We start from the raw sequence: 72,089 nt of genomic DNA, 5'->3' as shown, positions 1-72,089 counted from the left end.
ACTTTTGGAAATGTCTAAAAAATATGGATTTTGTTTATGCATACATGTACCAAATAATATACTTATTCCTTTTGAGATGAAAATAAATTGTTTGTCAGATTTCCCCCCCTCCCCAATATAAAATAGTCTGTCCCTTGCCATAACCTCTCAAGCTTTGTACAAACCTTTGTCTGTAATGATCACTGAATACTGTGGACTGGAGTCACAGGTGGCAGTGGTGGAGACACATTACACTCTTATCTCCAATCTGAAACACACACTTGGTTCATGAGCTGGTGAGTCGGAGGATGACGATGAATAGCGACTAACTGTATAAGACAACAAATGCCTAATGGGCTGGTAAACCTGGCTTACTGGATTACCTGATTACTTTGTGTTTATTTAAGTAATTTTGATGATTTCCTGGGTGCCTTAAACCTCGGTATACACACTGAAAAAATCTCTCTAGGTTGACTACTATTCGACAGAGCCATTTTAGTGGATCAGGATGTCACCTTGGGATGCCATCTTGGACTTGTCAATAAATAATTAACTGATGGTAATTTTATTGATTCAATTGGATTCCTTGGGCCCTAAAACCTAGGGTTAGACACCAAAACCACCTTTCTAGGTTGAATAATAATTGAGATATGGCCATTTTAAGCTCCCGGTGGCCATCTTTGACGCCATCTTGAAAATGACCCCTTTTCGGAAATCAGATGTTACTAGATTTTTAGTATGTTATTTAGCATGCCCAATGGTACCAGAATCCATTGATAAACCTTTTGTATCAATTTTTTGGGGGTTCAACCATATATTGACCCCTCCACTCCATTTGAAACTGTTTGCTTGATATCTATTTTTTTATGCCGAGGGTCCGTAATAAAAAATTGTACTGGTGTCAAAGCAAGGGACCAATTGCAAATTAATAGTAGGATTACGGTTGAGAGACGTGATTGTTTTTTGTTTATATGTATATATATGAATGAATGAATGATCGTTTTAAAGCCATTTTCCCGCTTGAGCAGGGGTTAGCCTTGCGGGCCCCATGACAATCATGGTTCCCTGGTTGAGGCAATGTTTTTATGGCCGGATGCCCTTCCTGGCGCCAACCCTTAGTCGCCTCTTATAATGCACAGGGATACGGTTTACCTATTCTAAACCGGGGTAAACACCGGGATGATGTTTTTATTTATATATATATATTAAAGCGCGATGCTGCGCGCGCTAATGCTTACGCAAGGAGCAAGCGGACAACGCGGTTCATAAAAGAGTCTTTATTCAAAGCACTCAAACTGCAGCACTGAGCTGCTCAGGGCTGCGCGCCCCGTGTATATCGTGAGGCCACGCCTCTCTCCCTGGCGTGGCCCATCCCCACTTGGTGTGCGGGGTGATAATAATAATAATAATAATTCATTTATTTTGTATAGCGCTTTTCCAGAAGCCCAAAGGCGCTTTGACAGAGTGGCAAACATAATGCATAACAATACATGAAAACAACAATTGCAAAAAGACAAGAATCAATAGGGAAATATTTAAAGCAAAAGGAGGGAGAAGGAGAAGAGATAGTCAGGGGTTAAATGCTGTGGGTTGAATGTTGAATGCAGTGTTGAACAGGTGGGTCTTTAGTGATGTTTTGAATGTGGTGAGTGAGGAGGAGTCTCTGATGGTGTGAGGTAGTGAGTTCCAGAGGGTGGGAGCAGCGATGGAGAAGGCCCTGTCCCCCCAGGATCTGAATTTGGTCCGGATGGAGGGGGTCAGGAGGTTGGTACCAGCAGAGCGGAGGTTGCGGGTGGCAGTGTGTCTGGAGAGGAGGTCAGCCAGGTAGGATGGGGCCAGGTTATGGAGGGCTTTGTATGTCAAGAGGAGGATTTGGTACTGGATTCTCTGGGGGATGGGGAGCCAGTGAAGCTTGTAAAGGACGGGGGTGATGTGGTCACGGGTCCGGGAATGGGTGAGTAGACGGGCAGCGGAGTTCTGAATGTATTGGAGTTTATTGGTGATTTTTGAGGGTGAACCATAGAGGAGGCTATTGCAGTAGTCCAGACGGGAGGTGATGAAGGCGTGGATGAGGGTTTCTGCAGCCGTGGAGGAGAGGGATGAGCGGAGACGGGCAATGTTTTTCAGGTGAAAGAAGGCTGACTTTGTGATCTGTTTAGTGTATTTGTCGAAGGAAAGGGTTTGGTCAAAGATGACGCCAAGATTCCGGATGTGAGGGGAGGTGGATACTGGGATACCGTCGATGTTGAGGGCAAAGTTATGGGTGGATTTTGTGAGCATTTTTGGGCCAATGATGATTATTTCAGATTTATCACAGTTAAGCTTGAGGAAGTTGATTTGAAGCCAGGATTTTATTTCAGTGATGCAGTTTGTCAGGATAGAGTGGGTGTCGGTGGAGACGGACTTGGTGGAGATGAAAAGCTGGATGTCATCGGCGAAGCAGTGGAATTGGAGACCATGACGGCGGATTAAGTGACCGAGCGGGGACAGGTAAAGGATGAAGAGGAGGGGGCCAAGAACTGAACCTTGGGGGACACCTTGGGGGAGGGGAGCAGTGGGGGATTTGCAGTTATTGATGGAGATGAACTGGCATCTGTCAGAGAGGTATGATTTAATCCAAGAGAGGGCAGTGCCGGTAACGTTAAAGGTGGATTCAAGTCGGGTGAGGAGGATAGTGTGATCGATGGTGTCAAAGGCAGCGCTGAGGTCGAGGAGGACGAGAATGTTGAGGTTGCCAGCGTCAGAGGAGAGGAGAAGGTCGTTGGTGATTTTGAGGAGAGCAGTTTCAGTACTGTGGTTGGACCGGAATCCGGATTGGAATGTTTCATACAGGTTATTGGCAGAGAGATGATGTTTGAGTTGAGTGGCTACAGCGCGTTCCAAAACTTTTGACAGAAAGGGTAGGTTGGAGATGGGTCTGAAGTTGTTTAGGGTGTCAGGGTTTAGACCAGGTTTTTTTAGAATGGGGGGTAACAGCAGCAATTTTGAGGGAAGGTGGGACGATGCCTGTAGACAGGGAGGAGTTTATTGTTGCAATGATAAGTGGAGAGAGAGCAGGGAGGGAGGCTTTGACAAAGCTGGAGGGGATGGGGTCAAGAGTGCAGGTGGCAGTTTTCATTCCTATGAGGAGTTCAGAGAGGTCAGTAGGGGAGATTGGGGAGAACCGAGACAGGGGATGGCAGGACAAGGGGGGGCAGGTGGTTGGAGGGGGAGCGGGTGCTGCGGTGGTCAAGCTGTTGTAGATGTTGTCAATTTTGCGTTGGAAGAAAGAGAGGAAGGAGATGCAGTTGTCTACTGTGAATGACTGGGTGGTGGTGTTCAGGGGGCGGAGGAGTTTGTTTATTGTCGAGAAGAGTGCTTTTGGGTTTCCGGAGCCAGAGTGGATAATTTGAGAGTAGTAGGCAGAGCGGGCACGGGAGAGGGCATCTTTGTAGTGTTGTAGGTGGTCCTTGTAGGCTTGGGAGTGAACTGTGAGACCCGTTTTATTGCGGAGTCTTTCAAGTTGGCGAGCACGAGTTTTCATCAGGTGGAGTTCAGGGGTAAACCAGGGAGCAGAATGGGTGAAAGAAACTGTTTTGGTTTTTACAGGCGCAAGCTGGTCAAGGCAGGAGGAGAGAGTGTGGTTGTAGTAGTCAGTGAGGTCGGAAGGGGTGTGGAGGTCAATGAAGGGAGAAGTGGACATTTTTTCAGAGAGGGTGGATGAGAATGAGGTAGGTGAAAGAGCGTTTAGCTTACGGAAGTTGATTGTGCGATAATGCCTTGGTGTTGGGGCGGGGATGTTGATGGTCATAGTGATGGCTAAGTGGTCAGAGAGGGTGAGGTCGGAGCCATAGAGATGGTGCAAATTTAATCCAGTGGAGCAGACAAGGTCCAAAATGTGACCACGGATATGGGTAGGAAAGTCGACATGTTGAGTGAGGTTAAAGCAGGTGAGTAAATCTGTTGAGTCAGTGGAGTCCATGTGGATATTGAAATCACCAAGGAGGAGGATTGAGGGGGAGAGGGAACATAGCTGGGTCAGAAAGTAGGAGAAGTCAGACAGGAATGATGGGTGTGGATTGGGAGGGCGGTAGACGACAGCCATGACTGACTGCGTGCGACCAGAGAGTTTTAAAGCCAGGTGTTCAAATGATGGAGCAGATGAGATGGAGATGAGGTTGGTCGTGATGTCTTGACGGTGGATAACGGCAATTCCACCACCTCGGCCCTCCGAGCGTGGTTTATTGATGTAGGAATATCCATTGGGTGTGGTGAGGTTAAGTGTGTAGTAGTCCAGAGGTTGTTGCCAGGTTTCGGTGAGACAGAGAAAGTCCAGTTTGTTATCCAGGATGTATTCGTTCAGGATGAGGCGTTTGTTGTTGAGGGACCGGGTGTTGAACAGGGTGAGCTTGATGTTGTTTTGAACAGCAGGGATGAATTCAGGTGATTTAGCCAGGGTTCGTAGGCAGGAGGTGCGATCGTGTGCGTTGCTGTGACCAGGTGCGCTGGGACGAAGAGTGAGAGTGCGCTGAGCCGACCAGAGGACGGGGATGGAGTGACCTGATTGCAAATAAACAAACTTACGACCGGAGCCACGGTGAATGTACCTGGGTCGTCGGAGGAGTCCATTTGATTTGATGGCAGAGATGCATGATGGGGTGGAGCGGGTATTGAGCAGAAGAAGCCTTGCGGCGGAGTACCTCAGAGCCATGCCAGGCAGGAGCGAAGGGACGAGTACGAGGCCAAGGTCGAGGAGGCAAAGCGGCAAACACAGCGGCAAACGACTGTAGCCGCTAATCAAGACCACAGCGGCAAACAGCCACCGCCGCAAACAACGGGAGCGGGCCTGAGGAAACAGTGGAGGAGCCGGGCAGGCGAAGCCAGGAGCAGAGCCGGGACCGAGCAGAGGGCAGACCCAACGGTCAAAAATCCGCCACGACCACCAGAAAAGCAAACTATGTACAATGGCCCAGCCCACCAGAAGGAGAGGAGCAGGTGTGCCCGAGCCAGCGCGGGACGTCTAAAGCATCGGCAGCGGATACGCGACGAAGGGTTTTCCCGCCAAAAACCGCGAGGAATTGAGAGCTGCTGCCTCCGACCCTCCTCCCTCTCCAGCAATCCACCTCAAGCCCTACCTTCCTGCAATATCCCCCGAGTAAGTGTGAACGTCGTCTGTCCTACTCGTTGTCTTGGGATTAAGTAAAATGAATAGTGTAAGTTAACGATTCGCTGTGTGACTGCTTCTTCCATCCATTGCTTGTGTGTGTATAATAAATCTGTACTTCCTCCGTACTCTGTCTTCTTCTCTTTTCATTCTCTTTCGGTCGCTTTAGAGGTTTCCCGATTGAATATCTGCGGTGCGATCTGGTCAACGTCGGGTGGAATCGGGTTCTAATCGGGGAGTAACTGTTCGGACGCGGTAATACCAACCGCTCGGTAAAATAACATCTAAAACCGCGTCTGCAACAATGATGTTGTTGGTGATGTGATGTCACCACGTCAGTGCTTTCGTGTCCGCCACACGCGCCCCCCCAGAATCCCCGCGCACCTGAAGGGTCAGTTTGCGGGGCAAACGGATGACCCAGCCGAAGCGCCCCCTGGCGACTGGTGGCGTCTGGGATGCAGGGATGCCATCTGGGATGCCTCCGGCTGCAGGACCGGGGGGCGGCGTGGCGGCGGGGCTGGGCGGTGCCGGGGGTCCGCCCGCAGGGGGGCGGCCCTGACGCGGGGGTCGGGCCACTGGCGGTGGATGGCCCACGTTGAGGTGGGCCGGCTTGAGGCGGTCTACAGAAACGCGGTCAGGAGTACCGCCGATGTCCAGGGTGAAGTGCTTCGCCCCGGTCTCCAGCACGCGGAAAGGCCCATCGTACAGGGGCCGCAGTGGTGTCCGGTGGGAATCGTGGCGGACGAAGACGTACTCTGCCGTGCGAAGCTCTGGGGCGACGTGCGTCGGTGGGTGCCCGTGGCATGCCGTTGGCACCGGGGCGAACCTCTGGGCGGTCTCTTGCAGAGCGGAGCACTGCTGTGCCATGGACCATGGTGCCGTGGAGTCGGGGAGGAACTCGCCCGGCACCCGCAGCGGTTGCCCGAAGACCAACTCCGCCGCGGATGCGCGCAGGTCCTCCTTGGGCGCCGTCCGGAGGCCCAGCAGGACCCAGGGGAGCCTGTCGACCCAGCCGCCGTTGCGGAGGGTGGCCCGGAGCGCGGCCTTCAATGAGCGGTGAAATCGCTCACACAGGCCGTTAGCCTGGGGGTGGTAGGCCGTGGTTCGGTGCAGCCGGACACCGAGCCCCTGCGTGACCGCCCCCCAGAGCTCCGAGGTGAACTGGGGGCCGCGGTCGGACGAGATGTCTGAGGGGGCGCCGAACCGGGCGACCCAGGTGGCGATGAAAGCCTGCACGACATCCGCCGCCGTCGTCGACGCCAAGCGCACGGCCTCCGGCCACCGGGTGGTGCGGTCCACCATGGTGAGGACGTGGGTGAAACCCCGCGAGGGGGGCAGAGGTCCCACCAGGTCCACGTGGACGTGGTCAAACCGGCGTTCCGGCACCGTGAACGTGGCCAACGGGGCCTGGGTGTGCCTGTGCACCTTGGCGCGCTGGCACGCGAGGCACGTCCTGGCCCAGCCGCGGACGGCCTTCCGGAGGCCATGCCAGACGAACCTGTCGGCGATCAACCTTTGGGAGGCCCTCGCGCCCGGGTGGGACAGGCCGTGGATGGCGTCAAACACCTGGCGCTGCCAGCCCGCGGGCACGATGGGGCGAAGACGCCTGAGGGAGACGTCGCACAAGAGGGCCGCGCCCGCGCCGTCGAACGGCACCTCAGTGACGCGGAGGCCCGTGACGGCGGTCTGCAAGGCCTGGACGTCGGGGTCAGCGGCCTGGTCCGCTGCCATCCGGGCATAGTCGATGCCGAGGTGGACTGCGTGGGCGACGGCCCGGGAAAGGCAATCCGCCGCCGGGTTGTCCTTCCCTGCGACTTGCCGGATGTCCGTCGTGTACTCGGACACGGCCGAGAGGTGACGCTGCTGCCGGGCCGACCACGGCTCGGTGACCTTGCCCATTGCGAAGATCAGCGGCTTGTCGTCGACGAAGGCCGTGAACGCACGGCCCTCGAGCAGATGGCGGAAGTGCCTGACCGCCAAGTGAAGCCCGAGCAACTCGCAGTTGAAGGTACTGTAACGGCGTTCGGGCGGGCGAAGCTGCCGGCTAAAGAACGCCAGCGGTTGCCAAGCTCCACGCACCCATTGCTCGTGCACCACGCCCACCGCGTAGTCCGAGGCGTCGGTGGTGAGGGCGATCGGTGCATCGGGCGCCGGGTGCGCGAGCATGGTGGCGTTAGCCGTTAGCCAAGGCGAGCTTCGTGCCCGTGAACGCCGTGTCCATCTGCTCGGTCCAGGTAACGTCGCCTTTGCCCGGCTTACCTCGGAGAGCTTCGTGCAGGGGGCGCAGGAGCTGGGCGATACGGGGCAGGAACCGATGGTAAAAGTTCACCATGCCCAGGAACTCCTGCAGCCCTCTGATCGTGCGGGGGCGCGGAAACCCCTTCACCGCCTCCACCTTGGCCGGCAGGGGGACGGCTCCGTGCCTGGTGACACGGTGCCCCAGAAAATCGATTACGGCGGCGCCGAACCGGCACTTTGCGGGGTTCACAATCAGGCCATGCTGGCCCAGGCGTTCGAAGAGCGTGCGGAGGTGGCGTAGGTGCTCTTCGCGGGACGCGCTGGCGACGAGGATATCGTCCAGGTAGACGTAGACAAAATCCAAGTCACGCAGGACGCTGTCCATCAGTCGCTGGAACGCCTGAGCCGCATTCTTCAGACCGAAGGGCATCCGCAGGAACGGCAAGCAGCGCGGGGCCCCCGCCCGCGGCGTGCTTGTCTGACGTACCGGCGGGAACGACACTCACCTGCGCTCCCGTGTCGCACAGATAACGGCGCCCGGATAAGGTGTCCGTTATGAACAGCAGGCTGCTCGAATGGCCGGCGCTCATCGCCACTATTGAGCGCCGCCCCGGGCGTTTCCCGACCTGTTGAAGGAGCATGGCGGATGACATTGCCGAGCCTCGTGGCCAAACTTGGCGTGGAACCAGCACCAGGTGGTAGAGCTGGAGGAGTGTGGCTGGCTCCGCCAGGCCGGTGGAGTTGGCGGTTTTCCCCGCGGTGGCGGTTTTCGCCGCGGCGGTGGGCGGGGCGTGGCGGCGGTCATGAGGGGCGTATCAGCATGCTGCGTATGCTGTGTAAGCTGATGCTGTGGATCAGCAGCATCAGCAGCATCAGCAGCATCAGCCTCGAGGTCCGTGACGGCCGCACCGACTCTCGCCCACGTATCCGAAGCCGCGAAGTACCTGTCCACCTCGGCTGCCAATGCTCGGGGTTCCGTTAGCCCGGTCCCGGCCAACGCGAGGCGAACCTGCGCTGGAAGCTGGCGACGGAAAAGCGCCCGGAATAGAGAACCGGGGGCTTCGTCGCCCAACAGTGACAGCATATGGTCCATTCGGACCGACGGGCGCGTGTCGCCGAGCTCGGGGAGATCCAGGAGGCGGTCGGCCCGTGCGTCGTCCGTGAGGCCGAACGTGGCTAGGAGTAGCCGCTTGAGTGCCTCGTACTTGTGGCCGTCCGGTGGGTGGCGAAGGACGGACACAACTCGAGCGGCCGTGCCGGGCCCCAGGGAGGCGACGACGTGGCAGTAGCGCGTGTCGTCGCCGGTGAGGCGCCGAAGCTGAAATTGGGCTTCGGCTTGAACGAACCAGACTTCGGCCTGGGCCTCCCAAATTTCGGGAAGTTTAATCGCCATTGCCTTGTCGTTTGCCATTGCAATGGCGTCGTGTTCGGAAGGATCGCTACGGCAGATCCAACGTCGAGGTCACCATATAAGGCGCGATGCTGCGCGCTAATGCTTACGCAAGGAGCAAGCGGACAACGCGGTTCATAAAAGAGTCTTTATTCAAAGCACTCAAACTGCAGCACTGAGCTGCTCAGGGCTGCGCGCCCCTTGTATATCGTGAGGCCACGCCTCTCTCCCTGGCGTGGCCCATCCCCACTTGGTGTGCGGGGTGATGTCACCACGTCAGTGCTTTCGTGTCCGCCACAATATATATATATATATATATATATTTATTTATATATATATATACATTGTGTATATACTGTCGTGGCCAAAAATATTGGCACCATTGCAAGATTGCACTTCCACAGAATTGTTGTAATTATGAAATCTTTTAATAAACCACATTAGGATTTCTTTGGTTTGCAATGGAACAAAACAAAAAAAGCTGAAAAAAATCACTAAATCTTAGCTTATTCCAAACACAGAAATCCTCAAATGGCCCGGACAATATTATTGGCACCTTTTAGAAGTTGTTAAAATAATTATATTTCAAGCAGGTGATTCTCCTTTACTTTAGAATTTAACTCACCTATGGTGAGTTGCTGGTGCCTGAAATATAAAAATCACTCATTCAACCAGTTTGAATCGAGAAAAGGAATCATTCTGCTGTTTTGTGTCACTGTGTGCACCGCATTGAGCATGGAGAAAAGAAATAAAACCAGAGAATTGTCTGAGGAGTTCAGACACAAGATTGCAGCTAAGCATGGACAATCTCAAGGCTACAAGCCCATCTCCAGAAACCTTGATGTTCCTGTGTCCACCGCACGCAATGTTATCATTAAGTTCAAGGCCCATGCCACTGCAGCCAACCTCCCTGGACGTGGCCGCAAGAGAAAACTTGTTCGAAGATTGCAGCGAAGCATTGTTTGAATGGTGGAGAAAGCACCTCGATCAACTGCCAAACAGATTCAAGCTGACCTTCAGACACAAGGTACGACAGTTTCAACTCGCACCATCTGTCACCAACTCCATGAAAGGGGGTTCTATGGTAGGAGACCCTGGAGGACCCCACTGCTGAGAGAGAGACGATTTGGGTTTTGCCAAAACACACCTGAACAAGCCAAAATAATTCTGGGAGAATGTCCTGTGGACAGATGAGACCAAATTAGAGCTTTTTGGCAAAGCACATCATTTATATGTTTACAGAAAACAAAATGAAGCCTTCAAAGAAAAGAACACCTTCCCTACAGTCAAACATGGAGGAGGTTCAGTGATGCTTGTGGTTGTTGTGCTGCCTATGGCACTGGGTGCCTTGAATGTGTGCATGGCATCATGAAATCAGGAGATTATCGAGGCATTTTGGAGCGCAATGTTCAACCCAGTGTCAGAAAGCTGAGTCTCCATCGAAGGTCATGGGTCCTGCAGCAGCACAATGACCCCCAACACACTTCAAAAAGCACCCAGGAATGGTTCAAGACAAAACGCTGGACTGTTCTGAAGTGGCCATCAATGAGTCCAGATCTAAATCCCATTGAACATATGTTGGGAGATCCGAAAACAGCAGTTGGGAGAAGGCACCTTTCCAATCTGGGAGAACTGGAGCTGTTTGCACAAGAAGAGTGGGCCAAACTGCCAGGAGAGAAGTGGAGGAAGCCCATTTGTGGCTGTAGGATGTGCTTGACTGCAGTAACCTTGTCCAATGGCTGTGCTACCAAATATTAAGTCTATGGTTTCAATAATTTTGTCAATGCCATTTCTTTTTATTTTCTGATTTAAAAGGATATATCGAGTTCTGAATCAAAAACAAAGGTGCTGTAATATTAACAGTGTAATAAAGAATTGTGGGGATTGTTATGCTCCATTGGGGATTGTTCACGTCATGGATTGGTCCAAGTCCTTGCCAATCACAGGGCTTCCCTGCATTCAAATGACCCTCCCGTTTCTGTTGATATTGTAATTGATTGCGTAGTGCTTTGTATGTGGGATGCAAGATGCGTAACCGTCCTCAATGGAACTTAACGGTGTCACCACCATCATAATTGGATGCACTGAATGCTTTATCCGATCAATACAAAACTTTCTGAGGGTAATCTACTAGTATATGTGACAAGTGAATTAACATATGACACCATCGCCGACATGGTTTGGCAGCCATGTGTTTTTGAAAAAAAATCCTTTGAAAAAAATCTCCGAAATAGCTGAACAGATCAACGTGAAACTTTACAGGTATGATCGACTACCCATGTGGAACAAATCTTTATAATGACCATGTCATCGATGACGTGTTTTGGCAGCCATATTGGATTTTAGTGAAAACCGTTAAAACATATTCTCTGAAACCACTGAACGAATGACGCGAAACTTTAACTGTCATCGACTACCTTTGGGGATATACAAGTGATTGCCAAAATGTCATTGGTCAAATGGTCTGGCAGCCATATTGGAATGAAGGAAAATATTTTAAAATTATTTCTCTGAAACTGCTTAACCTAACGATGCAAAACTTTACAAACACGATCCGAAACCATTGCCGCACATAGTGTGAAAACGTTGATGTCATCGGTTACGTGGTCTGACAGCCATATTGGATGGAAAAACGAACCTTATCCGATCAATGTGAAAGTTTATATGTGTGATTGACTACCAGTGTGCATCTGTTTTAAGTTGATGACATCATAGGTCATGTGGTCAGGCAGTCATATTATATTAAAAACACAGATACTGTAAAAATCCACTTCTCTAAAACCGCTTTACAGATCGACAGGAAACTTCAAATATGTGCTCGACTAACCATGACAAATAAATTTTGATAAGTAAAACATCATATGTCATGTAGTTGCGCAGCTATATTGAATTGAAGCCAAAAGCTTTTAAAACCTCCTTTTGTCAACCCACTGGACGAATCGATGCAAAACTTTAGGTATCTCATTGAGTACCAATGGTGATAAATGTTTGATAACGAAAACATCATCGGTTAAGTGGTTTCAGATACAATTATTTTGCAGGTTTTCCTTAAATCCAGTATGGCTGCCATACCGTGTGAACTATGACGTCAAACTCGTCAAATTTTACTCCTCATGGCTTGCAGATTTGTAAGCGCCCACACAGAAATCACTGCTAGCACTTATAATTGGCAGTTCTTGGGATGGACTAGCCATGAGAAATATAGTTTGATAAAAATGACAAAATAGGACGGCATCTTCATCACAACGGGCCGTGGGATGGCAACGTCATCGGAACAGGTGGCATGGGATGGCATAGCTGTGGGTATGGGCATCGCTCGGTACCCAGCATAACTGCTCACAGTCATAAGCAGATACTCTGCAGGAGACGGGGTTTTGTAAGCACTTCTGTGTGTCTGTCTGTCTTCTGTGTGTCTGTGGTGTTTGTGTCTGTCTGGGTCATAACTCTTTACCATTTGAACTATTATCATCAAATTTTCAACAAAGCTTTATTGTGATAATATGGAGAAGGAAAATTAATAATTTTGTCAAAAGGTTAAAAGATCAAAGGTCGGCGTCACATAAAATCATCAATTTTCATCCAATTGACCTGAAATTTCAATTTAGCATTTAAGTTTTGTCATCAATTTTTTTCCACAAACTTTATTTTGATCATATGAGGAAGGCAAATAAATAATTTGGTACAAAGGTCAAAGGCCAGCATCACAAAATTGTCAATTTTCATCCGATTGACCTGAAATTTTAAGAATTTGCATATTGGGTCACAGAATTGGTTCACCAATCATAAGCTAGAAGCTGATTTTTTTTTAGATCTAAAGCTCAAAGGTCAAGGCTGCATAAAATCACCAATTTTAATTTTGTATTTAAAAAAAAACTGTTTTCATTCTTTTTAGCATACAAAATAATAAAAAGATGTCTGAATACTGTTACGGCCCGGGGTTCGGGTCTACTACGAGGGGGTTAGCCTCCATTCCCTCCCGAACTTACCGGACCTGAGGCTGCCATGCACGAATAACTTTGTACTTCAGCAGGTTGAGAACCAGCAACTACGGATGCCAATTGGTCTGTCGTGCGATAGCAGGGTCCAATCGTCTGACACTGCTTACTTGTACCTCGTGACGGTTCCAATCGGGGAACATACCCTCCGGCGGTGTACCACTTTCTTTTGTTCCTGGATGGAAATTTAGGCGGTATCTGCCGGGCAACCATTGGTACCTGCCGGGCTGATGCTAATTACCCCTGAACATCAAAATTGTTAAGGTCTTGGACAATGGCGGACCAATGGAAGAAAGGACATTCGCAGACAGTTGTAAAGGAAACGTTTAACGATTCGATTTATTTTCAAGTATTTACAGTGAAACTTATCAATAGGAAAGAAAAAAGGACAAGAGGCAGAAACTTAGCTTATTCTAGGGATCTTGGGATCCTGTTAGCAAAATGGTTACGATGTTACCAGAACCTTGTTGTGTCCACTGATACGACCTTGTCTTGTCGTCACCAACGAGTACCACGCCATGCCGGCAAGATGGCCACCCCCAGCACAAGCACAAAGAGGCAACGGCGATCCCCAGCACGAACACAAAGAAGCAAAGACTATCCCCAGCATGAACACAAAGAGGCAAAGATAATTGCCAGCACGAGCACAAAGAGGCAAAGGCAATCCCCAGCATGAACGTGAAGAGGAAAAGGCGATCCCCAGCATGAACACGAAGAGGCAAAGGCGATCCCCAGCACAAACACGAAGAAGCAAAGGCGATCCCCAGCATGAACACGAAGAGGCAAAGACTATCCCAGCATGAAGATAAAGAGGCGAAGACCATCCCCAGCATGAACAGAAAGAGGCAAAGACTATCCCCAGCATGAACACAAAGAGGCAAAGGTGATCCCCAGCATGAATACGAAGAGGCAAAGGCGATCCCCAGCATGAACACGAAGAGGCAAAGGCGATCCCCAGCACGAACGCGAGCAGGCAAAAAGCGTTGGGAACTCGGCAGAGTGAGTGCGTCGGGAACCATGCTTGGAAGAGTGCCAGGGACACATGGAGAGCAAGCACGTCGTGATCTCATGCAGGAAAAGGGTACGAATCATGCACACGTGCAGAGCGCAGAGAGTCCGACGAACACCCCACAGAGTGTCCGATAACCACGTGCAGAGTGCAACTGGCAGGCAGAGAGCAGGCACGTGCAGAGAGAACAATGTGCAAAGCAGCAGAGAGATAATCAAGTCATGGCTTCGTGCAGAAAGAGAGTCCGTCATGGCCTCTTCCAGCAAGAGAGAGCAGAGAGCGAGACCAGCTGGCAGGCCATGTGCACAGAGAGCGAAAAACACGTGCAGAGTGGAAAAAAAGTCCAAAGCCTTTCTGTCCAGCAGAGAGCATCATGCAGGCATATGCAGGGAGGACAAAGTCCAGGGCCTTTCTATCCAGCAGAGAGCGCCATGCATGCACGTGTCGAGAAGAGAGAGGGTCCAGCCAAGAGAGAGAGGCACGTGTGCAAGGCCTTTTTGACTCGCCCTGGTGAGGGTGGGGGGCTTTTGAGGGTGTTTTTCGGGCTCCCAATTTGTGGGGTTTGTCACCCTTCCCCCAACAAGCCCTCCCGAAGGGACTTTTACCATGGCACTCTTTGTCAAAGGGACTTTTATTGTAACGCTCTTTGGCCCCTATCTTTGGCCTCTTTGGCCCATAAGTCTGGCTCATCTCGTGGACTCCAGTGCGACAGGTAAATTTGAGCACACACTTGCCTGGTGTGCTTTTGAGCCTGCATGCACTGCCTGGCAAATGATCCCCTTATGAGTGGAGGGTCTTGCTTCCCATCTCCAATGCATCACAATCTAACCCATATAAGGGGAAGGGATTAAGATAATGCTCTGCAATGAAATAATTGGTGAGCATGAACGTGAAGTAAGCCCTGAAGATCACATGGTATGACAGCCGTGTTTTGAAATTTTAGCTCTTATTGAAATTTTGAAAATTGAATAATTTAAATTTCAGCTCTTACACAAGCCTCGATCTTGCATACAAAAAAAAATAAATTCCAAGGGACATGTATGGTGGTTGCCATGACTTTTTAGCGGTTTACCAAATCCGCAACAATACAAACAGACACAGACAGGCTTTGCATTTTCAGATGCTTTCTAGTTTGCTTTTAAGTTGATTTTCTCTGAAACCGCTTGTCCGATTAACCCAAAAATTTCAAAATATGAGCAACTACCCATGGAGATTTTTCAATGATAAATACAACTTCATAGATCACATGGTATGACAGCCGTGTTTAAAAAAAAAGGGAAAACTTTGGCATCTTCTCCAAAACCGCTCAATGAAAATAATTGAAACTTGGCACAGGTCCTCCCCAAGTGGAATAAATGTTGATAACGATGATGTCATCAGTTGAGTGTTGATGTCAATGTTGATAACGATGATGTCATCAGTTGAGTGGCATGCCGCCATAATTGGATGCGTTGAAATCCTTTCCGATCAATGTGAAAATGATTAAGGTGAACTACTGATAAATTGGTCCAGCAAATTAAATTGATGATGTCATTGGTCACATAGTTTGGCAGTCATATTGTATTTAAACTAAAGGCCTTAAAAAAACCTTTTTCACATAAAATCATCCATTTTCATCTAATTTATCTGACATTTTAATAATTTGCATATTGAGTCACTGAATTGGTTCACCAATTGAAAGCAAGAAGACACTTGTTTTTTATTTTTTAGATCAAGACGTGAAAGGTCAAAGTTGCATAAAATCATACATTTTCATCCGAGTGACCTATAATTTTCAGAATTTGCATATTGGGCCACTGAATTGGGTCACCAATCAAAAGCTAGAAGCCGATTGTTTTTTTTAGATCAAAAGGTCAAGATTGCATAAATCGTCAATTTTTATCTGACTGACTTGAAATTTGAGCAGGGCTTGCATATTTAATCAATGAGACCTATTGTTTTTGAGGTCAAGAGATCAAGGTCGTCTAAAAATGGCAATTTTTGTGTATTTGTTTTTAGCTGTTTATGTCATGTTTAACATACGGAAGAAGAAGAAGAAGTCTGGATACAAACTGGATGTGGGACGGGCTTTGCATTTTCAGATGCTTTCGAGTTGCTTTTGTTATTCGAATCGGCCTTAGAAAAACGCCATGATTACCTATCTCAACACAGATATACACCTTAACATGGATTTCGCCCAAGGTGGAAAACCCCCTTAATGAGGGGGGGGGGCAAATTAAGTCACTACAACCTCCATTGTGTGACCCTTAGTCCTCCTATCAAGTTTGATTGAGATTATATAAGTAATGACCAAATGTATCGTGTTCAAAAAGACAAACAGATACCAAATTGCCTATTTTAAAATATATACATGTATATTTAGATTTCCCTTCTCACGTTTAGAGGGATGAGGAACATGCATTGTGTGGGTTTATCTAGGACTCCCCATCTTCATCTATCCAGTATATATCCAATAATCTATCCAGTAGTCCATCCAGTATCCCGTACCCTGCCGTTCTTCATCTCCACATTCCATGCTTCCATTCATGGGTAATGCCTCACTCCTTCACTTCCTGTAATTTAACACCACCTGTTTGTACTTTCATCTCCTCCCCTTAGATACCCCAACCCTACATCATCAAGTCATCATTGTTAATAGTTCCCCACTAAAATCACCTGTAAAACATGCAAGGATAACGCTTGGAGTAAACATAATTAATGGACAGAAGGGGTTAGATTCTTTTTTTATTTCCACCACATAATGGCAGACAGAAAGATTTCAAGGAGATTGAAAGAAAAGGTTCTGATGTCTTGTGTAATGCCGGCCTGCCTTTACGGTCTGGAGATGGTGGCACTGACAGAGACAACAAAAGAGGCTGCAGGTTTGCAAGAATAACTATGTCAGGAGGATTGCCCGTGGTGAAGAGGGTGGATAGAAGGTGAATGGATGAACTAAGGGAGGAGGTTGGTGTGCAGATGAGCTTGACGGGGAGATTGGTGAAATGCCAGCTGTGATGAGCTGGACATTTGGTGCGTATGGAGGAAGAGAGAATGGCAAAGAGAGCAGATAGGTTGAGGAAACAAGGTAGGAGGAAAAGCAGTGGATCACTGTTGAGATGGGAGGATTGGGTGATGAGGGATACAAGAAAGGTGGGTGGTTGAAGGGTGTAGAGAGTTGGCTGAGGAAAGTGGAAAGTGGAGGAGTATCGTGGTCAAGGCAGGACAGAAGCTTGGTGCCATTGGACCTTACACATTATAAAGGGAAGTGTAGGAGGACACATACATAAAACCTTTCATTTCAAAGAACATGCATTACATGTTGCATTAACGGAGCTGCAACCGCAGCAATAAGCATCGATCCTTCTCGAAAAGGACAGTGGAAGGACAAACACCAGAAAAGAACCAAGACTGGCACGTCGCCTGTGGAACGTCTGGATGGTACTTCATCTTTTAACGCATCGTGACCAATGAGGAGATGCTGCAAGTGAACGGAAAGGACTCCAAGCCTGCGTTGAACCAGACTAAAGGCAAACATTTGCCAGCGAAAGATGAGAGCTGCCAGAGAGTGAGGGAGACACCACCGTGGGGAGCGGAACCACTGCCTCAAGAGCTGAGCTTTGCCTGAGTGCGCTATTGGCTGCCTTACAACCTTGCATAAGTGGGAGTTTACATGCCCACTCGACTCTGTCTAAAGCAGGAAGTGAATTTCCTTTATGCATCTCTGAATGGGGCGCTAATGGTTTTCACACAGCGCTAGTTACCAGCACATCTCCTCATCTGTACGAATCACTGAACCTGGTGGTTCCTAACCACCTGTGCACATAAAACAGACACACCCTTACCCTCAGTACCTCCTTCCCTTCCCCTCACCCCCACTCACATTGGGACCAATCCAGGCACGCATTGTCTGTATCTGGTGAGCCAGAGTTGTACCAAACTCCACTCTCCTCTCTATCTTTTCATACTCTCGCCTACTTTTCCCATTTGATTTATGATGCATTATGTCCTGTGTGTAGTTATAGATAAGATTGGGTAAGAGGGCTCCATAAATGTTAAGACAATTACTTTCCTCATGTATATTTTTAAGTTGCTTTCTTTACTTTGATTGTAAATAATTGTGTTATTTACTTGTGATTGTAAATACTCGTCGTTGTGCTTGATTTTGTAAATGAATGTGTTGATTTAAAAGATGTGCTTGTCAATGATTGAGGAGTTTCAGACCAATTCACTTCAGTCTTTTCCTCCAATGGACCGACAGTATATAAGCATAGTTTGATGGGAAGTTGTACCCCATTAATTGGCTCAGGGTTTAGCCAACAACCATCCATGGTTTTGCCCAGGCATATTTAGATTGATGGGTGGTTGTTGAGGGCATGGCCACTAGGAAGGTTGCTGTGCCAACGGAAATGAAGCAACCCTGTTAGGCCGGTAAATATAAGTCAAGCGGCTATGGTTGTGCTGTAACATTCGCAACCCAGCAAACCGCAAAGTTATTTGCGAGCTAGCAGCCTGCAGTTGTCGGAGGTTGGGATGAGCACGAGAGTGCCACTCGTGTTGAACCCCAAACCCCAGCGCCATAACAATATATATCAGATAAGGCGTGACTCCATACTGTGAGTGGTGAACATGCCGGTACCGAATGCCATACAGCTCATACTGCTCAGTACTGGGAGCAATAAGTGCCGCCTGCCACATGGAACATTATCTCCCACTTCACCAAACACAATACGGAGTCATTATTTGATGCGATAGAGCGCAATGCTGTAACTAATGTCGTTCTCCAACCTGAGACGAACGCTGTGACGTCACTGCCACGATGCATGTTCTGTCTGCTGCTCCCGGAAGAGCTATCCCACAGCACCATTTACAAAGATGTAATTTCACAAAAGATCACAAGGGCATGTAAATGCAGTTATCGACTGGTTTCACCCTTATTAGGGCATCATCAGGGCACCAAAGCATCTTCCATACACTTGTGACTCTGAAAACCTTTTGGTTATATATCAGATAATGTGCGACTCCAAACTGTGAGTGGTGACTACACCAGTAGTGAGTCCCATAAAGCCCTTGCTGTTCGATACCTGGAGCAATAAGCACCGCCTGTCACACAGGATATTATCTTCCGCTTCACCAAACACTGCTTCGTGACAGCATTTGACCTTGAGGTATTTTATATATATATATATATATATATATATATATATATATATATATATATATATATATATATATATATATATATATATAACCTACTTTTAGATGCCATTTTGCCCCGCAGAGCAGGGCTTGGCCTTTTTGGGGCATGGTGGTCCCCTTTTTGAAGCAATGTTTTATGGCTGGATGCCCTTCCTGCCGCCAACCTTGTTAGTCGCCTCTTGCCACACACAGGGAATTACCATTGAACTGGAACTCAATTTGCCGACCTCAGAAGGATGACAGGCTGAGACAACCGCCCTGGTGTTAATTCAGCGATCAACCGGGATTCAAACCCAGGATCCTAGGATCCCAAGCCAGCACCCCAACCGCTAAGCCAACTCCAGTCTCTCTCTCTCTGTCTCTCTCTGTCTCTCTCTGTCTCTCTCTGTATATATATATATATGTTGGAACCCATCTGTGGATCGGTCCCATCGGCCGATGGGTCTGACCCATCTGTGGATGCACGAGAAATGACAATGCAGACCCATCGGCCGATGGGTCTGCGCCATCTGCGGATGTGTTGTTCACCTTGAAGGAATGTGTTGACAGAATGGTGCTCTTCAATCAGGTACACAGTCATTGGAATTACATGTGGTAGGAACAAAAACAATATTCCACATTAAATGCCAAGTCTGTGTGTATGTATATATTTTGTATGAATTTTGTATGAATTTTGTATGAATGTTGAGTATGTTATGTAAAGCTTTACTAAAACTGCTATGTATCTGTTAATTACAAAATGTATTGACAAAATGTATAAATAGATGGGTAGAAATAGATAATAAAACATTTTAAAATCATCTCTGTTAAATTCCTACCACATGTAATTCCAATGACTGTGTACCTGATTGAAGAGCACCATTCTGTCAACACATTCCTTCAAGGTGAACAACACATCCGCAGATGGCGCAGACCCATCGGCCGATGGGACCGATCCACAGATGGGTTCCAACATATACACAACAACAACATGCATTTTAAAGGCCATTTTCCCTACTAGAGCGGGGGTTAGCCTATAACGATATATATACAGTGCTTACTTTTTCCACATGCGAAATTTGCATTTATGTTTATTTAAATTATACAATGGACTACAAAATGTAAATGTTTCATGATATTTGTTATATTATATCACCTTTATCTGTCAATATTTTTGAAATGAAGATCAAATAGCTGTATGTTGAAATATGTTGAAAAAGTCAAAACTTTACATGGGGTGTACTTACTTTTTCACGTGACTGTATATATACATGATATGTGATAATGGCCGCAATGGTATAAAATGTTAATGTACTTTTTACTTGCTGGCCGATATACATGCTGTTATACTTTTTCATGCATTTTCGAAGATTGTATCTTGTTCGTAGGTATTTTTCAAGTTATATAATATATTAAATCCCGCACGCTAATGAGGCAAATTAGCTCTACAATTGAACTTTCAAGTCATCGAGACGGAGTTTGGAGTTTTTCATATTAACAATGCAGACTACAGTGGTCGTCGTCATCCTTGCCTATCCAGGCACACCCCAAATATCAGTTTCGGACCAAGTCGAAGGGGCTGACCAAAACTCAACGTCGGTTATTGCATTAAACGAGGTGAACCTGACACTAAAAATGGTTGGCAATCAGACCAGCAGGAATTTTCTTCAGAACATCCGCCAATGCTTTCGTTGCTAAAGCCCCTAAAGCGAATGCGGAAATCCACGTCAATGCTTTTAACATTTTTGATGCAATTAGACTTCCATTCCACGCGGATGACTTCCTGTTACTTGCTTAGAATCCCCTTCCCATGCTGCATTGTGTAAAGAAATTGGCAAACACAGTGAACGCAATCCAACATAGGCTACATGCCTGTCCTTCACTCATGGGTTATAGAGCATGTGTTACATGAAGATATGTAAACAAATACAGAACATCCCTCTATTTAAATCATAAAAATTACACAATGCTCTACTTGTATTATACATACATCATGCACGTAGGCTGTTCATAAATACTGTACTTTATCATGCAGATAGGTTGATATGATACACATTCATGGCTTGACCACCATCAGTTCAGCTGTGCTTCATATCCATTTTTTATTTTTGTATGCAAGATCGAGGCTCATGTAAGAGCTAACATTAATCACCAAGAAAAAAAACGGACGCACAAAATATACAATAAAGGGAGCGGGAGACAACATGGGGAGAGAGAGAGGGAAGCATACAAGTACAACATTTGAGAGCAGGGACATCGGGAGATCTGTGGGAGGGAAAGGGCTTGGAGGGAGGGAGGCACGGGAAGGGGGGGGGGGGGGACTTATGATAAACATTCCAGAATACATTTGAGAGTGTATAAAAGATGAAAGGAATCGATGTGGCGTATGATAAACATAAAAACATATTAGGGCGCACAATGCGTGCACAAAATGCAGTGATGACACATGTTAAGCTTTGTCGAACCCAAACAGAGCTCCAGTTATTAATACAATGGTAAGATCATCCGTTCCAGGTCTGGCAAGTCGGTGTTGCAAACCCGGGGCGAGTCATACCGAAGACTTAATAAAAAGGTACGTGCTGCTTCCTTGCTTGACATTCGACATTTAAAAGGACAAGAGCATGTACAATCACCATAACTTGGCATCCATGGGGAGGAAGAAATTCCTCAGGAATTCCCCACTGAGTGCGCTGAGAAAGGCAGCGCCATTGTTGTGGCGTCGCTGGTACCCAGAGTGCCCCGGGAAGTGACGGCACTTTCCCCAAACTGTGTTTTGTGTTTCTCTCTTCTAACATTCCTTTCTTGTGTCTTGTATATGAGTTAGGATTTGAGATATGTGTGTGGCTGCTCCACAATGAGGCATAGATCCGACAAAAAACAATTGTACGATTTATAAATTGTAGTTGCCTCTAGTTTCCAGTGACTTTGATTTGTTGTTGGTTATGGTATCCAGTAATTTTAAATTGTAATTCGTTGTGGTTCTCCAGTATTTATTAATTGTAGTCAGTCATGGTATACACTAGGTATGAATTGTAGATAGTCATTGTATACAGTAACTATAAATTGTAGTTTGATATGGTATGCAATAAGTATGAATTATAGCCGGTATCATTATCCAGTAACTTTGAATTGTAGTTGTTCATGAACTATGAATGAATTATAATTATAAACACAAACTATGAATTATAAAAAAATTTTCTTTTTTTTTTGTACACAGAATCGAGGTTCGTGTAAGAGCTAACACATTGAACATGACAATATATTGTATCTATGAAAACATGCATGAACATGCATGAACATGAACATGAACATGAAAACAAAACATGAACATGAAAATTTAAATATATTGTAATATATTTCATGAACATGCAAAAAATATATGTATATATTGAACATGAAAATATATAGAAAATATATGTGTATATTGAACATGAAAATATATAGAAAATATATGTGTATATTGAACATGAAAATATATAGAAAATATATGTATATATTGAACATGAAAATATATAGAAAATATATGTATATATTGAACATGAAAATATATAGAAAATATATGTATATATTGAACATGAAAATAGATAGGAAATATATGTATATATTGAACATGAAAATATATAGAAAATATATGTATATATTGAACATGAAAATATATAGGAAATATATGTATATATTGAACATGAAAATATATAGAAAATATATGTATATTGAACATGAAAATATATAGAAAATATATGTATATATTGAACATGAAAATATATAGAAAATATATGTATATATTGAACATGAAAATATATAGAAAATATATGTATATATATTGAACATGAAAATATATAGAAAATATATGTATATATATATTGAACATGAAAATATATAGAAAATATATGTATATATATATTGAACATGAAAATATATAGAAAATATATGTATATATATATTGAACATGAAAATATATAGAAAATATATGTGTATATTGAACATGAAAATATATAGAAAATATATGTATATATTGAACATGAAAATATATAGAAAATATATGTATATATTGAACATTAAAATATATAGAAAATATATGTATATATTGAACATGAAATATATAGAAAATATATGTATATATTGAACATGAAAATATATAGAAAATATATGTGTATATATTGAACATGAAAATATATAGAAAAAAATATATGTATATATTGAACATGAAAATATATAGAAAATATATGTATATATTGAACATGAAAATATACAGAAAATATATGTATATATTGAACATGAAAATATATAGAAAATATATATATATATATTGAACATGAAAATATATAGAAAATATATGTATATATTGAACATGAAAATATATAGAAAATATATGTATATATTGAACATGAAAATATGTAGAAAATATATGTATATATTGAACATGAAAATATATAGAAAATATATGTATATATTGAACATGAAAATATATAGAAAATATATGTATATATATTGAACATGAAAATATATAGAAAAAAATATATGTATATATTGAACATGAAAATATATAGAAAATATATGTATATATTGAACATGAAAATATATAGAAAATATATGTATATATTAAACATGAAAATATATGGAAAATATATGTATATATATTGAACATGAAAATATATAGAAAATATATGTATATATTGAACATGAAAATATATAGAAAATATATGTACATATTGAACATGAAAATATATAGAAAATATATGTATATATTGAACATGAAAATATAATTTGTCATGGTGTCCAGTAATTATGAATTGTAGCTGGTCATTGTATACAGTAACTATAAATTGTAGTTTCATATGAAATAGAGTAACAATGAATTGTCGTTTGTTATAGCAAACAGCAACAAGGAAAACTAGAATGGCACTCGGGAGTGAGCATACCTCCGCTAGGTTGAACAATTTACGTTTTGTATCCACTGACAGGCCGGATAAGGATTCGGACCTGAACGAAAATCTAATCGACTTGTTCTTGTCACTGAACCAACTCATCCACTTAGTTTTGTTTTAGTCATTCACAACTTATACTATACCTCATCCTATAAAGTATATAATTTTTGGTCTATCACTCAATGGAGAAGAATCACTTAAAAATCAAAAAAAAAATCCGGATCCTAATTCGGATCTTCACCAAAATCGAATTGATTAGTCTTTGTCTCACACTCAACCTGTTCACCAAGTTTCATCCGAATCTGTCCGTAACTTTTTGAGATATCGTGCTATATATCATCTTTGCCCCATCTCTCAATGGTGAAGAATCACTTTAAAAATTCTCGGAACCAGATCCAGGTCCGGATCTTTACCAACATCTAAATATTTCGTCCTTGTCACATACCCAACCTCTTTATCAAATTTCGTCCGAATCCGTCCACAACTTTTATGAGATATCATGCTCACAAACAGATAAACAGACAGTGGTGAAAAAATAACCTCCATCCACCTTCGCTGGCAGAGGTAGCCATGAATTAGAGTTGTTTATGGTTTTTAATAAGATTACTGCAAGTAGTTATTGTATATAGTACACAAAATAAATTGTGTGTGTGTGTGGGCGTGTGCACACGCACATATGTATGTATGTATGTATGCATGTATGTATGTATGTGTATGCATGTATGTATGTATATGCATGTATGTATGTATGTGTATGCATGTATGTATGTATGCATGTATGTATGTATGTGTATGCATGTATGTATGTATGTGTATGTATGTATGTATGTGCATGTATGTATGTATGTATGTATGTGTATGTATGTATGTATGTGCATGTATGTATGTATGTATGTATGTGTATATATATATATATATATATATATATATATATATATATATATATATATATATATATACTGTATATATATATATATATATATATATATATATATAAATATATATATATATATATATATATATATATATATGTATAGTTGTGTGGTTCACTATTAGTTCCGATCTCAACAAATAATAACAAGCACATTTACAAAATAACTCGTTAAAATGATATTTTCATTTGATGAAGCAGGAATAATAGTTGAGAATACAGCTGGTTAATTCTTCATTTTATTTAATGCAGTAAATTCATATTGTCCGCTGCCAGCAGCAAATTTCCGAAATAATTCGAGAACTCATGAGTTCATATGTCATGTGTAAATGGTTGTGGACTTCAGCTTCAACATTAACATATACATATGTTAACGAAACATTTTTTTAAAGAAAACAAATACGTTATTCCCTTCCAGGAAATATTTACACATATATTCAAATTGATTGTAGTTCTATAAATGTTTGTAACAGAATAATACAAAAGATGAGATTGAGTAAATGCATCCGTTTCACTTTTTGCCTTTTGTTTTTCAAATTTTCAATGTAATCTGGTTGATTTCCTCTTGTGTAGGGGAAGAACTTGCCACATTATATGTGGGTTTATTCAGGCAGACACGTCCAGTTAACCTGGATGAAAACTTGCATGACATATCACATGTTTTTTTTTTTAATGCAAAAGACCACAAAGGTGCTCATAAAGCAATTGCTCCCATCCTATCAAACTCTGTCACTGCAATAGTAAATTTAGTAATATTGTTGAGGTACGACAGGTTTTTCCTATGGCAGGCACATGGGAAATACCTTTTACAAACCACCATAGTCTTTGATCAACTCCCTTAATATCTACAAATACCAAATGGATAATCAAGTGAGCATCCTTTTCTCATAAAGCATTCGATCAATTAAACTTGGCACATGAATATACGAAGAGGGGAGGGGTCCACTGCATAAGAAATGCTTGTTACATCCAGAAAAATACATTTGCAATGAGCACACACACACACACACACACACACACACACATCTCGTTTTTTCATTTCTGTTCCTCACAATTCTATCTCTCTCTTTTATTCACAGACACACACACACACACACACACACACACACACACACACACACACACACACACACACACACGCTTAATTAATTGTACAGTATCGGTTGTTCCTAAACTTAAATAATTTAAAGGATTGTTGTAAATGATGTTAATTGCACATCCCATATTCAACTTTATTTAAATTGTAAACCTCAAACATACACACACACACACACACACACACACACACACACACACACACACACACACACACACACACACACACACACACACACACACATTATGCACAAGCACACCTGGTTGTATGGTAAATATAACATTTCAACAACAAATTCAATATTGGGTCTCTGCTATCAATTTAACCTTTATTCTGATTCAATTAACTATCTATCTTACTGTTAATTAACTATTTATCAATTACTATATGCTATCAATTAACCATTTATTCATTCATTCTGATGTATAATTTTCGCCTGTGCAATCTGCACATATTGCACTAATGTGGATTCATGAAAAGATTTAGAATCGATCAGATTTAATTTCGAACACAATTGAACACTGTTTTCCTGTACTTTATGTGTATGTGTGTAGTCAGTGCCCAGCTAATGATCCATGGAGTCAGGGGACCCAGTTAATTGCTTATATGTTAAGGTTCTTACTTTATTTAGGTAAGGGAACTATGTTTTGAGGTTTACAATCTAAATAACGTTCAATATAGGATGTTGTGAAATTAACATCATTTACATCAATCCTTTAAAATTTAAATTATATTTTATTTGAGGAACAGCCGATACTGTACAATTAATAAAAACGTATGAGACGTGTGTGTGTGTGAGTGTGTGTGTGTCTGTGTGTAGTTGCTAAACGGGAATAGTTGCTAGCTTTTAGCTGGTTCAACACCCCAAAAATGGTGGAAAGTAAGACGGAAATTCTTTCACAGGTGATGGCAAACGACAGGTCAATAATTACTTCACTTTGAGTGACCTATCCACTGGTGTATCTCCAGGAAGCCATGTTTCTATTTTAATATTAATAATTCTTTTTAATTCGACCACCAAACCCATCCTACCACTTCCCATAGATTTACTGCACACTAGGCCTTAGGCTCAGCATAATCTTAGGAGCTCTTTGACAGTCCTCAAAAGTAAAATACTTGAATGTTGAATGAATTATTATTTACTTTAAAATGCTATACGGTTGAATGCATTTGTATATGAAGCAACTATGTATTTAAAGTATTTTTATTCCATGATTGACCATTTGTCTGTTCGATAGAACAGTGCTCGTTGTCCATACACATCGCTAAAGAGTGCATTGTTGCTGTTTCCTGTTGCGGTGACACCTCCTCCTCCAGAGACATCATTTTGAGAAAGTGATCCGTAAGTCCTAAAAATCCTTAGCAATTGCCGTGAGTGGGCATTCAGCCGAAGTGAAAGTTCTTCACTGTAGAAACATTGGTAATTTATGCAGTTTAAATTACAATCTATTTACTCCCGGCCTAAATTTTAATTTTCGGGATGTTCAAAATGCTTATGGAATGAGATACCCCAAATAGTCCAATAAATGTTTAAACCAGACTTGGTGGTGTAATGGCTGATTCATACCAAACACTTCAAAAATGATAGGTGCTGCTTTTTTGCTTCATGCTCAGCATTTATAAAGAATAGAGCATGGACAAACAACGATAGGATGGGAAAATATCACAGGTAATATACAATGACTGAAGATATGTCCTTTTTCTGTTCAGTCAATATCTTTTCCTTTTCCACTCATAACAGTAATAACTAGAAAGAGCAATCAGAGATTGCAGACCCTCACCAGGACGTGTTTTCAGTGGCTCTTAAGGCTTTCGTGTTGAAACAAATATGACGGTCGAACCACGTGACCGATGAAGTCATCATTATTATTTTTTTCTCCACCAATTTATGCCGACATGAAGCTCAAGAAATTTCATCTTGATCGGATAAAGTTTTGTACTTGTCGAATTATGACGTCATAATGGAGGCACCTATGACATCATCATTAACATATTTTATTCCCCATAGAGAGTTCTTTACAATGAGCTATGTCTCAATTTTTTATATTGAGTGCTTTCGGAGATATAGAGGTGCAAAGTTTTTCCGTTTTCCAAGATGGCGCCCGGACCACGTGACCTATGACGTCATAATTTTCATTTAAAAATCCTACGAGTAGAGATGCACCTATGGTGAAAATTTCCTGTCCATCGGACCAACCGTTGCAGAGAAAATCATATTTATTCTGTGCGGACAAAGAAACAGACAGCTGGACAGACAAACAGACAAATGAAAAAACACTCAGAATGACACTATGCAAAAGAGAACAATGTAGAATGGCACTCAGTAGATCATCCTTTTGACACCAAAAATAATTAGTGGTTGAATTCAGTGACTGATATGCAAATTGTTTTCAAATTTTTATTTAATCGGATGAAAATTGACAATTTCAGAAATTTCGCCTATGTTGACCTTTTGGCCTATGAGATAATAGTTGGTGGTTGGTGGTTGGTTTCAAAAATAGTTGGTGGTTGGTTTCAGTTAGCCGACATGCAAATACTATTCAGATTTCAAGACAATCGGATGAAAATTGAGGATGTTAGAAATTTGAAATGGTTGCTTACCTTTGGCCTATGTTGACCTTTTGGCCTATCCTGATCTCAAAAATAGTTGGTGGTTAAATTCAATGAGCTGATGTGAAAATCCCATTCAAACTACAAGTCAATCGGATGAAAATTGAGGATTTTAGAGATTTCGAAAAAAGTGGTTGACCTTTGGCCTATGTTGACCTTGTGATGTGACCTATGTTGATCTCAAAAGTAGTTGGTGGTTGGTTTCAGTAAGCTGATATGAAAATCGTATTGAAATTTCAAGTCAATCGGATGAAAATTGAGGATTTTAGAAATTTGAAGAGATTGTTGACCTTTTAGCCTATGTTGACCTTTTGGCCGATGTTGATCTCCAAAATAGTTGGTGGTTGGTTTCAGTAAGCTGATATGAAAATCCTATTGAAATTTCAAGTCAATCGGATTAAAATTGAGGATTTTAGAAATTTGAAGAGATTGTTGACCTTTTAGCCTATGTTGACCTTTTGGCCGATGTTGATCTCCAAAATAGTTGGTGCTTGAATTAAGTTAGCTGATATGTAAATCATATTCAAATTTCAAGTCAATCGGATGAAAATTGGGGATTTTAGAAATTTGAAAAAAATGGTTGACCTTTGGCCTATGTTGACCTTTTGACCTCAAAAATATATAGGATTTTGTGGGATCATGAACCCTACCGTTTGGTGAAGTTTTGTGAAGATCGGTTTAAAATTGTGTCCTGTAGGCAAGTATAAGTGAGTGGACAGACAAACACACACAAACAAACAAACAAGCCGGAGTGATTAACATGTGTCCAATTTTTTTTTTGGCCAAGTAACAAACGGACTCAAATGAAATAACTTCTCCTCTGGCGAGGATAATAATACCGTGATAATAATGTTAATGTTGAATAAAGTTTGTATTTTATTTTACTTCAATCCAGGAGGACGATGTCATGCATTTGTATTCATCATATCTTTCTTATCAATAGAAGGCTGTTGGTTCATGATTGTGGGAAACACCAACCGCAACAACTTCGGTGCCACAGAACCTTGTTGAGTGTATTGACCATGCACAGGTTGTCCACTGCATGCTTTGTGTTGTCTTGTGTCAGAAAACGATTTGTTAGGACATGAAGGAAAGCAGCTATGCACGTCTATGGACATGTCAAGGGCAGGAGGCCCATGGTGAGCAAAGGGAAAACTTATTTACAAGTTCATCAGGCAACAAACAACTGTGGTGCTCAAAATTAACATTAGCTCCAATAATATTTGGTCTATTGTGAGGGGCATATACACACACACACACACACACACACACACACACACACACACACACACACACACACACACACACATATATACATATATATATATATATATATACACACATATATACATGCAGACTTGGCATTTAATATGGAATTTTTTTTTTGTGGGGGTGAACTTACTTTTCAAGATGACTTAGAACCAAAAGTTCATTGGAATTATGTTGAAATTATTCTAGATTTTGTTAATGTGACCTTTAAAAGAGACAAAAAACACATTTGCCATTTCGAAGCAAATAAATTGATCCTTGAAAGTGATGTAAACTGATATCGAACTCAATTCATGGACAGTACTGTGTTAAAATTCTGTACGTTTTCCAGAAGTATCTCTTTATTTTGCACATTAGCCAAAAAATTTTTCAACAAAAACAAAAGCTAAATTATGACTGGGATTACGGACAGTAAAATTACAGTTCAGTACTTCGTGTAACCCCCACGAGCATTCAGGAGAGCACGTGCACGTCGAGGCATGCTGTTCACGAGATTTGCCAAGGTTTGGACAGGAATCGCTTGCCATGCAGTTACAATAGCCTGCTGCAATTCACGCACAGAGGCAGGCTGCTGGTCCAAGTTGTCGATTTGACACGTTAATTCTGCCCACATGTTCTCTATCGGATTCATATCCGGGGACATGGCAGGCCACTCCATATGCTCTACACCACGGTCAGCAAGAAAGTGTTGGATCATGCGAGCACGATTGTCATCTTGGAAGACAAAGTTTCCTCGAAAGGCTGCACGAGCAAATGGAAGCAATGTTTCTTCCAGAATGACCCTGTACTTGAACTGGTTCAGGTTTCCATTCAGAACAACCAGGTCAGTTTTGCCCCCTGCATGAAAAGCAGCCCAAACTGTCACCCTACCACCTCCAGCTTGGACTATTGGCACTATACAATCTTCGTTGTGGGCTTCATGCACTTGTCTGCGCACTCGGACGTGGCCATCTTGACAATAGACCAGAAATCTAGACTCGTCACTGAAGGTCACGTGATTACAGTGTCCTGGCTGCCATTGACGGTGCTCTCTGGCCCACTGCAATTGGCGCTGGCTATGTTGTCTGGTCAGGCGTGGCTTTCTCAGGGGATGCCTGGCACGATAGCCTGCTTGAACCAGTCGTTGGTTGACTAGCCTTCTGGATACAGGCACATTTGACAGTTGCTGCCACTCAGCGCTAAGCCGATTAGCTGACTTGGTACGGCCATTGCAGACTAACCGGTGCAGCTGGCGATCATCTCTCCTTATGGTTCTGCGTGGACGTCCTGGCCTCGGTATTGGAGGAGGGACACCCCTCTGAGCATTTCGTTTCAGGATCTTTGACACCTGACCTTGAGTGATGCCATACTGCCGTGCAATAGCACGCTGTTTCATGCCAGAATTTCGTAAAGCCACCACTCCATGACAAACAGCATTGTCAAGTTGACGGACCATCTCCAGAGGAAGCGGCAATAACTTTTGTAGACGTGCAGCAGTTGTTTTCCACTAATACAGAACGCAACAACCCTTATATACCCGATTGTGAAGCCAATCGTCAAATGTACCTGTCCTTACATTTTGTCACGCCACCCGTGATATAATCCTGTTATTGACTTCTTGCTGCGAAAGACTATCAGTGACATGGTTCTTTCAACAAAGACATCACCGAAGGGTGAAAAAAACTCACCAGATTGATATACTGAGTTCAGAAAGTAAACCCAAGTCAAGAAAAAAAAAAAATTCCATATTAAATGCCAAGTCTGTATATATACACATATATACACATATATACACATATATACACATATATACATATATATACACATATACACATATATACATATATATACACATATATACATATATATACACATATATACATATATATATACATATGCATATACATATACATATACATAGACGTACATATACATATGTATATGTAGTCTATGTATATGTATATATGTATGTATGTATATATATATATATATATATATATATATATATATATATATATATATATATATATATATATATATATACATACATACATACATACATACACACACACACACATACACATACACACACACAAACACACATATATCATGAGCCTGCAGCTGTTTGACTGCAGCCTGAGAAGACCTGCTAACATTTCAATGGTATTTGAAATACAAGTTTGAATGTATTTTGGTAAAATATTTGATCGCAATGTAATGTATCAGGATTGTTTCAAAAGTTGGTGCTCTACTCAAAAAGGATAAAGGGGATGATGATCATTTACAAGTTTTAAATTGTTGGAAAAGGACAGTGTATACAAATTCAGTTAAATACTGGTTCAGAAATCGAAGGGAAAACAAGTTTCATTCATTGTCTTTTTCTCTGAAAACACATGTTGATCCCATCCTCGCACGATGACGTTGATGCGGTGTATGAAAAAAGTTGCAGACGTTCTTTGGTTTGCAAAATTTTTTATTACAAATGTCTCGGTGTTGCACACTGAGAAAATATTTTTTTACGGAGATCAAAAAGGTGTAGAAAGAGAAATACTGTATCGATGAAATCGCTTGCGAATAAAATCTGAGGCAAATATTACCATGGCGCCTATTTTCTTTGCTTTTTTGCCATTGATATGCGATTCATTTCACCCACTTTTGAATGCGGGAAATGTTTTGTCACAGAGATTACAGTGGTGTGGACTATAAACATTTATCAACAACAATCACACATCGTTCCAACAGAATACAGGCCTATACACAAAATAAGGCCTACACTCTATATTATGGGGGTCGTGACATCACGAGCCGACGTCTGGTATCGCATTTATGATAATTCCAAAGGCCATTTGTATGACAGATCTATCTTCCCACCAACACCCCCCATCCTCCATGCAAGACATTATATATTGGTTCATTAATGGTGCTTTTGGACATCCCCACCACAAAATGCTGTCGTGATCATTGAAGCCACATCGTGTACTGCTGTTGCCCTTTACAACGCCCTTGTTTCTTGATCGAAACGCGCCTCTTTGGTTCCAGTCCAATGTTCTTTCGGCTCGAATAAACCTGCCTCACATCGTATCCGATTTGTCAAGATAACTGAGTATAATTTATTTTTCTGAAGCCAATTTAGTTTCAACGTCAAAGCACGTTGGAGAACGCACAAAGCAATGTTGAAAATGGCAGGAGGCGCAACACGGGGTTTCATTTTGGCCATTTAGAAGGTCACAAAATAACGAAAATGCCTTCTGTCGTTAATCCATAATCGGCTGGTTTTGTTCAAATACTTTCGCTAAATATTGCCAACGTCTTGAAAAATAAGAGTTATGGAAATGCCCGTTATTATTTAAATAGTATTTCCTGCACGCGAATGCAAATCATATGACAACATTTATTATATATTACAATTCAGTTTTTATGCTTATTCGCCTAAATAGAATATTCGACCATTTTTATGCGTAGACAAGCAAGGATGTTACTGCATATAAATAAAAGGCAATAGAACATGACAAATACCTTACCTGCTATAAGTAAGATCTGCATGGCAATCCACCTGTCTATAAATGCAATGCTCTCGTGGGGAAGTCATGCTGTCTGCGGTTTGGGGGGAATGCGGGGATGGGTGGGATGGGGGTGGGGGAAGAAGGGTGACGACGACAGCGACGACGAGTGAGGATTGGTATACATGGACAACACAACAGTGTGTCGATTTGGCTCTGATAGTCCAGCCATGTTTATGTAGTTTTTTTTTTTTGGGGAGTCCGGGCACTTTCTTTACCCCCAAGTCGACTTCTTCCGAGTCGTTGCCGGACAAGCTGTGAACAACATAGTGCATAACGGCATGATACGTTGTGTGCAAAAGTGGCCTTCAGTCGCTGTCTATCCTGTCCCCGGCCGTGGTCGAGTGGTTGTACAGCCCTTGCGCCATGAGGTGCAAGGCCAGAGGGTTCCTGGAGCTGCTCGCCTTTTTGAGCTTTGCGCGTTTGTTCTGGAACCAGATCTTGATCTGCGCTTCGTTCAGGCCTAGCTCTTGTGCGAGCGCCTGACGACGGGCCTCAGTTAAGTATCGACTGGCTCCGAATTCGGATTTGAGCCTTGCCAGCTGCTCGGCTGTAAAGGCCGTGCGCGGTCGCTTCTCCTCGCATTGGCCCGTTGCTTTCTGCTTGGGTTTACGGCTGCGGGGGCCTTCGGTGGAGAGAGAGAGAGTGAGTTGAAGGAGGACAAAGCGTAGGACTGAGTCAAACAAATATCATTCATGCTGATGATTTATTTCAAAACTTAAATTGGGAATTTGTACAAATGCATAACATATTATACAAACAACAATTAGAAACGAGCTGAAGAGTGTTTCAAAAGTTTATATTCCCAGAATATTGAGGTTTTGAGATTTCATAATACTCCTTTATTTCAGCGGGAAAGATGGCCGATAACATTGGATCCTCAATCGACAACGACACTGTAATTCTATCTGTGGTTGATGAAAATATATAAATCGGAAACTTAATTTCCCAGGTATGAAAAGTATGGTGAATGACTGACTGTCATATTAGTTCAAGCGGTGTGGTGGTTGGGTGACACCAACCTCATTCAGTTGCCTTCACTGGGGTGGGTTCCATTCCCATGCCGGCTTTGTTGAAATTTACTCGTTCTTACAATGGAAAGGCAGCGACCTATCTAGGATTGGTTCTGATAGCCACCGAAACATTCACGACTCGTTATGAGTACCCCTGACGATCTGCCAAGAGCATTCTTCCTGAACCCTCACATGAGGGCAAGCTTGAAAATATTATTTTCAAAGGGATATATAAAATATTTACCTTTACTTTTAAGCATTTACCTTTACTTTTAAGCATTTACCTTTACTTTAAAGCAAAGCATAAACGAACAATACACAGGACTATAATTTGTCATGTACTTGATTTATCATAAATCTGTGGAAGAGCACCTTGTGGATGGATAATGGATATAGATAGACAGCATGCAATACATATGTGTGCATATACATGTGTGCAATACATATGAATATGTATATGTGTGTGTGTATGTATGTATATATATATATAGTATATATATATATATATATATATACATATATATATATATTATATATATATATATATATATAAATATTTATATATATATATATATATATATTATATATTTATTTATATATAATATATATACATATTTATATATATATTTATATATAATATATATACATATTTATATATATATTTATATATATATTTAAATATATATATATATCTTATATATTTATTTATATACATATATATATATATATATATATATATATTTATATATATACATATATATTTATTTATTTTATTTATTTATATTTATATATTTATATTTATATATATATATATATATATATATATATATATATATATATATATATATATATATGCGTTTTATACATGGATCACGATCCATTAGGGGTGGAAGGAGGCAAAATTGTAAAAATGACAGCGTAGATGTTGAACAAGAAGTGAGACGTGGAACAAGAAAAGTACGAAATAAACATCCCCATTGTCGATGGAGGCGCAGTCTGTAAGTGATCATGGTCTTCTGAGAATTAACTACAGTATTTCCTTTGAAATCCAAAGTAAGAAAGATTAGTTGTCCGTTAAAAATTAAAATAAATATTATGGTCATTCGTACGCAAGAAGCTGCTCAGGTCGTGAATTAACGAAATGACGACAGAGTTATTTTATAGGAGAGAGAGAGAATGTTATTAAGTATGTATTCATCCTTTGTTTTGCTTCTGAATCGTATTATTGTTATTTATTATAATACTGGGGATAGTAACTATTGTAGTCACAGTTACGGCAATAATTTATATATTGTCACTGCTCAATAAAAATTACATATAAACATTATATATATATATATATATATATATAAATATATGCACACACACACATGTTTAAGTGACCAGTGTAAGAAGGACCCCGACTTAACGGCATTGCGTTCAATGTGCATGTCCGAGTTCAGCAGGTATTGGTTGTGGTTTCACTCACGCTGGCCTGGTTGTCGATTCTTACCCGAGGAGGTCGATCTGAATAACGCGTACAGTACACCCATGCTGGCCACAGCAGCGGTGCCTTCTTGCCGGGACGTCCTTCCTCGACCGTGGCCTCCTCCGATGAGTCTTGCTTCGACTCGACCCCTTCGTGTTCTCCGCGCGCTTTTCCAAGCAGTGCAGCCTCTCGACCTTTGTCCCGTGCGCACGTCTCATCGTGTCCGTTGCCCCGTGATGCCGCCGTGCTAGGAGGCAAAGAACCATCTCGAGCACCACAAGGACCGGTCGCCACCACCTCTTTCCTCCTACCGAACTGGGGACTCAAAATATCCTCGATAAAGAAATTGGTGACCCTGGGTGGAGCAGGAGGTGGGCGAGGAGGAGAAAGATGCGGGGCGAGCACCGATTCCAGAGGATGTCGTTCTCGCCGACGGGGCGCTCTGAGCCATGGGCCCCCGAGCGCCTCTCGAGCCGTACGGAGCCGTACGGAGCGCGCCTACCTCCTCGCTCCGCTATCCCAACCAGATGTCTCCGCCTCTGGCAGGGTCTATTGGTGTGCAGTGATGCACGGCTACTTTATCTCTGCCTCTCGCTCTAAACCGCGATCATTTTTGTTGTTTTGTTTTTAATCCTTCGCTTTGACGCCTTTTCTCTTTAGCGACTCTAAGTTCTTTACGCCTTTCTTCCTTTATTTCCTCGAGCGTCCGGCGACCCTCCCTCCTTGTCCACACCGTCTCTAGCGCCTTCGAAGCGACGTGTGTGGACAGTGCGCCTGTACCGCTGGCCGAGCCAGATAGCAGGGAAAGTGAGGAAGAGGGCGGGGAAGTGTGAGCTTCAGAGAGCAGGAGGAGGAGGCAGTTCCTGAAGCGTATCTGCAGAGCAGGTGTCTGAGGGGGTTTTAGGCAACGGAGGGGTGTGAATGTGAAGGGGATGTGGGGAGAGGGCCCTTTTTGTTTGTCCCATGGATGAACAGAACACGTGGTATATAGACCTACACACATACCGCTAGCTAATATGGTGGCACGGATTTTATATCTGAATGCCCCAAGTATTGAAGATGAAGGTGTAGTGTGAATATATATATTGTAACTTAAAAATACCTATAATTGTAAATATACATCATATATATACAGTATATATATATATATATATATATATATATATATATATATATATATATATATATATATATATATATATATATATATAAATTATATATGTAGTGTGAATGCATATCTGGAGGTCTAACCCGTCTAGCCTGGGCTGGAATACCTACCCAGCTAAAAATTGGCATCCTGGTGTTTCACGGGCAGGATGATTCATCCATGTGTGTCCCGTCCCTTGGATGGACGTTAAACTGGCATCCCATCTGCTGGCATTGGTTTGTTGACATTAAAGTTATTTCAGTGTCCTTCGTGAAGAGCAGGCGAGCCATCACCAGTATCATACCCAAATTCCAAATTCCCACTCTCCGTACTACTGCGAGAGGGATGACAAATTGCCCAGCATGACCTCTGGCCAAGAAATTGTTTCGGTGGAACCAACACTTTGTACCAGAGTATGCGACACCAAATATATATATATTTATGTACATATGTATATATATATATATATATATATATATATATATATGCATATATATGTGTATAGATATATTTATATATATGTATATATGTATAATATATATATATATATATATATATATATATATATATATATATATGCATATTATACATATATATATATATATATATATATATATATATATATATATATATATATATATATATATATATATATATATATACATATATATATATAATATATATATATATATATATATATATATATATATATATATATGTACAGTCAACCTTTGATAATCCAGACTACTTTGTTCCCCGCACCCAATGTCGGATTAGCGAGATTGTCGGATAAACGATTTTGCGGATTAGAGGGATAAAATGAATGGCGGAAATCTGTACCTGGATGTTTTGGTCTGATAGCGAGATTTCCGGATTAAATGGGGTCAGATTAACGAGGGTTGTATATATAAATCTAAATATATATGTATATATAAATATAAATACAGAGAAATAAATATATATATTTTAAAACAAACCATATATATATATTTATATGTATATATACATATATATACATATATATATATATATATATATATATATATATATATATATATATATATATATATATATATATATAATATAATATAATATATATATATTTTTATTTACATATATATATATATATATATATATATATATATATATATATATATATATATATTCACACACATAGAGTATACATATTCTCTAGACAAGATACTAACACAATTTACCTATGAGCTGTTTCATTGAGGTTTGATTCCCGACCTGACTATAAAGTACGGGACTGGTGCTTTGCAAGCAGGGTGTCGGATCAAAGAGTGTGCCATTCCTCGAAAGGATGTGAACCTGGGCGTTTTGTCTGCCAGCATTAGTTGGTGGACATTGGAGATCTCAGTGTCGTTCGTGAAAAGTAGGCGAACTGTTGCCGGCACCGTGAAGCAAATTACAAATTTGTGACACCTTCAATCGAACGTCAGCTGGTTCATGCAAGACAGGCAAAGAACCTTCCCTGGCCGACGCTGCATATTAAGGTAAAAGTAATTAGGGCCATTGAAGAATTCCTGCTAGTTCTTGCCACCTTGTGGGGTCGGTCGAACATGTAGCATAATTGATTTAAAGTGCACGTGAGGTCCGAGTCCAGCACACTTTGTGCAGAGTTTGAGTCGATGAGAAGAAGCGAAAAGTTGAGTGACCGCTGTCCCGCCACCCTAATCGTGACGGACAGAAGTGCGGCCACGTGCTGTGACTCGACACTGCACGACCACCGTAACTGCGAGCAAATCAAAGGTGCCGCGGCTCATGGTTCCCATTGCAATAAAACGCGCTTAGCGGAGCGAGTCGACTTTAAAAGCATCCATTACATGGCCGCGCACCCTCGGCTTCTCAGGCCACGTCATGTGCACACACTACGTCACACTTTCTTGTTGTACTGCATGTAGGTCTGCACGTCCGTATGGATTCGTGAATGTACACGTGAATGTAGCCTATATGTACGCACGCCCTGCATAATTGGAACCAGTCGACAATAAATGATAAAAATGGCGGTTTTATTGAACCTGTAAAAGATAGCAAATTATGTTGCAGTGCTTAAAGAAAGAACAGTCGCTACGATGTTATAGCTGTACTAAGCTGTATTTGCAAATACATCTGCTGTATTTGCATGGAATGTATTGTCATTATTCTAAATGCGGTTAAATACCTACGTATTATGTCGATCTGTCGCCAAAAGGTGTAAATGTGTAAATGTATAGTTTATTGGCTAAATCTCGGATCTATTGTTCAAACGATGGTTGTATGTGACGTGTGTATCAGTGTATGACGTACGTGGTGCATTGGCCTAACGATACACGATAGTATGACGATACAAATATTTATAATCTTTCCACCGCACCCCATGATCTTGAGAACTTTGTGATCAACTTTCAGAAAAGAGCACGAAACAAAGGTATGTATACGTGATACTCTCGTTTTTAAAGAAAAAATAATTTCCTCTCGCTAAAAATGAAATATTATGCTTGTTATAAATAGCTTTAATATGTGAAGTATAATAATTTAAAATAATATGTTTATAATTGTGCACATTTATTTGCACATTTATTTTCTCTGTAAAAGTAAATATGAATATATAGGGGTTTTTTCACTTTATAATCCATTGACTTTTAATGCGCTACTTGGGGATGTTCACTCATTCAGACCCCCACTAGTTGTGTATTTGGTGTAACAGCTGTATGTACATGTAGTGTTCTGCCATACGTAAAATACGGTTGGTTCCCTATAGCCATACGTATGTGGGGGTGTCCTGGCTATGCATGGGATGTACTGACCACATTGTATTAGCCGTACGTAGATTGTATATCTTCGCCGTACAAACATTGGATATCTTATCTGTACGTACGTGGCGCATTGGCCTAGACTTTTGAGGAATTGCCTGATGACAATGCGCGTATTGCTTGCGTTGTCTTCCTGAACCACAAGCAATTCTAGTTGTGCCTCGACTGGTTCTTGGAAATCCCTGCATAAACACGCCATTTAACAACTACCTTTCCGTAGTGTGTCAGCCTAAATACCAAGGAGAAGCGTGTTGGAAAGTAAGCAATGGAATGTCCTGTAGGATGATGCACATTACAATAGGATATATATATCATAAATTTTAATTCTAAGAGCATCCGCTCTGAGTCTGGAAAGTGCTTAAAACCCCGGACGAGTAGTGATACCAAAGACTTTTACAAAGGTACGTGCTGCTTCCTTGCTCGATACCTAGAATTTAAAAGGATAGAGCATGGAGAAACAACGTTGGGAAGGCAATGACAAACCACACAGTATAAACCTTGCCAAGAAACTGTTTTGGCAGCACCAGTTCTCTGCAAAGTGTGGGGTACATCAAATCAATATCATGGAGTGTGATAGCATTCCTAATATCGGGTGGTATGGGATATATATATATATATATATATATATATATTATATATATATATATATATATATATATATATATATATATATATATATATATATATATATATATATATATAAGTGCACACAATGTATTTAGAAAATTTAAGTACTCACATGCTTCTTGTAAGGATCAATGTTTTGTTTTTATTTAAGTATACGTAAGGAAAGCTTCCTCTGAAATGTGTTAATATCGGGGTATAATATACACTGAATAATTTTGCTTTCAGCAATCAACCACTTCTTTCGCAAAGGAAACAAAAAAGTTTCTTAAAACATGGTGCACAAAAGCGGTTGATCAGCAAGTATGTCCCTGAACATTAAACAGCATGTGACTGATATTGGTAAGGCGACATTTTCTTTCCTCCATATTTTTCGCATTATTTAAACAACTCTTCTACATATGGTACCTTTTCACAACTATTTAAAGTTGAAACCAATTTTTTTTTCTGCCTCTATATGCATCGACCCCTGTGCGATATAGTACCAAAATTCTTCATGGAGTCCAACACTTAAGGATGACAATTAATCCTTGTTTATATTTCTTAAATTACAAGTGCACACAACTCCTGCATTTCACAAAGGTAACGATTCACAAATTGTTGGGGGTGAAGACACCGAGCGTCGTCATATCCGATGGCAACATAAAGGAAATCTGTGCTCACACATTTGATTCGCACCTGGCTGGCTGCATGAATATGTTGAAGGAGATTCGTCGATTTTTCATTTGGAAAGCACTCGCTCATTGCATCGTCACGTGTACGATATGCTCCGACCTGGTTGTCTTAAAATTTGCAGCACGGTCGCTCAAAGCTGAACACGTCAACGGAAGTTGATCGGTCAGTAAATCCGTGGCTTGTTGCATAAGTAGAAAAATAAAACGAAAGTTGATTTGTTGAGCCAAGAAGGTTAGTTAGACCGATATACCGTAAACGACGTACGTCTAAACAGTTATCTTCAATTGGGATAAAAAATGTCGAGAAATTCGCCTTTTTAAACTTTAACGGAAACGCGTGTTTTTTCTATGGTCTTTCCAAAACGACTGCAATTGTGCATTTTAGTTTCACAACATGAATTGTACTCGATTTCGTATAAACAGCAGATACATTTCCAAACACATGTTGCTTTATTATATGTCATATAATGTGCAGAGTTCATTTTTCAGATGTTGACATCTACAAGACATTCAAAAAAAGGGTTTAATATTCACCTTCGATTTGGTCTCATACAATCTCAAACATAAAATATTGCATACCTAATTCACAAATTTCTGGTGTTTTTTAAAGATAATAATAGTGGTAGTACAAAAAAGAATGATAACTAAGAATAAACATATATATATATATACATACATATATATATATAAAATATATAAACATATTTTTGAGTACAACAATGAAAGTAATTATTCTGACATAAACTGCTTTCAAGGAATGCAGTTTAGTTGGGTAAACCAGTCAACATATTCTTAATGCGAAGTAAATCTCATGAAGAATTGCATAACAGTGCCAAACCTACTGCTTTCGTTGACATCTTTTTGTTATTATTGGATTATCCGGTGTGGTAGTTTTAAGTACAACGGTTGTAATATTTATTAGGCTTTACTTGCAGCACAATGAATCGGGCAGGATATCAAGACTACATTAGAGGAGTGTGTAATGTCTTCACAAACCACATTTTACTTCAAAAACATATACCTTATCGAAGGATAAAACAGCATGGCACGCTAAATGCCGAAGGGCCGAGTAGGAGATGCTTGCATCGAAACACTACTAATTTCAGCCTTAATCGACAGATCATTGCTAAATTATTATATAGCGTTACAGATTTTACGTCAAACGGGGTTTTGCCATTTATTTATTTATTTTGTTGGAAATTATTTTTTGGGGATAATAAACGGAAGAAATTACTTTAAGAATGTGGGCTTTTCAAACTGCAAGTAATATGGAGTGTGGATGAGTTTTCTTTTTCATCGGCTACGAATATGGTTTTACATTTTGAGATGCCTAATGAAGCACCTTGCAAAAATGCCTGCAGGGCACCCCATCCTCTGGGGCGGATAAAGTGTGTAATATGCATGCCGTACACCAATGCAATTGTAGGCGGAAATAATAATGGTCTCCATTTTGAAAGTCTATAATTTTGTTTTCTTATGCTATATTACACAGTGTTGGGCAAATGCTATATTATACAGTGTGTGCATTTATATAAATAAAAAAATGTAAAGTATATATTCTCATGTAGAGTATGTATTTTATATGCAGTGTATGTGACATGAACAGCATACAGTATATTGGATATCCCAATACAATACATCGAGCATGTATCACAACATGCTTATGTATATGCCAACACGTCAGGCATTGATCGTACATAATGCTTTATTGCATACGTATGTACATCAACATACACACACACACACACATATATATATATATATATATAATCCTGAATTACATACAGTATATACATACATTCAGGATATAATCATTCAGGATATAATGACATACATTCAGGATATAATCCTGAATTACATACAGTATATATATATATATATATATATATATATATATATATATATATATATATATATATATATATATATATATATATATATATATATATATATATATATATTGTCGCGCAACTCAGGTTCACACTAGAGTCGCGGATAGCGTAAACGGTCTTATTCGGAGGCAACAACCAAACACGGATTCGGCTGTATGTCGCACAGGAGGAAGAAGGAAAATGGAGGCTGCGGCACAAGCTTACCTTTATCACACCGACGTAGCTCCGGTCCTGTAAGGGGATTAACTCAAGCGGGCACAGGTTTAACAGGGGATGCAAAATAATACAAGGGTTTATTAAAGGAAAAAAGCATGGACAGGGAAAAGCACGCGCCGGTAACAAATATCCTAATCAGGACGTCCCCACACGACAGATTTCAGAAACGAGACGAGGGAATCTGAATTAAGGAAAAGAACACATCATGTTATTGTGAACGCGCAACTTGGTCTTATCTGTCTCTGGTCGTCTTCCGTGTAACACGGCCCCGCTCGGCCGCCACCAGGCCTCGCTCCAAGCTCCGATCCTCTCGCCGCCCACAAGGTCCGTGCACCAAGCACCATGCGTCCAACGCAGGCCCGCGAGCTCCACACAAGGTCCACCCTCGACTCGACCATGAACACAGAATGACGAAGAACGACAAAGGGGGGAAGAGAGCGCGAGTCCACTGCACGCCAAGTGCCGCTTTGAGCCAAGTTCAAGCCAACGAAGCAACTCTCACAATTCTCTCCCTGTCCGAACTCCACTGCTGGCCAACTCTTCTGCTTGCCAACTCACTCACTCCACTGCATCTCAAGACTCACTGCCAGAAGCAACTCTCTCAAGACTCACTCGGCGCAAGACCCACTGCCAGACTCCACAATCGCGTTTGGCGCTTGCTGATCTCTGCTTGCCAACTCACTCACTTGCGAAAAGTCGTGCCGCCCCTCGTATCACTCCGTGGCGGTGACGTCAGCCTTGGCACGCCACCCAATCAGTGGCCTCCACGGAACCACAGGCCTGTGGTGTGGTCATAGCACGTGGCACTCGAGGTGGATAGGCCTGTCAGAGGTGTAAATGGTGGTGGCCATTATCGGCGGTGTCCCGGCCTGGTTTCCTTTAGCCGGTTCTCTTTCACAGTCATGTCAGGGAATGGCGTTACTTAGTGTTGTGCTAAGGATCTGTCGGAATGTCTATGTGGTTGTGGTGCCAAAAGGGACAAAGGTTTGGCTAACCAGGTGAGGACACACAGGGGCGCTACACTTTAATCCCTAACTCTACTTAACACACGAACCTCCTGGTAGGTTCACAAGTATACATCTTAACCCGACAAACGCCTACACATGAAGAACTTATTACAGGTAGTTTTCCTTTCCGTGACACATGAAGCATGTTACCTACTCAGATCTATCTGCTCTACATATCACTCTACCCTGCCAGACATAACAATATATATATATATATATATATATATATATATATATATATATATATATATGTCGGAATGGGACTTAGAACTTGGGACTCAGAGGACTCAGAGAAAGGAGCAACGGATATATTTGTTAGAACTCGTTTACACAAGCTTGCGGAAAACACAATGTCGCTTGAAGCTCACGAAATGACCAACACTACAACAAGGTGCTCTGAAGTAATTCGATTTAAACTTGCTATATATAAAGAATATAGGGTGTGGCTTTAGCTCACAAGATACAGAGAAAGAATGGGCTCATTGGTCCCCCCACCATAGTCCCATCCTATTGTTCAGTTAGTTAAAGGAAGTTCATCCAAGGCCACTCATGGGTTAGCTCAGATAAGGAGATGGTCAGCAATATGTGGCAACATGTTTACAACTTTCTGTATAGAGACTGGGGTTGGGGAAGTACAAAGGGAGTGGACACTCATAAATGTGTCAGCCTACAGGATATTGGCAAAGTCTTGTGGGAGGCTGAGAGATAGCAGCTGCAACCAAGGCTAAAAAGGGGAACAAGGGATTATGCCAACACAGGGCAAGAGCTCACAAGCACAGAACTCCTTATTAGGGTATTACACATCCTCAATGCACAAGAAAGGACTAAGTATTTTAAAAGAATACAGCAATCAGTCAAAACAAAACATATAATTGGTTATGCTTGGTAATTGGTAGAGCAGCAAGAATTAACAAAGGGGGAGGAGAATAACAGCTCCCCACATACCGCCCTTTTGGATCTAAGATACAACGTTATCTACGAGCCAATCAAAGGCCTTTATTTCAAACAAAGCAGAAACGAACAAATCAGGAAAGTCAATCGACATATCACGCGAAGGCAGCCCAGTGAGCATGTAGTGCCCAAAGCACTCCACATCGCACCCAGCAGGATGATTCGCGTCTGTATGTGAGTATGCAATGTAAGTCCGCAAAGACAGGGTGAACAAATGGCATGTAAAGTCCTCCGAGAGTATTGAAATAGACAGTGTAAAAGGTTCACTAAACATACCACGCGGAAGCAGCCCAGTGAGCATGTCCCGCACCCAAAGTACCACACATTGCACTCAGCAGGGTGATCCGCGGGTATGTGGGTGTATGCGGGTGTATGTGGGTGTATGATGTAAATCAGGTGTAGGTGGGTGTATGATGTGAGACCGTAGAGGCATGAAGATCGAATAGCGTGTCAAATCCACAACGAAGACCTCTGGTTCCGCCGGGGTCCACACCCAGGAGGATCTCCCGACCCACCCTTGGACCACAGAGGTGCGGCCAGGACTCCCCCCCGACTGGAGCTCGCCCAAGCTTCCCCAGGTTAAATCCTTGTAGATCTTCAGCGCTCAATCGATATTCATGTTCATGAGGTCTCTTATATGCTGGTGATCTGGGGAAGACATAACGTCATCAGTATCAGGTGGCTTAAACCTATGGCCAAAAAACAAAGCATAATGGTCCAAAGGAGGGAGAGAAACTTCCTTTGGGTCAAAGTCAGAGTCGTCCGAGGCGATGCTGCTTCCACCGCCGTTATCCAGGGACGAATCGTCAAGACAATCAGATTCGGAACTCAGAGTATCTCCAATGTTGAGTTCCTCACCATCTAGGCTCGGGGTTGCAGCTGGGTCCAAATCCAGGATTGGATCAGTGACGTTTGACTCACTGTGAGCTCGTGAAACATAAAGAGGCAAAGCCTGCATTGAAACATAAACATCAGTCGGGGACCCTTGCAAGTGGCCCACATCATCATCGGAATCATCATCAGTAACATTATTCTCAGGTGGCTTAGGCCTGCGGCGTAGGCGGCCAGCAACAGTCATAGCCTTACACATCGAGAAAAAACGAGAGGTCTCCCTTAGGTACTCGTTGGCGTCTGCATGCGACATGTTGGGGTCCAGAGTAATCGGCGTCCTGGCAGCCTGAAATGCTCTGAGGTCCGCAACTGTGTAATCAAAATCATTATCGGTAACATCAACAATGGAAGAACAATCTTCAGAAGCGGAGATCTCATTGTCGCGGCCCAGTGACTCGTTCGGGTCGTCGTTCCAGGATCCGCGATCTGCAGTCACGTCGACGGCCGGAGTGTCATCTAGACCCACGGCCAGCTTGTCGGTCATCACCATGGCCTTTTCTGGTGTCGTCTTCAGTGTCCATCCTGTGGTAAACTTTCTCACACACGCAAGGACTAAAGCCTTGATTAGTACACAACAAACCACGATTCCAAGGACTATTGCCAAGGCGGTCAATATCCACTTTACTATCGTACCTGTCCATCCTTTAAACCAGTCAGTAAGCCACTGGTGGGAGGCTTCTCGATCCATTCGATCCTTTGTCAATATATGAGCACTTTCTCTTAACCTTATAATAGCAGCACTGACCCCCTGTGAAGGATCAGGAATAAAAGTACAACATTTACCCTTAATTATCCCACATACCCCTCCTCGTTCTGCCAGTAGCATATCTAAAGCAACCCTATTTTGCATAACCATTGTACGCACGTGGACAACCGTGTCCAACATTTCGTCATGTGCTGTAGCGGTGTCGTTGGCCACCCTTTCTAAGATTAACGCAATTTTGTCAATGCGGTAACTGTTCATGACCGTCCCAGCCCATGGGAAGAAGAAACTAACGGCTTTCTCCCAATCAGCGCCGTGTAAGGTGGTGGTGTCGTCGTCGTGCCAATAGGTGCTTCGTTGTGTCCTTATGAGTGCAGGGGTATTATGCAAGTGTTGTCGCATTTCCATCTCTGGGAAAACTGATCCTAAATAGCAAATTCCTCCCCAATTATCAGGTAAATACGGGTAAGCTTTGTTCCCGCATACAAACATGGTCCCGTGCGGAGCCACTAAATGGGTGGTCATGCAAGTGCGAAGGCCTGGGATAGTGTTTGTCCCGTTTTCCCCTTCCCATGCCAACTGGAGGTGTGTAAGGTTATGTAAGGGCGAACTTGTAACATTCACTAACAGCCTGTGTTTCCCTTTCCTAGGGTCCGCGGGGAGGGTATTCCTACACATGGATTTGCCCTCCATTACTTGGCCCTTTCCTTCTAAGCAGAGGGCCCCCCTTGCCGGCTTGACCCAAACCGGCGCCGGACGTTCCTCAAAGTGTCGGGACTGGATGGGGGGGGGGGGTACTGAAAAACTAGTTTACACGCGGTTCCGTCAGAACCTTGGCTTGTCAGGGTTGTACTAATGCATTTGGTGTCTAGTGGCTTCGAGCACAAATCATTGAGTGATAGGGGTAACACTACCATTGGTATTCCTGCTGTGCTGGTGCGGGGAAGGTGCATACACATCCAACACCGTGTCCTATTCTGTACTGTGGCCATATGCCGTGCGACCTTCCAGTATGTGTTCTCCTCTGGCTCCCTTCTTACTTTCTGGGCAGGAGGGGGTTTAATGACGTACGCGGCACAACTAGGTCGGAAGTAGGGTTCAGTTCCATTTGGGATTAGCGTGCGAGGGGGCCATATTCCACATTCAAGTATCATTGTTGTATCCGGGCCAATGGGGGTATAATGCAATAAGAGGGTAGTATTCTCGACGCCCTCGCCCCATCGATATCCTGGGGCATATCGACTGCGTATGTGCCCAGTATATGTTTCATTTTCCACTTTCCTAACCTTGGTCAGGACTAGGCGTGGTCTTGTCATGCGTGCCTGTGGTGTCTTATTGTGTACCACTATAGCTTCCACCCATCTTACAGATAACCACTTAAAGCGTGTTTCCAAGTTACAGCAATTCACCGCTACTTTGTCTCCCCAGCGAGCCGTTATATACTTGACAAGGTAGAGGGGAAATGCTGGATAGTTGTCGTGTCCTGGGTACTTGGGGAGGTCCTTTCTCGATAGCTCAAAGTGCAAGAGCCTATCCTTGGCAGGGGGTTTGAGGCAGCTACCCAGAATTCCCATCACCATGACCATCATCGCCGCCCTTAGGAGACTGTAGTGCCCTAAACGGTGCATTGTCTCCAGCAGTGTGGGGTGCGGTGTCTTGTGTGGCTTGTGGTGCGGGAATGGACAACTTACAATGGGTGGCGTGGATCCACAAAGGTTTACCCTCGCAGAAGACTGCCGTCGGTGTGACCAGTAGCACCTGGAATGGTCCCTTCCACCGTGGCTCCAAAGCAGTTTTGCGGGTGAAGTGCTTTACGAGCACCCAGTCGCCGGCTTGGAAGTCGTGGATGGCGTGGCCTATTGGTTCAGGCAGCGCCTCTCGTACTCGAGCATGGATGCTGCGTGCCACATTGGACAAGCCTATGCAAAATCTCAAAAGCATGCCATCCATCACCGGCAAAGCAAGGGTGGACATGTCCGTTGGTGCTGAGACGGGCAAGCTCATAGGTCGTCCCATTAATATTTCGTGGGGGGAAAGGCCCGTAGTGCGACCCGGGGTGGAACGGATGCTCATCAATGCAAGCGGGAGAGCCTCCGGCCACTTCAAGCCTGTGTCTGCGCAAAGTTTCGCTAGTTTATTCTTTAAAGTCTTATTCGTTCGTTCCACAAGTCCCGATGACTGTGGGTGGTAAACGCAATGGAAGGACTGTTTAACGCCCAACGCCTTCAGGATGCCCTTGACCACCTGCGCTGTGAAATGGCCCCCTTGATCTGACGAGATTATCTGGGGGATGCCAAATCTGCACATAAAATCCCGCACGAGGCGCTTCGCTACTGTCGGGGCATCGGACTTGACGCATGGGTAGGCTTCGACCCATTTGGTGAACGTATCTACGATTACCAACACGTAGCGAAATGACATGCTTGGTTCCAATTCCGTGAAATCGAACTCGATATTTGCGAACGGCCCACTTGGCGGGGGCCGTCCCCCATCATGTGCATGTCTCGGCGGCGCCCCTCTATTGTGTTGCTGGCAGACCACACACGATCGGAACACTTCGGATACAATCCGTGACAGTCCTGGTGCCGCCCAAGTGTAGTTTATCTGTCCCATCACCCCCCTCTGGCACACATGACCATTTTGATGTGCCATGCGTGCCAGCCAAGGCAGTAAGGCCTGGGGTGCTATAGGTTTTTCATCAAGGGTCCACATTTCCTCTGGCCCAGGGCGTATCGCCCCTCGTTTGAGCCAGTCCTCGTGTTCGGCCGTCGGCGCAGCGCCTTGCAAATTTATGATATCGTCCTTAGTTGGTGTGGCGGGTGGTCCCACAGTCGGTATGTCAGCAATCTGTGCAGATGTCGCCTTTGCTCGTGTCACCATCGGCATGTTGCGTTCTATCTGCTGGTTGGCGGCCTTTCCTGCCGCCTCGTCCGCCCTTGCATTGCCCCGGGCAACGTCAGTGTCCGCCCTTTGGTGGCCACGACATTTAATTACCGCAATAGCGCGGGGAAGTAAAATGCTTCGGAGGAGCCCTTCTACCAACGCGCCATTCTTTATCACTGAACCGGCAGATGTGAGAAAACCTCTCATCTTCCAGATGGCCCCTTTATCGTGGACTACGCCGTGAGCGTAGGCCGAATCTGTATAAATATTGACGGCAAGGCCTTCCGCCAAGCTGCACGCTCTGGTCAAGGCGCACAGCTCCGCCTGCTGTGCGGAAAATGTAGGTGGAAGACGCCCGCTTTCTACCGTCTCGCTATCCGAGCACACAGTGTACCCGGACAACAGGGACCCGTCCCACGCGCGCCTAGCTGATCCATCGACATAAAATGTACAGTCAGGGTAGTCTAGGGGATTGTCCTTTAAATCTGATCGCACCGTGGAGACTAACTGCACAACGTCGGCGCACACATGGGGTTCGCCCTCCTCAGGGCTGGGCATCAGTGAGGCTGGGTTGAGTGTCGTGCAACGTTCGATCGTGATGTTGGCTGCAGTGATCAGTGCGGATTCGTATTGCATTAATCTAGTGTTAGACAAATGCTGTGTGCTTCGCTGTAACAACAGCGAAGTGACGCAATGCGGTACCCGTAGCGTTACTGGGTGTCCCATAACAATGTCCGCTGTTCTTTCTACTGCGTACCTGGCCGCTGCCACGGCTTGCAGGCACACCGGAAACCCTCGTTCGACCGGGTCTAACTTTTTACTAAAGTAGGCCACCGGCCGCTCCTTATCCCCATGGGTCTGTGTCAAGACTGACTGGGCGAAACCTCCCACGGCGTGAGTGTAAAGGGTAAATGATTTCGCATAATCCGGGAGTCCTAATGACGGTGCCGTGACCAACGCCTTTTTCAGCCCTACGAAACATCGCTTCAATTCATCCGTCCATACCAATTCGTCCGGGGCGTTTGATTTGGTCGCCTCGTACAGTGGCTTAGCCAGCAGCGCAAAATCAAGTATCCAAGTGCGGCAGTATCCCATCATACCTAGGAAGCGTAGCATTTGCCGTTGCGAGCATGGGCGAGGCATCTCCATGATAGCGGTCACCCGTCCAGCATCCAATTCTCGTTTCCCATGCGAAATGGCGTGTCCCAAGTAAGTTACAACCTTCCGCACAAATTGAAGTTTTGGTCTGCCTACTTTGTGGCCTTTGGCCGCCAAGGCCTTTAATAGGGCCATGGAATCCTTTTCGCACGCCTCCTTAGAAGGGGAGCAAATCAACAAATCGTCAATGTATTGCAACAACACTGACCCTCCCGTCAATTCCACATCCGCCAGGTCGCGGTGCAGCGCCCGGGAATACAGAGTGGGGCTATCTGAAAACCCCTGAGGTAGTACTGTCCAAGTATACTGTTGCCCCCTATGGGTGAAAGCGAACAAGTATTGTGACTCAGCCGCGATGGGCACAGAGAAAAACGCAGAACAAAGGTCAATAACTGTGAAGTATGTTGCGTCCGGCGGAATTGACATCATAAGGGTCTCTCCATTCGGCACTAGTGGGTGTATGCCTTGTATCACCTTGTTCACCAACCTTAAATCCTGTACAAACCTCCATTTGTCTTTCGTCGGCTTTTTTACTGGCAAAATTGGTGTATTACATGGGCTGTTAGTTTCCACGATAATTTTCTGCTCCACCAGGGATTGAATTACCGGTGCTATGCCTACGTCGGCCTCGGGTCGTAGCTTATACTGTTTCACGTTTGACAAGCGCATTCCCGGCTGCACTGATATCACTAAAGGTTCGGCGTCTCGCATTCGTCCAACCTCATCGTCGCTCTGAGGCCATAAATTGTCTGGCACCTCCGCTAGGAGGTATTCTGACTCACCCGGGTCCGTTAGCACTGCCCTCATGGCATAGGTGCCCTTAGGGGGCAACTCTGCCTCTTCGAACACTCCATCCCTCAGTTGTGTCTTAATGTCAATCGAGAACCCTTCATCGTTATTGAGCAGTCTCACAGTCCAGCGGCCCCTTTATCGATGGGGCGGCCTCTTGAACGATCGAGCGGCCTCTTGAACCAATAACCTTGTAAGGAAACTTCCTGTAATCGTCCCACCATCCAACCTACACTTTCTGGTGGCCACCCCTTGGCAGTAGTGAGGGTAACATGGGCGGCCGCTCCTTCTGGGTATTGGGTCAACGCACGCTGACTCGCGGATAGGGTTACCTCGATACCTATCCCCTCGCGGCCGATCCATATTCGTGATAAGTGTAGTGGCGTGCGCTCGCCCAGCTTTTCCTTAACCTTCTCTCGATAATCCTCGTCCTCGCCCTTTGCATCGTAATACGCCGTGCAATGGGGTGGATTATCCTTTAAATGGTTTATCGAAATTTGGTGCAGTTGTAGCCAATCTCGCAGAACTGGACTGTCCAAACACACGTTATCTATGATATGCGTCCAAGTAGCCAGAGCCCCTTCGTCCAAGCACCACCAATACGCGGTGGGGCCGGGACGAGACAATGCCATCATCAACGAGTCGTGTTTAGATTCCGCGACATCTACGAAAACTCCCTGTTCTGTACATGAAATTTGACAGCCCAGTCGGCACAATAAGTCCCGTCCCAGCAAATTTGTTGGGGCGGTAGTGGTCATCAAGAAAACATGTTTAGCCTCCAGCGGGCCGCATGTTACTCGCACTTCCTCCGAAATAGGAAGCGCTTGGGGTAAGCCCGAAACGCCCATTATTTGAACGTTCCTCGCCGTGGGGCGCAAAGATGGCAATTGCCCCTCGTTAATTGTACTGCGAGTCGCGCCTGTATCGACAAGAAACTCTAATTGTCGTCCGTCCACGTCCAGCGTCAAGGTCGGTTCCTCTGCCGGTGTCATGGTCAAAAGAGGACACTCCTTGGGCGACCCGCCGGCATCCCGTCAATAGGCCCCTCTATTGTCCTGGGGCGGAAACCCCTTACGAGCACTTGGGCAATCACGTCTCCAGTGTCCCATTTGCTTGCAATAAAAGCACGGTTCCTGCGGAACCGGCGGTGCGGAGGGCATAGGTCGTCCCTCTACGGCACCCCTTCCGCCCAGCCGTCGGTCTGGCGGCCCCCACTGTGACTAGTTTACTTGTTGCCATTGCGGCGGACCCCGAGGCGGGGCCCAGGTCCCCCTCGGTCCATTCTGCATCCCACTATTGGGGGGTGGTCCAGGGGTTTGGAGAAGGGGTCTTGGTGGATACCAAATTTGGGGAGGGGGCCCTGGTATGGTCCAAGTTTGAGGGTTTTGAGGAGGAGGGGGAAGAGGGGGTGGTATTGTCCATTGTTGTCTTATCTCGTCCATATTAATTCGTCCATGGTCTTGGTCAGTACAACCGTCGCAGTCGTTGCCTTCATGGTGGACCCACTCTCCGTTGGGGGATTGGCCCCTATAGAAAGGCCAACTCCCCCTCCCGAGGTCCTCATAACCCCGGACAGGCCCCCACTTCTGGCACTGATCGCGTATGTGGCTCTGACTCCGATCCCCCTTTTTATTTTGATTAAGTTGAGCCCGTTTCTCCTGGACATACATTTGCAATATTTCCTCCTTAACATCCTTCTTCTCCTCTAAGGAGGAGCCCGGGCATTGTTCCAGCTTGTCGCATAAATCATTGGTGGTCATTCCCTTCCAGCCGAAAAGGACGGACTGTACCTGTTTCTTTAATGCCGGCCGAAGCCCCTCTATTAAATATTGGTTTACCAATGGGTTGGGTAGTTCTGTCATCAGCATCGGGCCCAGTCCTCCCCAGCGCGCGATGGCCCTTTCCAACCTTTCCCTGTAATCCCCAATTGATTCTCCTGCCTTTTGTTTTATGGCCCCGATCTTTCCCCAATCCGGACCTCCTGCTGGCAACAGCGCCTGCTCAATAGACTCTAGCAGCCGGACCTTTAGATCACCCCATTGCGCTTGTGTTATCTGGGGGTTTGCACCCACCGCCCTTGGGTCTGCCATCGGCCACTGTGCTCTTTGCTTAGCCTTATCCCATACCTTGGGTGGGAGCACAGAAGTGCCCATATGGGTTATATCTCGAAAGTCACAATCGCCATGCTCGCATGTGATCCAATTCGCTATGGTCGGTGCTATCTGTCGTGGGTCCTCGATGAGCAAATGTTGAATCCTTTCCTGCATCACCGTTAAGGCAGATTCCTTCCATGGTACCCTTTCTCGAACCCCATGACCTGCTGCATCAACTCCGATAACTTGTAGGGGGCACAGTTTTTCCCCCTCTGTTAATCCAGGGCATTCCTTCAATGGGGGGTATAAACTAGACATTCCGGTGGTTCGGGGGGTCTCATTCCCATCATAGCCTACCATAGCCATATATATATATATATATATATATATATATATATATATATATATATATATATATATATATATATATATATATATATTGTTGTGGAAATGAGAATGTTGTTTTTTTTTTAAATTGTGTAATGAATTGTGGTAAAATGTCACCCTCCTTCCTGCATTTGTTGTTGTACAAAGGTCAAAGGGCGTTCCCGTAGTTAATTCCATAAAGCATACACGAAGGACACCATATATCTTTGTTGACAGTTATTTCCTTATTATGTGTATTAGGGTAAGGCCTTGTCTTCCATTAACTTAATACTCCATTGCACTGAATTACATAAGATAGATCCCCTTTCAATTCCCTCAAAGCCTCCATTACCAAATGCATTCCCCTTTTTTGCATCCTTTGCCGACTGAATTGGGCGGTTTGCTGCAATTGCCGCCATTGAAAATGTGCTCGGGTCGGGGAAGAAAGGTGTGTCCCCACCTCGTCATAGAGGGGAGGAGTGAGTCAGCCCCACTCAACCAACCAAGAACAAGGGGTTGGACTTGGAGAGGGTGTGGAGAGAAACATCGAGGAGGTTCGCGAAGGTTCAGGGGCGTGGCATATATAACCCGCAGAAGACGCCCCCACCTCAGACGAGTCCTGGCAAAGCACGCGACGTCCACACAGCGGCACGAGCAGACGATTGAGGCAGCAGATGAGTTCGGAGAAGTGCGAAACAGAAGCGCGGGGAAGCCTTGACAGAAGTGCGAAACAGAAGCGCGGGGAAGCCTTGACAGAAGTGCGAAACAAGAAGTGCAACGAAAGAGTTGCGCCCCACCAGTAGTTTTGGCTCCACCAGCAGTTGACTCCACCAGGCCGCTTCGACCCGTTACCCCGCGGGAACCAGATTGCGGTGGCATCGGTGGCCGTCGAGGTCCAGCCCGACGTCCCGTGCGGGATCAAGCCCGAACCATCTGCCCCAGCTGAACCTTCCCATTCCTCCTTCCAGCATTCATTCCTGCCATTCCATCCTTCTTGTGTACATGAGTTTGTTTTGTTTGTCTTGTCCCAGGGAATAAGTTAAGCTTGTATAGTTAAGCTAGTATTTTCACTGTGTCACCTGCTTTTTCCATTTTCCCTGTATATAACCTTGACTGCTCCTTTTGCTTTAGTGTGTGTAAATAATAAATCCTGTTATTCTTCTGTACATCTTCTTCTTCCTCTTTACATTCGGTCGCTTTAGAGGTTTCCATATTGAATATCTGTGGCGCGATTTTGGCCAACGTCCAGGAATCGGGTTAGTCGGGGTAACTGTTAGGGCCGCGGCGCCATCCGCTCGGCAAAACAACATCCTATCCGCGGTCCATAACAATTGGTGTCTGGGAGTGAGATACGAGGCCCGAACCAAATTTTTAAAACATCAAGAAAAAATTTGGTCAAAATTTGGAGCGGCCAAGATTTCGTTTTTAAAATCCCAAATTGAGTCGTGCCATGGATAGTCAAGGCGATCGGATGCCGGTGGGGGAACTAGAAGAGGGGTTAGGGGTAACCCAGGATCAGAGGGAAGAAATGGAGGAGAGCAATGAGGAGGTGGTTGAGGGAGTATCAGGCGCACAAAATGGCGCCCTCGCGCACGTGGTTGAAGAGGCACAAAATGGCGGCGCTGCGGCAGCCGAGACCGCAGCACTGGGGAAATTGGACGTCTTCGTGGCGCAGATGATGGGGTATATGAAAAAAATGGCTGAAAAATCCAGCAGGGACATGGACAATAAATTTGAGGGTTTAGACAAGAAATTTGAGGGGTTAGACAATAATTTTAAAGGGTTAGACAACGGGATAAAAGAGGTAAAGAATGGGTTAACGGGGGTGGAAAATAGAATGGCTGCCCAGGAGAATCAGATAGAGGGGGTGAAAAATGGGTTAGAGGGGTTAGAAAACAAGATGGAAAACAAATTGCGGGAAATAGGGGAGCAATCGGCCCGGGAAATTAAACAAATGGGAAGGCAGATAGAGGAGGTGAAAATCGGGGTAGAAACCAAATTGGATGCCCAAAGGGATGAATTAGGACAGATGAGGGCGGCATCAACAAAAGAGATGGAGGGGATGAAGGAGGAAATACGACGAGGTGTAAGCGAGGAGGTCTCGGGGGTACGCGAGGAGGTAAAGCGAGGTGAGAAGCGTATGGAGAAAGAGGTGAGGAATAATACGGCTAGGTTACAGGGGGGAATAGAGGGTCTGACGAGGGGAGTAGAACAGCTGACAGTGGGACAAAAGGAACTAGTGGACCAAGTGGAAAAGAACACTGCAATAATCGGGGGGTTAAAAGCGACACAAAAAGACATCAATAACTAATTAATAGCGACACAGAGGGAATGTCAGATGGTACGTGAGGGACTGACAACGAGGTTGGACGAGGTGACGGAAGTAATAGAGACGAAGGACCGGGAGGTGAGGACGCAAATAGAAACGGTTAAAGTAGCGATGGAGGAAGAAATAGAGGGGGCGCACCGGGAGCTGAAGGAGGTAAAGGAAAAATTAGAGGAGGTGGAAGAGGGGGTGAGTGAAATTAAGAAGGGACGGACAGAAACTAAAAGAGAAATCCAGGAGGAGGTAATGGAATTGGTACAAGCTCGGTGCTCAACTCATAATGTGAATCTCACTTACCAAATAACGTGTTTGCAGATGGAAAAGGAGGTGCGGAGACGAGGTGCCAAGGTGAGTGGCGATATAATCGGAAATGTACATGATGTGAGGGGAGCTTCAGTCGGCTTGGGGGTTGTTGTGGACCCGGGTGTTCGTGAGAGGCCGTTGGTGAAGTGTGCGACAGGTCTGGTGTGCGAAAAAATAGGTGTGCGAGAATGTCCGACCATGGGGTGTGTGAGGAAAAAGTGCGCGCCGACCAGTGAGTGTGCTGTCGAGAGTGAGTCGGTCGTAGCGCGTGTGCGAGGGAGCACATGGAAGCGCGTAGTGAGGAGTGTTACAGAGGATGTAACGGAAGCATGCACGCCTGTGGTGAGTGTTACCGAGGAAGTAACGGGAGAGTGTGCGCAAGAGGATGCGCGAGAAAGGTGTGTAACGGACGGGTGCATGAGGAAAGAGTGCGCTGTCAAAAGTGAGGGAGAATGCATGCCTGTGGTGAGTGTTACAGAGGGTGTAGCGAGAGAGTGTGCGCAAGAGTGCGCGAGCAAGGTGTGTAACGGACAGGGGCATGAGGAAAGAGTGCGCTGTCGAGAGTAAGGGTGAGTGCGCTGTCAAGAATGGAGGTGAAAGTAGTGAGAGTGGCACGGAGCGTGAGTTAGTTGTGACAGGTGAGCGAGGATGTACACCTGGCATGGAAGGATGCACACCTGGAATGGTAGAGCGTGTGTGGGAATGCACACTTGAGTTGGTCGTGAGGCACGTGGTTGGGTGTGCGAGTGAGAGCACACCTGTGATTGTCACAGAGGAGGTGACCGAGGAAGGGGTGCGAAGAGGTGTGTTGGTGAGGTGTGCGAACAACGAATGTGTGCCAAAGTGTTCGGTGGTCAGGTGTGTGACCAAGTCTGTGAGTGGAATGAGTGCACCTGGGTGTGTAAGAGAAGGTGCAATGACCAAGAGCAGGGAGACGGCTGGATGTATGAGCAAGAAAGGGGTAGCGTATGCGTGTAAGCATGCAGGTGAGGCATCGACGGTAACCGGGTTAGCGGTTAGAGCGACTTATAGCCGAATCGGGCCCTCGGTGCGTGCCAGGCTTCGCGTGCCGCGAGAACCAGCGGGGGTCCGAAGCACGGCGGGTTCGAAAGGACCGCCGTACGTGATCCACGCTGGGCCGCGCTGGGAACGGCCGCGTCCGTGCTCCACTAGGCGGAACGGGCAGCCCGATAGGAAGGGTCGTCATGGCGACCACTTTTTATTGAGACGTTCTGGCAGGTCGAGATCGGGCAATTGGATGGCTCCGCGCCGAGGTGGTGCGTGGGATCTCGGCACGGGTAAGCCCCCGTCCCTGCACCGAGTGCCGGACGCATCCAGCCGCCGGCACCGAAGAACCCGCATTCATTGCTCGGCTGTACGAAGCCGAGCTTTCGAAGTGAATTGGCGCACCGAGAGGATCTAATAAGTAGACGGGTGATGAGGTTAGTGTTTTGGACCCAAAATTAGAAAAAGGCAAAATTTGATGCTTGGTACGGTGATTGGCAGATGATTGGCAAAAATTTTAATTGGCTGAAATTTGATGTGCAAAATTGATAGTGGGACCTCCCCGATATGGTGGGATGGCAACGCTGTCATCCCTCACAGAGGGGGGCAAAGGAGCACTAGTTTATGGGGTTGATGGCAGTGAAAACTAGCCCGGGAGGGTTAGGATATATCGTTTGTAGGGATCTAGCGAAGATGACATTAGGTAACGTTAAGGTTAGTTAGTGACTGATACCTGTAGTGGGGACGCAGGTAGTTTAGTGTGTATGATAATGACGTGGGAGCGCAATAGTTTAAAGGGGTGACTGGGAAGCGCAAGTTTCAGAGGGGAGTAGTTAGCTGAGATGATGCCGTGTGTTTGAGGATTGAACAGGTGAGATTGAACAGGTGTGATTGCACAGGTGTGCAACTGAACAGGTGTATGGAGCAGTGTATGAGTAAGAGTGATAGTGATAGTGATGTGTATTGTGATGACCAAATGGTCCAGGAAGAAAGGAGGGTGCAGGTGGCACCAGGTATGATTGCACAGGTGTGCAACAACAGGTATGGAGAATGGTTGTGTGGAATAAATGGTAGTGTGGAATATCTGGAGTATTGGAATGGATGGTCGTGGAGTGAGTATGGTGGAAATTGTGGAGTGGAGTGGATGGTGCGAAGGTGTGAATGGGGGAAGGATGGACCCCCATCACGGATACCCGGGGCGGGTAGTGTAAGTGTTAGGTAGAGGGTACAGGTAAATTGTGGTTGGATATTGGCATCTGTGGTGCGGGTGGAAGAATGATGATTGGATGGGTGCATTAGTGTTGTGGAAATGGCTGGGCGTGTAGCCTGTTAGTGTGTGTAGTTGGTTTGGGCACTCCACCACTGTGAGGATGTCGGCCAGGTGAGGCCGCAGGTGGGCTCTGGGAGCCGGTAGTTGTTGTGGATGGGGCCCGAGGATCCGGAGGACGGACCCGGGTAGCCCAGTGCCAGAGGGCACCAAGGGGCGACAGAGCCAGGAGGGGCTTTCCCCAGTTAGATAGGTTAGGGTGAGGAGCTAGGTAAGCTCGGGTGGCAACTACAGTGGTGGAGGTGTGCAGGTGGGTAGACCTGCTGGGAGAGTTACACGCCCCAGTCCTGAAATTGTGCCAGGGCACAGGGAGATGAATCGGGGGAGTGAGACCCCAAATTGAGAAGCACCACAGTTGGTCAATGGGGATTGGTTCTTAAAACCACATAGAGTAAGATGGCCAATGGATTGGCAGGGAAAGACCCAGGGTAGTGTAAAGTGTGTTAATGTCATTTAGAGGATAGTTAGGATTGAAGTCTCCTCGCACCATCTGCATCCACTCACCTGAGATGAGGTAACTCCACACCATGCCATGTTTTATTATTTTTCATTAATGCAAATGTTTTGGATTGTGAGACGCATCATGACGTGGGTGTGACATTGTGCGTAATTCCATCTCTCCCTCCTTATGAGGATTGATGAGGAATTGGTGATGGCAAATTTTGGATAGGGGGATTGGAGACGAATTTGGTGTAGAAGGGAAAGATGGGGAAGACAAGACGTAGTGACGAATTTGTAAAGGTGTAAATTGTTGTAAATATGGGGTAAGGGCAAGGGTAGTGTAGGTGACAGGGGGGGTGACGTACGGTAGGGACGAGTTTTTCTCACTTCGCTCTCCGTACGCACTTCACCCTGCATTGCCTTTATTGACGTGTACCCTTGTGACCTTACCCCTCGCTCATTTGTCTTCCCCCCTTTTGTCTCCCACTTGAGGACCTGTGTGCCATTGGACGCCGAGGGGAGCGTGCGTGAGGTGGCCATTGTGCGCACGAGATTCTCAGAACCAGCATGCATTGCGTTGATGTACCACATTATGGACCGCTGTTCTGCGGCCAAGTACCACTTGATGGACCCCAGGTTCTGGGGCAGGGCACCTCTGTTGGAGACCGGCCATAGTGGCCAGGGAATCTTGCTTGCGGACCTCGGTAAGGTGGCACCTATGCCAAACAGGTGGACCACCCTTAGTTGGCCCCTGAGGCCCTAAATAAAAATGAACACAAGTTGTGCTTTTTATTATTTCCAAGTAGGCCGCATGAAGCCAGAAGACGTCGGGAAGAACATCGGCCCAGCAGAAAAAGAGAAGACCACCACCAGTTGTTTTGTTGTGTTTATTATGAACAGTGGTGACTGTGCACCGAGTGGTGCTTTTGGTGCTTTGTGGTGCTTTTGGTGCTTTTGGGTGCTTTGGTGGTATTGGTACTGGTGCATCGATGCAATGCGTGCTGTCTCCTCCCTCCCAACAGGAATTTCTTTTTCTTGTTCCCTAAAAAGAAAAAAAACACAGGTCCTGGGTTGCGTTGTCAATAAGAAATAACGTCACTGTAAATAATGCTCCCCACCGTAAATGTATAGTTTGAGAACAATTCCGTAATTCGGTTAGCTGTGGGCTTGAGTCTGTTAGACAGGGTGCAATGCAATAGGGGGACATACTTATTTGTGTTTTAAAATCGTCACACTCAGGGTCAGGTTAAAAGTAGAGGGAACTACACCTACGTGTCACACTAAATGAAAGTTGTAGGCCCGGGAACGGCCCTGAAGAAAGGAGGGTGCAGTGTAACGAATTTGGAAAGTGTAAAGAATGTGAGAACTGGTTTGCTGTGTTTTAACTGGCCCTCGTAGAGTAAATAAGATCGAAAGACGTCCCCCTAGTTAATTCCATGAACCTACAGACAGGCCACGATATATCTTTTTAAATAGCTTATTTCCTTATTCTATGTAGGCTAGGGTGCCGGCTTAGGATCCTAGGATCTTAGGATCCTGGGTTCGAATCTCAGTCGATCGCTGAATTAACGCCAGGGGGGTTGACTCAGCCTGTCATCCTTCCGAGGTCGGCTAATTGAGTACCAGTTCACTGGTAATTCCCTGCTTGTCGTTAAAGGCGGCAAAAAGGGTTGGCGTCAGGAAGGGCATCCGGCCGTAAAACATTGCTTCAAAAAGGGGACCGAAAAACAACAACAACCACAGTTCCCGAAAAAGGCCAACCCCCGCTTGCGGGGAAAAATGGCCTCTAAAGGTGTTTTTTTTAATTTTTTTATGTAGGCTAAATATGTGTTTCCCACTAGATTGTCTCTGCATTGCATCAAACGAAATAAGCGTAGGCCCCTCCGATGATCCATGGCAGCTCAAGTGCCAGGGATTCCCCCACTTGAGCTTTGACAGCAACCGTTTATTGCAGTACTGAACTGTTGTGCAACGTGATGGCGCATTACCTGCAGCTGCTGACCGGTTTTCGACATTTGCGGCCATTACGAACAAGGGGAGTGGCTAGAGAAGACGGGTCGCCCCCCTCGTCATAGGGGGGAGGAGTAAGTCGGCCCCGCTCATCCAACCCAGAACAAGGGGTTTGGCTAAGAGAGGGCGGAGCGGGAACCCCCGAGAAAGTGCGCGAAGGTTCGGTGAGAAACCAATATAAACCGCCGCGGGACGCACTCCGTCCTCTTGCTCTGACCCCGTCCTCTTGCTCTGACCCCGTCCTCTTGCTTGCTGTCGCTCTTTGGTGCTGGGGAGAAGGAAGACGCCTGAACGAGCAGGTGTGACCGAGCCTGCGAGCCATCGTGCGACCAGCTGCGCTGCAGTTAAGAGGACGCAGGCCACAAAAAGGGCGCGCCAGGCAGCAATACACGTGGAAGCTGAACCTCCCTTGCCTCTCAATAGCCATCCATCCTCAAGCCATACCTGCCTGCAATTTCCCCCGTGTAAGTGTGAACGTCGTCTGTCTTGAATGTTGTCCTGGGGTTTATAAGTAAACTGCATAGATAAGCTAACTATTCACTGTGTGACTGCTCCTTCCATCCATTGCTTGTAAATAACTTGATCGCTCCTTCTTTTTGCTTGTGTGTATAATAAATCATGTTATTCCTCCGTACTCTGTCTTCTTCTCTCTTCCTTCTCTTTCAGTCGCTTTAGAGGTTTCCAAATTGAATACCTGTGGCGCGATTTGGTCAACGTTTGGGGGAGTCGGGCCAATCGGGGGATCCTGTAACGGTCGCGGTTGACCATCCGCTCGGCCCAAAGTAACATCTTGTCCGCGACCCGTAACAATATATATATATATATATATATATATATATATATATATATATATATATATATATATATATATATATATATATTGTTGCGGATATGAGGACTGTATTTTTTTTGATTGTGTGCTTTATTATTATTATTATTGTTTATTCTGCGCCCCCCTGCCTCCGGAGCTGTGTAAAGGTGAAAGGGCATCCCATAATTAGTCCACAAGCATACACGTCAGCCAATAATAGAATACCCCTGTTCGATAGTTATATCTTATTCTGTGTTTTAGGGTAAGGCTGTGTCTCCCATTAATTGAAGTACTCCATTGCACCAGTGAAAGAGAATAGATCCCCTTTCATTCCCATCCCCAAAATCTCCATTTCCTTTCACATCCCCTTTCGTCATTGCCAAGCCTCGATTGCCAATTACCTCCCCTCCAAAACCACCATTGAACATGTGCTTGGGTCGGGGAAGAGGGGCGTGCCCGCCCGTCGTCATCAAGGGCGGAGCCAGAGGGTCGCGTGACCAACCAGGGCCGAGGTGAGCACACGGATGGGCGTGTCCTGAAGGCCGGCGGCTTGATCGCCGGAGGCGCTATAAAGGCGCGCGCGCAAGAAGCGTGGGAGAGTCGGTGGTGAGGAGTCGGTGGTGAGTGGTCGGTGGTGAGGAGTGAGTGGACCAAGAGAGAGAAAGAGTGGTTGGACCAAGAAAGAGAAAGAGTGGTTGGACCAAGAGAGAAAGAGTGGTTGGACAGGGAGACGTGCAAGAGTGTTGTGGAGTTGAGGGTTTGGACCAGACGAGTCAGACGAGTCCTGGAAAAGCAGCGGCGGCCACAGCAGCAACAACACCCAACAGCCGCTTGGGGCCTGGACGGCGGTTTTGAGCAGGGCCGCGAAGGAACGGCGGCTGCTATACGCGCCAATCGTGCTGCACAATACAGCTCCAAGCCATCCTCTCCTTCCAGCCAACTCCTGTCATCATTCCCCGTGTGAGTCTGTCTTTTGTTTGTTCTGTCCCGGGGTTAATTAAGACTGTAGGTAAGCTAGTATTTGCACTGTGTCACCTGCGTCTTATGTGTTGTAAATAAACGTGACTGCTTTCTTTTTGCTTGTGTGTATAATAAATCCAATTACTCTTCTGTCCGTCTTCTCGTCTTATTCCTTTTCCTCTTTGCATTTCGTCGTTTTAGTCTTTTCCCAGATTGGGCAGCTGCGGTGCGATACGGCCAAAGTTCTGGGTGAATCGGGTGAGTCGGGGAACAACTGTTCGGTCGCGGAGCCTTCGCTCGGCAAACAACATCCTAAACCGCGATCAGTAACAATTGGTGTCGGGAAGTGGGATTGGACCCGAAGCGCGCTTCACGCGCTCGAAATTATTAACGGTGAAATTTGTTTTGTTTTACAAAAACCCGAATTTTGAAATCGCGCCATGGCTGGTCAAGGCGATCGGATGCCGGTGGGTGAGCTAGAGGAGGGGTTAGGAGTAACCCAGGATCAAATGGAGGGGAGCAATGAGGAGGCGGTTGAGGGGGTATCAGACGCACAAGATGGCATCCTCGCGCACATGGTTGTTGCGGCACCAAATTTAGCCACGCCCATGGTCGCGGCAGCCGAGCCAGAGATGCCAGAGTACATGCGAGTCTTTATGATTGAAATGATGGCAAAAATGGAAGTAATGACGAACGGAATGAGGGCCGATAGAGAGGCAAGGGAGCAGAGGGACAGAGACCGCATGGTGGGCGAGGGGGTCCCAGGGGTGCACAAGGAGGTAACGCGGGTCGAAAAGCGCTGGTTGAGCGAAGCGGAGAAAAGCACGGGTACAATGACGGGGGTAGAAATCGCGACACGGGGTTTGGAAAAGCCGGCGACCGGTGAGGTAGAGGGGATTTTATTAAAGCCAACGGTCGTCGAGGTGAATAAAGAAAAAGCAGGGCTGGGAATTAAAATTGAAGAGATGACGGAGGTAGCCCGGGAATTGCAGGGAGAAATGGAATATGTACAAGGTCCCTGCTCAAATCATGATGATGTACTCACTAATCCAAATGGAAGTTTGCAGGTTTTGGTGCAGGAAGGAAGAAGAACCCCGAAGGTGAGACGTGCTGTGTATTGTGCGGGGAGATTTTGTAAGACTAAGAGGATGTTTGGCGACAAAAGAATTTTCGCGCGCTTGGGATCGAGGAGGCATCCGGGCGTTGGTGAAGGGTCCCGTGTGAGTGGAAATGGCACGCGTGGGAGGAAAAAGTGTGCGTCGGCGAGTGGGTGTGTTATAAAGTGTGGGAGTGAAACCGAGTGCGAGCGAGAATGCACGTCGGGGTGTACGGAGTGTACGTGCGAGGGTGAGAGTGACACGAGGAGTGAGTTGGTGGTGGAGCGGGTGCGAGAATGCACGCTTGGAATGGTTGAGGGTGTGCGAGGAAGCACACCAGAGTTGGTCATGGCGCGAGTGTGGGAGAGCCCATCTGAGCGCGTTAGTGGGTGGATGCCAGAGTGCACGCCCATGGTGAGTGTTACGGAGGACGTAACGGAGGAGAGGTGTGGACCGAGGTGTGCGCAAGAGTGTGCGCGAGAGGTGTGGTGTGTAACAGGGAGAGCGTTGGTGGAATGTACGGACGGCGTTGGAACGCCGGGTTTTGTGAGGGTGAAAGGGGTAGCATATGCGTGTGAGCATGCAGGTGAAGCATCGACGGTAACCGGGTTAGCGGTTAGGGCGACGGATAGCCGATGCGAGCGCTCGGTGCGTGGAGCCCTTTGTTGGATGCGAGGCCCGGCGCGGGTCGATGCTGCGTCGCTTCTCTTCGAAGCGTCGTTGCCGATTCGGGCTTGGCCCCGCCCCGCACGGTCGAGTCCGGGCTTTGTCGGGCGAGGCGACCGGTCCGGTTCAAGGGCGAGTGGGAGGAGGCGGAATAGTGCCCCCTCGTGGGGACGGGGTTCCGACCGGGGGAGATTGAGCCATCGGGCCCGGGACCGCAAGGTGCCGCGCCGAGATGGTGCGTGGAACCTCGGTCCAACCAAACCACCTCCTTTGAACCGAAAGCCGGACGGATTCAACCTGCAGGCGACCAAACCACCCGAATTCATTGCTCGGCTTTACGAACTGAGTTTAATGATGTCATGACGCACCGAGGCTAGGATATAGCGGACTGTGATGATGACGGTAGTGATTTGATACGAAATTTATAATAGTGAGTAGAATTGGCAGTAAATGAAATTTTTTTGAATTGGTTGGAATTTGGACGAGCAAAATTGATAGTAGGACCTCCCCGATGTGGTGGCATGGCAACTTTGTCATCCCTCACAGGGGGGGGCAAAGGAGCACTAGGTTTATGGGGTTGATGGCAGTGAAAACTAGCCCGGGTGGGTTAGGATATTGTGTGTAGGGATCTAGAAGAGATTGACATTAGGTAACGTTAAGGTTTAGTTAGTGACTGATACCTGTAGTGGGGACGCAGGTAGATTAGTATGGATGATAATGACGTGGGAACGCAATAGTTTAAAGGGACGACTGGGAAGCGCAAGTTTCAGAGGGGAGTAGTTAGCTGAGATGATGCCGTGTGTTTGAGGATTGAACAGGTGGGATTGAACAGGTGTGATTGCACAGGTGTGCAACTGAACAGGTGTGTGGAGCAGTGTATGAGTGAGTGAAGGTGAGGTGTGTTGTGTTGACCAAATGGTCCAGGAAGAGGAGGAGGGTGCAGGTGGCACCAGGTGATTGCACAGGTGTGCAACAACAGGTGTATGTGGCTGTGTGGAATAAATGGTAGTGTGGAATATCTGGAGTATTGGAATGGATGGTCGTGGAGTGAGTATGGTGGAAATTGTGGAGTGGAGTGGATGGTGCGAAGGTGTGAATGGGGGAAGAGTGGACCCCCATCACGGATACCCGGGGCGGGTAGTGTAAGTGTTAGGTAGAGGGTACAGGTAAATTGTGGTTGGATATTGGCATCTGTGGTGCGGGTGAAAGAATGGTCTTTGGATGGGTGCATTAGTGTTGTGGAAATGGCTGGGCGTGTAGCCTGTTAGTGTGTGTAGTTGGTTTGGGCACTCCACCACTGTGAGGATGTCGGCCAGGTGAGGCCGCAGGTGGGCTCTGGGGTCGGTAGTAGTTGTTGTGGATGGGGCCCGAGGATCCGGAGGACGGACCCGGGTAGCCCAGTGCCAGAGCGCACCAAGGGGTGACAGAACCAGGAGGGGTCTTCCCCAGTTAGTTAGGTTAGGGTGAGGAGCTAGGTAAGCTCGGGTGGCAACTACAGTGGTGGAGGTGTGCAGGTGGGTAGACCTGCTGGGAGAGCTACACGTCACAGCCCAGAAATTGTGCAAGGGCACCGGGAGATGAATCGGGGGAGTGAGACCCCAAATTGAGAAGCACCACAGTTTGGTCAATGGGAATTGGTTTTTAGAACCCATAGTGTAAGTTGGCCAATGGATTGGCGGGGAAAGACCCCGGGTAGTGTAAAGTGTGTTAATGTCATTTAGAAAGTAGTTAGGATGAAGTCGCCTCGCACCATCTGCATCCACTCACCTGAGGTGACAGGTACTCCACACCATGCCATGTTTTGATTATTTTTTATGATGCAAATGTTTGGATTGTGAGACGCATCATGACCTGGGTGTGACATTGTGCTTTGTGTTCCATCTCTTCCTCCTTATGAGGATTGATGATGAATTGATAATGGCAAATTTTGGCTAGAGGGATTGTGGAGACGAATTTGGTGTAGAGGAAATAATGGGGAGACGAGACATTAGCGACGAATTTGTAAATGTGTAGATTTTGTAAATATGGGGTAAGGGCAAGGGTAGTGTAGGTGACAGGGGGGGGTGACGTACGGTAGGGACGAGCTTTCTCATTTCGCTCTCCGTACGCATTTCGCCTTGCATTGCCTTATTGATGTGTACCCTTGTGACCTTACCCTTCGCTCATTTGTCCCTTTTGTCTCCCACATGACCTGTGCACCATTGGGCGCCGAGGGGAGCGTGCGTGGGTCGGCCATTGTGCGCCCGAAATTCCCAGAACCAGCTGTCTGCATCGATGCACCACATTATGGACCACATGCCTGTGGCCGAGCACCACTGATGGACCCCATGGGTTGGGGCATGGCCCCTCTGCTGGAACCGGCCATGAGGGCCCGAAATCTTGCTGGCGGACCTTGGCCACAGGGCACCGATGCCACACAGGTGAAGCACACGTAGTCGGCCCTGTGGGCCATAAATAAAATAAAATAAAAAGGACACATTGGGCACACTTTATTGCAAATAGGCCGCCAGTAAGAAAATGAAAGAATGACAACAACTGGAAAACAAATAATAATAACCAGCAGAGGGAGCCAAAGAGCAAGAGATCACCTGCAGGGTTAGGGGTTGTTGATTTTATTTTTATTGAACATGCATTGAACACTGATGAACTATGGTGACTGCACCGATTGGTGCTTGAGGGTGCTTGTATTGGTGCGTTTTTGGGTGCTTTCATGGTGCGTCGATGCAGAGCAGACTGTCTCCCCCCCAGAAAGAACAATCACAGGTCCTGGGTTAGCCTTGTAAATAAAAATAGCGTCATTGTAAATAATGCTCCCCACCGTCAGTGTGTAGTTTGAAGACCATTCCGCAATTCGGTTAACTGTGGGCGTAAGTCTGTTAGGCAGGGTGCAATGGAGCAGCGGGACACATTTATTTATGTTTTAAAACTGTCACACTCAGGGTCAGGTTAAAAGTAGAGGGAACTACACCTACGTGTCACACTAAATAAAAGTTGTAGGCCCGGGACGTGCCTAAGAGGAGGAGGGTGCAGTGTTGCGGATATGAGGACTGTATTTTTTTTGATTGTGTGCTTTATTATTATTATTATTGTTTATTCTGCGCCCCCCTGCCTCCGGAGCTGTGTAAAGGTGAAAGGGCATCCCATAATTAGTCCACAAGCATACACGTCAGCCAATAATAGAATACCCCTGTTCGATAGTTATATCTTATTCTGTGTTTTAGGGTAGGGCTGTGTCTCCCATTAATTGAAGTACTCCATTGCACCAGTGAAAGAGAATAGATCCCCTTTCATTCCCATCCCCAAAATCTCCATTTCCTTTCACATCCCCTTTCGTCATTGCCAAGCCTCGATTGCCAATTACCTCCCCTCCAAAACCACCATTGAACATGTGCTCGGGTCGGGGAAGAGGGGCGTGCCCGCCCGTCGTCATCAAGGGCGGAGCCAGAGGGTCGCGTGACCAACCAGGGCCGAGGTGAGCACACCGATGGGCGTGTCCTGAAGGCCGGCGGCTTGATCGCCGGAGGCGCTATAAAGGCGCGCACGCAAGAAGCGTGAGAGAGTCGGTGGTGAGGAGTCGGTGGTGAGTGGTCGGTGGTGAGGAGTGAGTGGACCAAGAGAGAGAAAGAGTGGTTGGACCCAGAAAGAGAAAGAGTGGTTGGACCAAGAGAGAAAGAGTGGTTGGACAGGGAGACGTGCAAGAGTGTTGTGGAGTTGAGGGTTTGGACCAGACGAGTCAGACGAGTCCTGGAAAAGCAGCGGCGGCCACAGCAGCAACAACACCCAACAGCCGCTTGGGGCCTGGACGGCGGTTTTGAGCAGGGCCGCGAAGGAACGGCGGCTGCTATACGCGCCAATCGTGCTGCACAATACAGCTCCAAGCCATCCTCTCCTTCCAGCCAACTCCTGTCATCATTCCCCGTGTGAGTCTGTCTTTTGTTTGTTCTGTCCCGGGGTTAATTAAGACTGTAGGTAAGCTAGTATTTGCACTGTGTCACCTGCGTCTTATGTGTTGTAAATAAACGTGACTGCTTTCTTTTTGCTTTTGTGTATAATAAATCCAATTACTCTTCTGTCCGTCTTCTCGTCTTATTCCTTTTCCTCTTTGCATTTCGTCGTTTTAGTCTTTTCCCAGATTGGGCAGCTGCGGTGCGATACGGCCAAAGTTCTGGGTGAATCGGGTGAGTCGGGGAACAACTGTTCGGTCGCGGAGCCTTCGCTCGGCAAACAACATCCTAAACCGCGATCAGTAACAATTGGTGTCGGGAAGTGGGATTGGACCCGAAGCGCGCTTCACGCGCTCGAAATTATTAACGGTGAAATTTGTTTTGTTTTACAAAAACCCGAATTTTGAAATCGCGCCATGGCTGGTCAAGGCGATCGGATGCCGGTGGGTGAGCTAGAGGAGGGGTTAGGAGTAACCCAGGATCAAATGGAGGGGAGCAATGAGGAGGCGGTTGAGGGGGTATCAGACGCACAAGATGGCATCCTCGCGCACATGGTTGTTGCGGCACCAAATTTAGCCACGCCCATGGTCGCGGCAGCCGAGCCAGAGATGCCAGAGTACATGCGAGTCTTTATGATTGAAATGATGGCAAAAATGGAAGTAATGACGAACGGAATGAGGGCCGATAGAGAGGCAAGGGAGCAGAGGGACAGAGACCGCATGGTGGGCGAGGGGGTCCCAGGGGTGCACAAGGAGGTAACGCGGGTCGAAAAGCGCTGGTTGAGCGAAGCGGAGAAAAGCACGGGTACAATGACGGGGGTAGAAATCGCGACACGGGGTTTGGAAAAGCCGGCGACCGGTGAGGTAGAGGGGATTTTATTAAAGCCAACGGTCGTCGAGGTGAATAAAGAAAAAGCAGGGCTGGGAATTAAAATTGAAGAGATGACGGAGGTAGCCCGGGAATTGCAGGGAGAAATGGAATATGTACAAGGTCCCTGCTCAAATCATGATGATGTACTCACTAATCCAAATGGAAGTTTGCAGGTTTTGGTGCAGGAAGGAAGAAGAACCCCGAAGGTGAGACGTGCTGTGTATTGTGCGGGGAGATTTTGTAAGACTAAGAGGATGTTTGGCGACAAAAGAATTTTCGCGCGCTTGGGATCGAGGAGGCATCCGGGCGTTGGTGAAGGGTCCCGTGTGAGTGGAAATGGCACGCGTGGGAGGAAAAAGTGTGCGTCGGCGAGTGGGTGTGTTATAAAGTGTGGGAGTGAAACCGAGTGCGAGCGAGAATGCACGTCGGGGTGTACGGAGTGTACGTGCGAGGGTGAGAGTGACACGAGGAGTGAGTTGGTGGTGGAGCGGGTGCGAGAATGCACGCTTGGAATGGTTGAGGGTGTGCGAGGAAGCACACCAGAGTTGGTCATGGCGCGAGTGTGGGAGAGCCCATCTGAGCGCGTTAGTGGGTGGATGCCAGAGTGCACGCCCATGGTGAGTGTTACGGAGGACGTAACGGAGGAGAGGTGTGGACCGAGGTGTGCGCAAGAGTGTGCGCGAGAGGTGTGGTGTGTAACAGGGAGAGCGTTGGTGGAATGTACGGACGGCGTTGGAACGCCGGGTTTTGTGAGGGTGAAAGGGGTAGCATATGCGTGTGAGCATGCAGGTGAAGCATCGACGGTAACCGGGTTAGCGGTTAGGGCGACGGATAGCCGATGCGAGCGCTCGGTGCGTGGAGCCCTTTGTTGGATGCGAGGCCCGGCGCGGGTCGATGCTGCGTCGCTTCTCTTCGAAGCGTCGTTGCCGATTCGGGCTTGGCCCCGCCCCGCACGGTCGAGTCCGGGCTTTGTCGGGCGAGGCGACCGGTCCGGTTCAAGGGCGAGTGGGAGGAGGCGGAATAGTGCCCCCTCGTGGGGACGGGGTTCCGACCGGGGGAGATTGAGCCATCGGGCCCGGGACCGCAAGGTGCCGCGCCGAGATGGTGCGTGGAACCTCGGTCCAACCAAACCACCTCCTTTGAACCGAAAGCCGGACGGATTCAACCTGCAGGCGACCAAACCACCCAAATTCATTGCTCGGCTTTACGAACTGAGTTTAATGATGTCATGACGCACCGAGGCTAGGATATAGCGGACTGTGATGATGACGGTAGTGATTTGATACGAAATTTATAATAGTGAGTAGAATTGGCAGTAAATGAAATTTTTTTGAATTGGTTGGAATTTGGACGAGCAAAATTGATAGTAGGACCTCCCCGATGTGGTGGCATGGCAACTTTGTCATCCCTCACAGGGGGGGGCAAAGGAGCACTAGGTTTATGGGGTTGATGGCAGTGAAAACTAGCCCGGGTGGGTTAGGATATTGTGTGTAGGGATCTAGAAGAGATTGACATTAGGTAACGTTAAGGTTTAGTTAGTGACTGATACCTGTAGTGGGGACGCAGGTAGATTAGTATGGATGATAATGACGTGGGAACGCAATAGTTTAAAGGGACGACTGGGAAGCGCAAGTTTCAGAGGGGAGTAGTTAGCTGAGATGATGCCGTGTGTTTGAGGATTGAACAGGTGGGATTGAACAGGTGTGATTGCACAGGTGTGCAACTGAACAGGTGTGTGGAGCAGTGTATGAGTGAGTGAAGGTGAGGTGTGTTGTGTTGACCAAATGGTCCAGGAAGAGGAGGAGGGTGCAGGTGGCACCAGGTGATTGCACAGGTGTGCAACAACAGGTGTATGTGGCTGTGTGGAATAAATGGTAGTGTGGAATATCTGGAGTATTGGAATGGATGGTCGTGGAGTGAGTATGGTGGAAATTGTGGAGTGGAGTGGATGGTGCGAAGGTGTGAATGGGGGAAGAGTGGACCCCCATCACGGATACCCGGGGCGGGTAGTGTAAGTGTTAGGTAGAGGGTACAGGTAAATTGTGGTTGGATATTGGCATCTGTGGTGCGGGTGAAAGAATGGTCTTTGGATGGGTGCATTAGTGTTGTGGAAATGGCTGGGCGTGTAGCCTGTTAGTGTGTGTAGTTGGTTTGGGCACTCCACCACTGTGAGGATGTCGGCCAGGTGAGGCCGCAGGTGGGCTCTGGGGTCGGTAGTAGTTGTTGTGGATGGGGCCCGAGGATCCGGAGGACGGACCCGGGTAGCCCAGTGCCAGAGCGCACCAAGGGGTGACAGAACCAGGAGGGGTCTTCCCCAGTTAGTTAGGTTAGGGTGAGGAGCTAGGTAAGCTCGGGTGGCA

At 45.6% G+C, this 72,089-nt stretch overlaps 1 long non-coding RNA gene and 1 pseudogene across 1 annotated transcript in view; both read right to left on the bottom strand.

The window, feature by feature from the left end:
- Positions 1-32,243: 32,243 nt before the first annotated feature.
- On the bottom strand, positions 32,244-53,802 carry LOC137430475 (homeobox protein engrailed-2a pseudogene; annotated as a pseudogene).
- A 6,442-nt stretch (positions 53,803-60,244) lies between these two features.
- Positions 60,245-72,089, bottom strand: part of LOC144893023 (uncharacterized) — a 58,682-nt gene continuing 46,837 nt past the window's right edge. The window contains exon 2 of the long non-coding RNA XR_013624185.1: positions 60,245-60,413. This is a non-coding gene — a long non-coding RNA (uncharacterized LOC144893023). The remainder of the gene's footprint in view (positions 60,414-72,089) is intronic.

This window comes from Myxine glutinosa, chromosome 7, assembly GCF_964187855.1.
Source record: "Myxine glutinosa chromosome 7, kmMyxGlut1.1, whole genome shotgun sequence".
NCBI classification, from domain to species: domain Eukaryota; kingdom Metazoa; phylum Chordata; class Myxini; order Myxiniformes; family Myxinidae; genus Myxine; species Myxine glutinosa.
The sequence above is the reverse complement of the archived record's forward strand: the minus strand, read 5'-3'. Positions and strand labels throughout refer to the sequence as shown.